The sequence below is a fragment of the Chenopodium album genome, chromosome 1 (assembly GCF_948465745.1).
Source record: "Chenopodium album chromosome 1, dcCheAlbu1.1, whole genome shotgun sequence".
In the NCBI taxonomy this organism is placed as follows: Eukaryota; Viridiplantae; Streptophyta; class Magnoliopsida; order Caryophyllales; family Amaranthaceae; genus Chenopodium; species Chenopodium album.
In genome coordinates, this window is record NC_137834.1 from 58,059,199 (window position 1) to 58,131,287 (window position 72,089).

General features: G+C 38.3%; 2 protein-coding genes and 1 long non-coding RNA gene across 5 annotated transcripts; all 3 read left to right on the forward strand.

Annotated features, from left to right (window-relative positions):
* The first annotated feature begins 2,645 nt into the window (after positions 1-2,645).
* Positions 2,646-5,571, forward strand: LOC145633230 (uncharacterized). The gene is made up of 2 exons (XM_081685500.1): positions 2,646-2,736; positions 4,526-5,571. The coding sequence occupies exons 1-2, from the start codon at positions 2,646-2,648 to the stop codon at positions 5,569-5,571; spliced, it is 1,137 nt and encodes a 378-aa protein (XP_081541626.1).
* LOC145591011 (uncharacterized) lies at positions 3,341-8,215 on the forward strand. Of its 2 annotated transcripts, XM_081647434.1 has the most exons (3): positions 6,926-7,183; positions 7,289-7,381; positions 7,490-8,215. In XM_081647434.1, exon 3 carries the CDS (start codon positions 7,535-7,537, stop codon positions 8,213-8,215), a length of 681 nt encoding a protein of 226 aa, XP_081503560.1. In that variant the 5' UTR covers positions 6,926-7,183; positions 7,289-7,381; positions 7,490-7,534. The 2 variants fall into 2 exon arrangements, with proteins under 2 accessions (XP_081503631.1, XP_081503560.1); XM_081647505.1 differs by lacking the exons at positions 6,926-7,183; positions 7,289-7,381 and adding an exon at positions 3,341-3,533.
* Positions 8,216-28,061: 19,846 nt separating this feature from the next.
* On the forward strand, positions 28,062-32,318 carry LOC145591173 (uncharacterized). Of its 2 annotated transcripts, XR_014102282.1 has the most exons (5): positions 28,062-28,506; positions 28,802-28,954; positions 30,784-30,916; positions 31,714-31,914; positions 32,007-32,318. It is a non-coding gene; the product is annotated as an uncharacterized LOC145591173 (long non-coding RNA). The 2 variants fall into 2 exon arrangements; XR_014102266.1 differs by having other exon boundaries at positions 28,072-28,506; positions 31,714-32,318.
* The last annotated feature ends 39,771 nt before the right edge of the window (positions 32,319-72,089 follow it).

The following is a 72,089-nucleotide window of genomic DNA, read 5'->3' on the forward strand; positions in this document are numbered from 1 at the left end:
GACAGAAAACTAACGGAGGTACCAAAAGCTACAGTTTTAAAATTTGATGGGTACCAATATAAAAAAAAAACAATTAAACAGGTGCAAAAATTCAAATAGGCCAATATTTGAGGTACCAAAATTCAAGTTTTCCATTGTAAAATTCATGATAAATATATTGAAAGCTAATATTCTTACTTTTAACACGACATGAAAAATAAGAGTTAGTGTTAAGGGTTTATATATGACACGTTTAATAAAACGGTTAACAGGACACAACACATTGATTAAACCAGTCAAGTTAGTATTGAATTTTACCGACTCGTTTGACTTCGAACACCAACACAAGAATGACACATTTAACGGCTCTAGTTTATTTAGTGATTGTGGGTGGTTTATCTTGCTTTCCCTAATTCAAATACTCTTGGCTCACAAATGAATTACAGAACCACCATCAAAATCGAGAAAAAAAAAAATAGAGAACGTTAAAATATATTCTATAAGTATCCTCCTTAAAATTACTGATTTTTACTAAACTAAACTTATTTTTACTAAACTGAACTTATTTTTGTTGGATTGAAATTAGATCCAACTTCATAATATATATACTTTCTCTGTTTTCTTTTAGATGTAACACACCCTTTAGCGCGGTAATTAAGAAAGGTGGGGTTTAGATTATATAATAAACTTTAAAATAGGATGAGTGGTTGTTAGGAGTGTAATTTAGTTGGCCATGTTCTTTAAATAAGGGAAATAGTATAGTTTTTTTTCCTAAAGTAACTTTCCTTTTATAGTGTGTTGCAAGTATTGTGACATTTCCTTTTTAAGGGAAGTGTTGCAAGTAAAAGAAAACAGAGGAAGTATATAGGAAATACACTTTAATAGTCCCAACTATGGACGATTTACTTTGAATATTCACAATTAAGGTTTATTATCTAATAATCCAAACTATGCTATATGTTTGCCTCCAATAATCTCAACTAGTCAACATCAAGTCAACAACTAATTATAACAGGTTACCATGACACGTGTCAACATGCGGTCGGTCCAAAATTAAAAAAAATTAAAAAATAATAAAAAAAACTTTAAAATAAAAAGAAAAAGAAGGAAATCCCTCCTCTTGCCGGCAACAACCCCACCACCACCTTCTACCCTTGTCGGCGGCCAGGCCAAAGGACCTGCCCGGTGCCGGCGGTAAATTCCCGACCACCTAGCCCCTCCCCTCCCCCGAACCACCTTCCCCTATCCTAATGTAATACCACCAGCACTCCACTCCTCCAACTACTGTACACGTCCACCTTTGAGCCACTCCGCATCTCCAACAACGAAACCACCGCAATCACCGCCTAACAACAATTCACCTCACGCCCAACCACCAAACTGCCGCCGTTGCTACTCGACAACCACCAAACGCTGTTTATGATATGAGATATATATTAACGAGATCTTATACTTTAATAGTTTGCATTCTTGCATGTTTGTAAAAACATTGGCAAAGGTGACATTTCTAGTGCTGTTAAGGATTTGCATGATCTATGGGAAGGTTGGGTGAGCTATGAGAATCCAGAATGTGATATACAATACTAAAATTCGGTGATAATACGACTGTTTTCTTGCGACGGGCCAAAAAAGGTCGCAATTAGTATTATTTACGACCGTTTTATAGCCTGTCGTAATTTTAATTAATTGCGACCGTTTTTTAATAAATTGCGGCCGTTATAACGGTCGTTAAAATTATTAGAATTAATTTTTTTTAAATAATTACGATCGGTCTAACCGGTCGTAGTGCCGGTCGTAACATTTTAAATCCTTTTTTTTCGCTAAATCCTAAATTAAAACAAATTCGTGCTTTCATATTTTGAGAAGGGGAAGTTTGAAGCAGAGAAGAAGGGGGAAGAGGGAGAACATCAAGGACGGTCGCTGCTCCGCCGTTGTTCCCACCGACGACCTGTCTCCGGCCAGCGACGCTACACACAGGTATGCCGTTCTTTTTTTTTTTTGTTTTTTTATTTTATTAGTTTAGTTAATTTGGTCGAAAACCCTAACTTTGGGTCTCAATTCAACCCCCACGCAGACCACCGTCGCCGGATTCCCCTCTAGGCCGTCTCTCCTTTGCTTTCCAACGATTGTATCAAGGTAAGTCGATGGTATTATTATTTTGTTTTGAATTTTTGTTAATTTGGCCGAAAACCCTAAAATTGGGTCACAAATTTGCAGGTCGTACGTCACCGGTTTCCTCCTTCTATCTTATCCTCTCCGTCTTCCGTCGAGTATAATCAGGTAAGTCATGCAATTTGGGTTTTTTTTTATTTATTATATTTTTTAAAAAATTATTTTCTGTTTATGGCCTTCTCTCTCTCTCTCTGTTTTTTTAGAATTTATTTTTTATTTCTGTTTAATTTTTAAAATTTATTTCTGTTTCTGTTTAAAATTTATTATATTGTAATGGTAGGGAAACACGATTTGTTTGTCTGAAAAACACGAATCTTTTCAAGACCTTGATTTTGAACATGTTGGTCTTTTTCTCCTGTTATATATCGGACATTGATTAGTACATTTATTTTATTGTCTCAATAATGTTGTGCAAAACTTGACACTAAACTATTGACATTGATTGATATTTGAACAATATCCCATATAATAGCATTGCATAATCATAGGACTGAATGACTGATGAATATTCAGGTTATGAACCTGAATTGAATATTATGTTTAATTTCCTTAGTAATAGTAGTTTGAACTTTCTTATGGGCAATGGTGAGCTGAATACTTGGCTCTTTGGCTAAATTAACATTTGAAAGTATGTTAGGAAACCAACCAAAACAGAAAGTAAAATCCAACCAAAAACATTTTAAAGCAAATCAAAATGCATAAATTAGGTAATTTAAGATGGAAAAACAGGGCAACCATTATATTTGTTCATTATTTTTGAGATTAAGTTTGGATCTAATGAAATTTTTCTTTCTTGAATCGATTAAATAAGCCATGTAACTTTGTTTACTTTAAGATTTACTGTTGAATTTGTACATGATTTTATCTAATATGATGCAAGATTCATAATGACTAGTTAAGAATTAGACATGGTAAATGTGCATTCCAAATAAGCTACCTTATCGTAAATGTGTATTAATACATGGGTTTATCTCATTGTAATTACTTTAATATCAGGCTACATAGTTGAATATTTTCTTTAAATAGTATAAATAGCCTTTTCGGCTAATTTTTGGTTAAATTTGGTGAAATTTAACTCTTGAACTTTTGATTAAAGCTATGTTCTCAATCTTGACCTTTTGGTTGTTTTTTTTAAATTTCGTTATTTAATCTGAAATAGCTAATTGTGAGTCGCAAATTAACCCCCTTTGCAGCTCCATCGTCGCCGGATTCCTCTTCTGCCCGTCCCTCCTCCTTTTTCTGTCTTTTTCCATCGCCCCCACTAGGTAAGTCGACTGTAGTTATTTATTTTTTTCATTTTAAAATTTTTTATAAATACCCTGCCTAAAAGTGTAACACCACCATATACCAGGACCACCTTCGTCGCCGCCTCTGCTTTTCTGGTCAACTCCTTCGCTATGTGTTTTTCTTCCCTTCTTATTTAACTACTTCTTTTACTTGTGCAATATGATTCATATTTCTGTTAGTTGTTTATGGAGTTGTGATCTAAAATTTATATATAAAAAAAAAAACATCCTTATTAGATGCATTTTTATTTCAGTTTATTATCATTGCTTTACTTTGTCAATATGCTACTTGTTTAAGCGGGTTTTCCTAGTAATTCTTAAATGGTCAGTTTAGTATTAGCAAGAGGTTTGCTATTGATAGCTTGGTTCATTGTTGGATTTTTTACGCTTTATTGTGCGTAGGCTAGAACTTGGATGTGTTTTGATTGGAATAGAAATTTATTTTTCTTTATGTCCAATGTAGGACTATTGGATGGTATGAACTCATGTGTTGGATAATTTTAGTTTTCGTTTTAAAAAAAAATGATTCTTATTTAATTACAATGGCTTTATTAGAAATATGTGTGTTTAAGGGGTTATGATAATCTTTCGAACATTAATTTGTATTATGGTTCTATAAAGTATTTTGTACATTATTTTGTTTTTTCATGAAGGGTTACATGTGGTTGTTTTTTTTTTTTTTAATATTTTTATATTTTGATTTTTGTTATCAAACTCCCATCTTTGTTAACTATACAAATCATATTACTTCTTTTATTTTATTAATGTTACATCAATTTACTTTGAAATGGTATAAATATAAATTTTTAGTGTAAGTTATAAATAATTTAATCAATATTGTAAATTATAAATAATAAGTATATTAGAAAACATGTTGTAAAAATTATAAGTATTTATCAAGTTAGAAGCATGTGACATAACATATGTTTAAATCTCTTAATAAAGAATGTGAAATCAGCTTTCCTGTTCAAGTCATGATAAGGACCTTTGGATATCAATTCGATTCTAATTGTATCGTATGCCTTTATTATAATGAATACAAGTTCAGTGTGAATGATTAATGTGATTTGTTTTTCATAGTGTTGTAGAATTTGTCACCATTAAAAGGAAAGAGCGTTGGTGGATGTACGATAGATACGATGGCGGTAATGCTCGTAGACTTAGGCCAGAGTTTGTGGATGGTGTTGAACAATTCATACGGTTTTGTGAAGCTCATCCTGAGAGCCCGGGCATAGATGAAGTAAGATGCCCTTGTCTGTTATGTAAGAATAGACGTCTTCATGATGCCAACACAGTAAAACTCCATTTGTACAAAAAGGGGTTTATACCTGATTACTATGACTGGGTTTCTCACGGTGAAGGGTTCCCTACATCAAGTGTAGAGCAACCAAATACTTACCGTGAAATGGTTCTCGATGCTCTTGGGAGTAATCATGAACCACCAGGTGACGATAGTACTAGTGGTTCAGACGAAGAGCCAAATGCTCAAGCAAAAGCATTTCAAGAGCTTTTAAAGGCTGCCGAGCAACCACTATACGAAGGTAGCTCCATGTCTGTGCTAGAAATGGCATCTCGAATTGTATCTTTGAAGTCGGAATACAATTTGCCCCATAGGTGCGTTGATGGGTTTGCTTCATTACTGAACGAAGCGATTCCCGACAATAATAAGATGGGTAAAACATTCTATGATACAAAGAAGATTCTTAACGGACTTGAGCTTCCGCACAAGAAGATCCATGCATGCCCAAAGGGTTGTATGTTATTTTGGAAAGCTGATGCTGAGTTGGATAAGTGTAGAGTGTTCAAAAGGGATAGATACAAGAGGACTTCAAAGGGGTCATTGGTTCCAATAAAAGAACTCATCTATTTCCCAATCACTCCAAGGCTACAACGGTTGTTTGCAACAAAGAACGTTGCGGAGGAAATGACTTGGCAATTTAAAAATCCAAGAGTCCAAGGCATAATGGCACATCCTAGTGATAGTGAAGCTTGGAAGCACTTGGATAGATCCTTCCCTGATTTCGCATCTGAACCTAGAAATGTGAGACTTGGTATGTGTACCGATATGTTTTCTCCTAATGGAAAGTTTGGGGGGTCAGTATTCATGTTGGCCAGTCATTCTGACCCCTTATAACTTGCCTCCATCGATGTGCATGAAAAAACCATTTATGTTCCTTTCTTTGCTCGTTCCTCGTCCTAAAAATCCGAAGGGAAACTTGGATGTGTATATGCAACCGTTAATTGAAGAATTGAAAGAACTGTGGGATGTTGGTGCAACAACCTACGACATCTCAGAAAGAAAAAACTTCAATTTGCGTGCATCAATCTTGTGGACTATAAGTGATTTCCCAGCCTATGGTATGCTTTCTGGATGGGCAATAGCTGGTTAAAAAGCATGTCCATATTGCTTGGACAAATCAAAAGCTTTTTGGTTTGAACATGGTGGTAAAATGTCTTGGTTTGATTGTCACCGACAATTTCTTCCTCCCGAACATCCTTTTCGAAACAACAAAATTGGTTTTTGTAAGAACAAGGTTGAAAAGGGGACACCGCCTCACATAATGTCCGGTGACGAGCTATGGCAACAAGTTCAACACTTTGCTAAGGCAACAGATGGACCAGAAGCACTTGCAAGCTTGAAAAAGAAGAAACTAGGTTGGTTTAAACAAAGCGTTCTTTGGGAGCTACCGTACTGGAAGACTCTTCTCCTCCGCCACAACCTCGATGTGATGGATATTAAAAAGAATTTCTTTGACCAACTAATTCACACAGTGATGGATGTGAAAAAACATACTTCAGACACAGTTGCATCTAGAAAAGACATAGCCAAATATTGCAAACGACCACAACTACATGTGACGGAGGATGCGAGAGGCAAAGACACTTTGCCGAAAGCCCCATTCTCACTCGACAAGGCTCAAAAGAAAGTGTTATGCGAGTGGGTAAGGAACTTGAAATTTCCCGATGGTTATGCTTCTAATTTGAGTATATGTGTAGATTTACAATCATGTAAGCTTCATGGTTTAAAGAGCCACGGCAGTCATGTCTTCATGGAGAGATTGCTGCCAGTTGCTTTGAAGGAATTGCTCCCGGTCCATGTTTGGAAAGCTATTACTGAGATTAGTCTTTTCTTCCGTGATCTTTGTTGTTCCACCATCAAATTGAGTGATATGGAAAGATTGGAACACAGCATTGTAGAAATTCTTTGTAAGCTCGAGAAGATATTTCCACCAGCGTTCTTCAACTCTATGGAACACTTACCAGTTCTCTTGCCTTATGAAGCTAGGTTATGTGGTCCTGTCCAATATCGTTGGATGTATCCGTTTGAAAGGTTTTAGCTCCTACAAACTCATAGCTCCCATTTTCGTTTATACACCTATAGTTGTTTGCATAACATATAACTTATTCAATATTTTTTATTATAGGTTCCTTAATCATTTAAAACGTAAAATTGACAATAAGGCTCGTGTGGAAGGTTCAATATGCAATGCATATCTAACGGAAGAGATAGGGTACTTTTGCTCTAACTACTTCCAACAAGGAGTGGATACCAAAACACGGGACTTAGGTCGTAATGTTCATGATGATGTTGAAAGCACTTTGGATGATAGTGTTCCAGAACTGTTTAGGGTTGATCATGGACATGCTTCTACTGGTGGATTTCGTCGCTATTTGGATGAAAAAGAACTACAACGTGCTCATTTATATGTTTTGGGAAATAGCGGTATTCTGGAACCATATGAGAGGTATTAAATTTGTAAATTATCACACTCACTAAGATTTCATTGAATTTTACATCGTATCCAATGTCGACCACCTTCATTAATACTCTTTCTCTGGTTATATGGAAGGGGGTTTGAGGACCACATTGTTCAAATGCAACCCACTATTCGCAAAGAAGATGTGTGGATTAAACATGAAGCTGAATTCCTCGAGTGGTTTAGGTTAAAAGTGAGTATGATACGCATTTGACATCAACACGTTTTCTTAATTTGTTTCTATAACTTCACGACTAATATCAATTTATTAATATAATTATGCCATATGAGCAGGTGATTCAAGAAAAGCCAAATGATGAAATATTGTTTGCTTTGGCTATGGGCCCATCTAAGCGAGTGCGTACTTGGAGCCAATTCTATGTGAATGGATACAAATTCCAAACTTATGGCCATGGAAAACATAAGTCAACAATGAATTATGGAGTAAGCGTATCCAATGAAGATGGTGGTGATTATTTTGGGTTTCTAGAGGATATCATCGAGTTGGAGTTCACTGGTGCCCTACGGACTTATAAGACTATTCTTTTCAAGTGCAGTTGGATGGATTCCACTAGGGGTATGAACATTGATCAATACAAGATTGTAGAAGTCAATCATACCAAAAAATACCCCAAGTACGATCCATTTGTGCTTTCTTACCAAGCAAACCAAGTCTACTATGCACCTTACTCAAGTCTGAAAAGAGACAAGGCTCAATGGTGGGCAGTGTTCAAGACAAAGGCGAGGTCTGTTGTTGATGCACCAGTTGACGAAGACTTTCTACAAGAAACCAGTGCTGACATTCTAACTCTTTGTGCTCCGAATGACATTCCGGACTATGAAGGTGATGAAGATGGATTTGAAGATTCGGATACTGAAAATGAAGTGTTGCCCGATGCCCCTCCAGACGAGTCCAGTTTCGAATCTACTGATAGTGAGGACGAGGATGAGGATGACGGATTTTGGGATGACGATACCGATGATGATCTTAGTGCTGATGGGGAGGACGATTCAACTTAGATTTAGGAGATTGATTGTAACCTTGTTTTGAATTTTAATTATGTAATCTTAATGGATTTCAATTTATTTTAAAAGACCATTCTAATTTCAATGTGATATACCTGTGTAAATATGTTATTATTTATATTTTGCAAAGCCAAGGTTATGTGTGACAGTAGCTTATAGATCGTGATATAACATGGCTATATGATTTTTACCGATGTTCATAATGTTTTTGTTATTGTAGGTTGTCATGGCCGGTGGTGGTCGTCGGAAGCTGGGACATGCCACCCTGAGAGAATTGTTTCCGTCGACAAGCCATGCAAATACGGAAACTTCTCCGGAAGTTACCCAATCCCTTGAGCCATGTGTAGGTGGTTCTAGGACATCTACTCAGGTTCCTGAGACGCAAGACGGTAACTCTCCCATGGGTGAGGTTCCTACCTCCGTTGCGAGAAGGACTTTGCACCCGACGGGGTTATGGTAAGTTTCTCATGGTTATCTTAATTTGCATTCCAACTTCAACAATCTTTGTTAGATTTGTATGTAATGACTTCATTTGTTTGCTTATTGGTACAAAGGTTCGATGATAACACCGTGAGCACCTCCATTACAAATATTTTTCAAGCACATTGGTGCGAACCATGGCTTAACAGTGAAATGGTTGACAAGGTTACTAAGACCCATTGGTGGAACTCGTTTACGGTATTATAAAACCCCCAAGTTTAGTTTACTCATCTAACTTTGTTGTTTTTTGGTTACTTATTACAATAAATTATTATACATTTTATTTTTCTTGTTTGCAGAAACAATACCTTTGGAATGCTGATCTTGATGCCCTCGTGAAGGAGTATGAAAAGAAGGCACATAAGAGGCTGAAAGAGATTACATACAATGTTTCGGTAAGAAACAAGTCAGTTCCCAGATGGATGGGAGAGTGTATGTTTGAGCGAATTATGGAGAAAAGAAAGGATCCGATTTTTCTGGAGAGGTCAGGAAAAGCGAAGAAGAACAGGAGGGGCGGCTCCCTGTCTAATCCAATTGAGCCGTCACACTTCCAAGGTTCTATCTCTGCATCAAAGCATGCAAAGAAAATGGTAATACTTAATGGTATATAATGATAATGATAAATTTTAGTAGTTACATACACTAAGCATTTAAGGAGTAATTTGATAAATGCAGGCTCAGAAAGCCGGTGGAGTGCTTCCAACTGCCCCTGAGGTGTTCCTAAAGACACATTTCAAGGAAGTTCCAGGAAAAGGAAAAGTTGCGGCTAACAAGAGGGCACAACAAATCTCAGTAACACATCTAACTTTGGAAACTAATGAATTTATTATTTAAGTAAGCAAGCAAAACATAGGCACTTATACTTGTGATTTGAAATTTGAGGCACCTAACTTTGGAAAGTAATGTGTTGTTTGAATGACAAAGTCTTAGAATATATCAAAAACAAAGAAAATGGGTAAGTTAGAAGGTCTTTTAAGCCATTTTAGCCTAGTCATGAACCTATAGCCATGAATATGCATGAAAATGTGTAAGTTTTTGCAATTTGAACCTATAAACATGTTTAATATGCTAAATATGAGTTGTTTGATTGATAAAATCTTATAAGAATATAGCATAAAAAAGAAAATGGGTAAGTTAGAAGGTCATTTAAGCGGTTAAGCCATTTTAGCCCAGTCATGAACCTATAGCCATTAATATGCATGAAAATGTGTAAGTTTTTGAAATTTGAACCTATAAACCTGTTTAATATGCTAAATATGAGTTGTTTGATTGATAAAATCTTAGAATATAGCATAAACAAAGAAAATGGGTAAGTTAAAAGGTCATTTAAGCCATTTTAGCCTAGTCACACTAGTATAAAAAACGTTATGGGAACAGTTCAAACCCCTTAATGGGAAGCGGTTCTGAACCGCATGGGTTTAGGGGGCTTGCCAATTGCCATGTAAATGCCAAGCGGTTCAGAACCGCTTCCCATTTGGGGGGAATGGAAAGCGGTTTGGCGCTAAAACCGCTTGCCATTTGCACTTGACATAACATTATGTCCAGTGCAAATGGCAAGCGGTTTTGGCGCCAAACCGCTTGCCATTTGTAATTTTTTTTTTAATTTTTTTTTATTTGTATATATATAATAATTATTAATAATAATATTATTAGTGACCTGTTTTGATATGCACATTAATCTGTAATTTTAAAAATTATTATTATTATTATTAATATTATTATTAATTAATATTAATAATTAATAATAATTAATTAAAAATATTACAAATTTTGGAATAATAATAATTCAATAACAATAAAATGCATAATAATAATAATAACATATATAAAACTCATAAATAATATATAGTACTAATTACAAGTAAGTAATATAATGTACATATGGATTTAATAAAAATAAAAAAGATATAGTAACTAAATATTAATTGTTCATAAAAAAAAAAAAAACTCAATCTCATTCATTATCTAACTAACACATATATATTATATATTCTACCTAGATGCCATCAAATGTCACAAAAAAACCCTCACATGTCGCGAATTTCATCAACTTCTTCCTTTGTCAAAGGGTCTTCCCTTTGAATCTTACAAACCTTTGGAAAGAAAAAAATACGAAGCATTAAACATCATTCATATATTACATAAAATTCAAACTAATAATTAAAAATATAATAATGTATATATGTTAAATATTTCAAATATCATTCTAACTTGCCCGATTTAGCATTCTACTAAGTTTTAGGACGGCTTTTACCAAAAATCGCCTATTTGACTTCTAACTTGCCCGATTTCTACATTTCTTATCTAATGAACTATTTCTGTATCATAACATGTCAATTATAACAAGTCTTAGGTGTCTAATGTTTGAAATCATAGGAAATTAGCATTCTACTAAGTTTTAGGACGACTTTTACCCAAAATCGCCTATTTCACTACTACTTTGCCCGATATCTACATTTCTTATCTAATGAGCTATTTCTCTATCATAACATGTCAATTACAACTAGTCTTAAGTGTCAAATGTTTGAAATCATAGCAAATTAGCATTCTACTAAGTTTTAGGACAACTTTTACCCAAAATCGCCTATTTCACTACTACTTTGCCCGATTTCTACATTTCTTATCTAATGAGCTATTTCTTTATCATAACATGTCAATTACAAATAGTCTTAGGTGTCTAATGTTTTAAATCATAGCAAGTTAGCATTCTACTAAGTTTTAGGACTGCTTTTACCCAAAATCGCCTATTTCACTACTACTTTGCCCGATTTCTACATTTCTTATATAATGAGCTATTTCTTTATCATAAAATGTCAATTATAACTAGTCTTAGGTGTCTAATGTTTGAAATCATAGCAAGTTAGCATTCTACTAAATTTTAGGACGGCTTTTACCCAAAATCGCCTATTTCACTGCTACTTTGCCCGATTTCTACATTTCTTATCTAATGAGCTATTTATTTATCATAACATGTCAATTATAACTAGTATTTCATAGCAAGTTAGCATTCTACTAAGGTTTAGGACGACTTTTACCCAAAATCGCCTATTTCACTACTACTTTGCCCGATTTCTACATTTCTTATCTAATGAGCTATTTATTTATCATAACATGTCAATTATAACTAGTCTTAGGTGTCTAATTTTTTAAATCATAGCAAGTTAGCATTCTACTAAGTTTTAGGACGACTTTTACCCAAAATCGCCTATTTCACTACTACTTTGCCCGATTTCTACATTTCTTATCTAATGAGCTATTTCTTTATCATAACTTATCATTATTAAATAGTATTAGGTTTCTATTGTTTTAAATCATAGCAAAAGATCATTATACTCAGTTTTAGGACGGCTTTTACCCAAAATCGCCTATTCCACTTCTACTGGCCCATTTTTTTACATTTTTTTCCGTTTGAAATTTTTTTTCTCAAACCATGCCCATAATACCTAGTATTAGGCATGTAATTTATGATATCACATCAAATGAGCACCCAACTAAGTTTTAGTACGATTTTTAACAAAAATCGGCGTAAGTGAATTATTTAGCTTATACACTAACAAGTACGCAAAAATTACACAAAATAGCATGAGGTGCCATGAATAGGCCAATAAATTACTCCCCGGGGTGCTTCCCATGGCTTTTGGAGCGGCTCGGTTTCTTGAACGGCTGCTGCAGCTGCCTGGTAGCTGCTGCAGCTGCCTGTGCAGTTGCCTGGTGGCAGCTGCAGCTGCTTGTGCAGCTGCCTGGTGGCTGCTGCAGCGGCCTGTGCAGCTTCCTGGTGGCTGCTGCAGTTGCCTGTGCAACTGCCTTGGCTGCTGCTGGATTGGCCTGTGCAGCGGCCTAGCTGCTGCGGCTGCCTGTGCATCTGCCTAGGCTGCTGCTGCTGTTGCCTGGGCAGCTGCATAGGCTGTTGCTGCGGCTGCCTGGCAGCTGTTGCAGTTTCCTGGTGGCTGCTTGCAGCTGCCTGGCATAACCCGAGGTTGTTGCCTCGGGTGCTGTAATTGCCTCGGGTGCTCACTTTCCCATTTTCTGCATTTTGTATCAAATGACCTAATTTGTCCTTAGAGCAGACCCATATTAACTAGTCTTGGGTGTCTAAGGTCTGTAATCGCATTAGAAGAAGGTTTTACTAAGTATTTGGACGACTTATAGCCAAAATCGCCTATTTGACTTCTACTTTGCCCGATTTCTACATTTATTATCTAATGAGCTATTTCTCTATCATAACATGTCAATTACAACTAGTCTTAGGTGTCTAATGTTTGAAATCATAGCAAATTAGCATTATGCTAAGTTTTAGGACGACTTTTACCCAAAATCGCTTATTTCACTACTACTTTGCCCGATTTCTACATTTCTTATCTAACGAGCTATTTCTTTATCATAGCATGTCAATTATAACTAGTCTTAGGTGTCTAATGTTTGAAATCATAGCAAATTAGCATTCTATTAAGTTTTAGGACGACTTTTACCCAAAATCGCCTATTTCACTACTACTTTGCCCGATTTCTACATTTCTTATCTAATGAGCTATTTCTTTATCATAACATGTCAATTACAACTAGTATTAGGTGTCTAATGTTTGGAATCATAGCAAATTAGCATTCTACTTAGTTTTAGGACGGCTTTTACCCGAAATCGAACCGAAAAAAGTAAAAACAAGTACCTTCTCAATGTGTTGGGCTTCAGTGCACCTATTGACTATGTCATGCATAAACCTCATCACGTACAGGGCACAGTCAACGCCGTTGTCTTGTTGCGCACACTAACATGACACAAAGTTAAAATAGTCATGCATAGCCATAACTCAAGGTAATTTTATTAAATAAATCAATATATCAAGGCTTTACTTTCGAATATTTCCACGTGGGACCCGCAACCGAACGACAATTCAACTTCTTCATAACACTTCAAAAAAATAAAAAAACAAACAATTTAGGAACATAGCCACTCAATCACTTAGGTGATGATACAAAACAATATATAGGAAGCGGTATGTACCTATTCAATAGGTTATTCACTAGCAACTTCCTTGGTGGCCATATACGAGCCGAGTCAAAGTAGTAGATTGTGTTATTGGAAACACAAATCACCATAAGGCTCCAATGTAGACTACATATATATTAAAGCAAATATCAATCCATCAATTGTTATGCGTCAACATCTATACTTAACAAACAAATTAAGAGTGACATATTTAAACTTACTCCTCAAAGCAAGGGGCTAATATGAACTTGTTTCCCGCACGCATTGATTCTCTAATACCCCGCTCAAGGTAATCTATCACATCACGAGGGTTATGCAAGCATTTGGTTACGGAGGTCTGCTCGGGGCATAACCACCCAACTGCTGCTTCACCATCGGGTTTACTAGCAAGGAGCTCCTGTAGTGACCTTCAAGAAAGTAATGTGTGCAAGTAATTACTAGTTGCATTGTTTTGGTACGAAAATATCAAAAATACAATATGTTTAGAAATAGTCTCGTTAATTTACCTCATGAAAGTTTGAATGATGGAAATGTTAAGCATGGAACCGGTTAGAAATTCCGTCACATCCTCTCTAGAAATGTATGCAATCGCATCCTCATCATAGTGGAACAATGCCTTAGGCAAGTTCACTTGAATATGTGTACCCGTAGGCAATTCACTAACACGGTTGTGAAGAAAAGTACATGCTTTCGAAAGCGACCTAAGGAAATTGGCTTCTACCAGTGGAGTACATGAAGCTCTCGAACTCTTCTTCGACACTTGTCCTTGTTCCATCTTCGGAGGACCTTCTTCCTTGGATTTTGGCTTCTTCACCTTCTTCCTTTTAGCGGACTGAATTTCCATAGTAATCTAGTATCATAAAAGAACATGGTCATTGCACAAAGCACATGTTAATCTAGTTACATACAAGTATTTACATACAAGTAGTGTTTACTTACCCCTCCTACCAACCTCAACCGATCACGTGGCCATTGCACAAAGCTCCCGGTCGTGTCACGCAGCATAAAAAAATCATATTCCTCTCTAGGCACCGGTAGTGGTAAGTCCTCAAACCCAGCAACTATAAAATCGATCCCGACCGAGATGTAATGGATGCTAGTATTAGACTTAAAATGGACCTTGTCAAAAGGTTGTGCACTACCATACCCCACCAACTGCAACTGTCCACCGGTGTTTTCCCCGGGATGAAGAAGCTCACAAGGCGTCTCTTCCTACATATTTGATTAGGAGTTAGGACATAAGTTATGAAATAACAAACGAAAGCCTAACATAAGAAAAGCTGATTACGTAGTGAAGTTCACCTTAACATCTGGGAATGGTTCAGGCATCGAATTTGCTCTCTTCAATGACTCTGCATCCATAGGACTAGGATCCTGCAAAAGTAAAATAATTAAACATGCAAACGACCTCATTAGACAAACTTCATATGACGTAATTCGTCCTTGTACTAAAATTACCTCTCTCTCAACTTCTGGATCGTCCTCGGGGCCTCCTGGGTGACTACATGAGTCTACTGGGGTACTCGAGGGAAATGGCAAAGGCGGCAAGTTCATGTGCTTCAGAATGGCATTAAATTGACTTTGCATCTGTTCTTGCATCTCCGCGCGTATCTCCGCCTTAATTGATTCCTTTTCCTTCTCATCAATCCGATGTGGCGAATTAACACTTGATCTGCTTTTTGCTGATTTGGTGTATTCTGAACCCATCACCTTCTCCCACCCTAGTTGTTTCCCGCCAAAACCAATTACTCGCCCAGGGTGGTATGGTTTTCCCAAAGCTAAGGTGAAAGGATCATGTTCGATGCTTGGAGTCAGCTTGCCTTCAATCACTTCCGAAGTATGCTCGAGCTTTAACCACACAAAAATTTATCAGATCTAAGTACAATGTACTTGACAAGGAAATATAATTAATAAGTAAAAAATTTCCTTACAAGTGCATCTGCTACTACTTTCTTATCCGGTTGCATGACATACTTGTCGGTTTTCTTGTCCATCCCATGCATAGCACACCACCAGTCAATTGCACGATTAACCAAAGTTGTGACCGTGGAAGAAAGTGGTTTATCAGTTGATGACATTATGGATTTGGGGTATAGACCCGCTTTGACCCACTTTGGTCTTGACTCCGCAAAGGTCTTACAACCCATATGATGGCTATACAATTTCTTTCCGGCATTGATTCTAGCTTGTTCGCTTTTTTCCTACACATTTAGAAATATATGTTAGCATCAGTCATTGTAAGAAACTAAATATGAGTAGCCGACTCTATTGATAAATAAAAACATACATGTGCGGTCCTAGTGGAAGATTTTTCCACAAATTTCTCCCAATCCTCCACCGTTATTTGTGGATATAAATCCCACAGTTTCTTATCAGGTTTCTCTTCTTCTCCATCTGCAGGCACATTTTTCTTTGGTCTTCTCTTTCTTCTCTTATGGATCCATCTCGTCTTCAAGTAACTCTTGAAGTTTTTGAATCTCTATTGTACAAAAGCTTCAAAGAATTTTCTCTTGGCCGGCTCATCAGGAATATGGAACATACTCTGTAATTGGCGCAAACATCCACGTTAGGCAAGAGAAAAAAAATGAAAAAAAAGGGAAAAAAAAACCCGGGAATCGGGGCAGGCAGCAGCCGAGACAGCTGTATCAGCACAAGCTGCTTCCCAGGCAGCTGCAGCAGCCCAGGCTACTGCCCAGGTAGCTACAGCACCCAGGCAGCAGCCCAGGCAGCTGCAGCAGCCCAGGCTACTACCCAGGCAGCTGCAGCACCCAGGCAGCAGCTCAGGCAGCTGCAGCAGCCCAGGCTACTGCCCAAGTAGCTGCAGCACCCAGGCAGCAGCCCAGGCAGCTGCAGCACCCAGGCAGCAGCCCAAGCAGCTGCAGCAGCCCAGGCTACTGCCCAGGCAGCAGCAGCACCTAGGCAGCAGCCCAGGCAGCAGCCCTCCGTTTTTCTTCCTTTGATAATGTGTAGCAAGCTGGAGGTAAATACAAATTTTGGTTCTTTCCTTTTCCATCACCTTTCTTCTTTGCGATACCCGTGGCCTTTTCCTTGCGCTTCCCCTTACGGTTTTGACCACCATCTTCGTTTCCCTTTTCCTTAACCTTTCCCATCCCTACCTTAGCTTGAACCCACAACTCCGGACGAACACCCCCACTCTTGCAAATCTAACCGCGCACTCTTTCCATCCTTCGTTTTTTCCAGGAATGTTCATAATTGTCCCCAGAATTGCATCACAAACATTCTTCTCTATATGCATCACATCGAGACAATGTCTAACGTCATGTTCTTTCCAGTACTCAAGCTTCCAAAAGATTGATTCCTTTTTAAAGAGAGCGTGTGGGTTAATTGGTTTCGTTGTTTTACCAAAAACACATGGAATACCCTTCACTCTCTCATAAACCTCCTTTCCACTCAATGGCCTAGGCGCAACCCCCTCCTCAACTTTCCCATCGAAGGCCTTTTTCTGCTTACGATACGGGTGATCGTGCCTAAGAAATCTTCGGGTCCTCATGTACACATCTTTGCCATAGTGGTCAAGGTACACGTTCGGTGTGTCATCAATACAAATGGGACATGCTTTATGCCCTTTGTTCTTGTACCCGGACAGATTGCCATATGTAGGAAAATCATTGATTGTCCACATAAGGGCAGCACGCAAAAGAAACATCTCGTTCTTATGGGCATCATAAATGGTAACACCTTCGTCCCACATCTTGCTCAAATCATCAATAAGGTGCTCAAGGTAAACATCAATGTCGTTTTCAGGTTGCCTTGGCCCCGTTATCAAAAGTGAAAGCATTATATATTTCCGTTTCATACACAACCACGGAGGCAAGTTGTAAATCACTAAAAGTACCGGTCATGTGCTATGTTTAGTACTAAGAGTGCCAAATGGATTCATACCGTTCGTGCACAACCCAAGCCTTAAATTTCTGACTTCACCACCAAATGCCCTAAACTTCATATCGATGTTCTTCCATTGTGGAGAGTCAGCAGGATGCTTCAACAAACCATTTTTCTTTCTTCCCTCAGCATGCCATCTCAGGTTCTTGGCGTCTTTTGGTATTGAAAATAGACGCTTTAACCTTGGAATAATAGGAAGATACCACAACACCTTGGCAGGAGGTCCTTTACTACCAGCATTGCAGCTTGATCGCTTGTAATGCGACTTACCGCAACGTGGACACTCCTCCAACTCTTCATATTCATTTCGATACAGAACACAGTCATTAGGACATGCATGTATCTTTTTATACTCCAAACCAAATGGACACATTAGTTTCTTTGCATAATAATAGGAATTAGGAAGTTCATTCCCATCTGGCAACATATCACATAACGCAGTCAACAAAGAAGTGAAACTAGTGTCACTCAAGTTATGCTTAGACTTAATGTTAAATAGTGTAAGCACGGCTGAGAGTTTTGTGTATTTTTTGGACCCGGGATACAAAGGCTTTTTGGCAGCCTCTGATAATGACTCAAATACATCAGGTCTGTCACCAAATTCACCTTCAACATCACGCATCATCTCATCCAAGTGATCATCACCACCACCATCCTCGGTGTCATCCCCTTCACCACCATCATCACTCCCATTTTCTTCTTCAACATGAATCTCGGCACTTTCAACATGCGTCTCATTGCCAACAACATTCTCCCTATATGATCCCTTCTCACCATGCCAAACCCAAACATGATATTGAGGCCTAAACCCATGACATTGTACATGAGCCATGATGGTATCCACACTATTGACCCTTATGACATTATTACAATTGACACAAGGACAATAAAGGTAATTTACACCCGTTCTAAGTTGATACTGTGAAGCACTCTTGCAAAACTCTTGAACCCCATTAAAAAATTCTAATGTATCACGTCTACCATACATCCAACCGCGATCCATTGACGCTTTAAATTCCCTTTAAACATACCAACACATTTCAAACAATGATAAATGTAACATATATTATGTAATCAAAGTACATAGCATATATATAGTCCATATATCGTAAAAATGAATGCTCCCAAAAGGTCCTTATCACTCCAACCTAACCCATCCTTGAACGTCTAATCTCACTAGTGAATGTATGTCAACTTTTCAATTTTAAGGAAAATCCGGCAGCATTTCCCCCTAGTTCTCCAAGTACACGATGTAGGTAATAACTTACCTACATATGTATCCAGAGAACATGGTAAGAAAATGAGGAGCCCGGATATTCCTTAAAATCGAAAAAGAGACATACATTCACTACCTAAGTGAGATTAAACGTCCAAGAACAGTCCCAACTGAGGAATATTCAAGACTTTCGCCTATTGAGAAAGACTCGAACGGGTATCTAGGAAAATGATGATGCAAGCATTCAATTATTATTTACATTTATTTGACATTCAACAATAAACAAGTTCATTCATTTAAATAGGGCTAATAATTAAATTAACGTACATACAATCAAACTAAGTTTACTTATATATATATATATATCTATATATATATATATAAATCTATATATATATATATATATATATATATATATATATATATATATATATATATATATATATATATATATATATATATATATATATATATATATATATATATATATATATATATATATATAGATTTGGGTATTTTTACCCGGCCAAGTGGCCCAATCAGAAAACGCCACGTGTCCTCAGTAAAGGTGCCATTTGGACCTATGAGATGATGACACGTGGAGGGCGGACATTCTTCTGCCCTAAATAGACTGATGATCCAGCATGGACCATTCAGACGGCGACGCGTGTCACCCAAAAAGATGCCCAGAGGCCTTTTGGGCTCAGTGACACGTGTCACTCAGGCATTGCCTCTGGAATGGCGGCCTTCAAGGGCCCAAACCTTGAGGCGCTGTTTTGCGGCGCGACCTAATTCCTAGGTCACTAGATCCTAGGGAGGGCACACTTTCCAAAAGGACCCTATAAATAGGGACATTCTTACATTTATGAAAAGACAGAGAATATACACGCAATACGAGACAATACGTCACTTACTACAGAGTTGTCATTTTCAAAGAACAGACATCACTTTACCTGAGCTTAGAATCCGAGCAGATAACTTTACTTCCGCACGTTTTATTACCGAACGCTTACTAACTTAATCTTCGGAGGCGGACCACCAACCATCCGGCGGTCCGTTTGCTTTGCAGGTACAGACGTCCTTTGTTGAATCCAGTCTCAGTGTTGTAACTCTCCCAAGGGACAAAAACCCCCGAAACATTTGGCGCCGTCTGTGGGCCGGGAGAGTACCTCTGAAATGGCTTCACAAGTACCTGTACCGAATCCAGAGGCCAATCGGCCTCCAGAAGACATAGTGGTCCAAACGGACCATGACTCAGGTGACGACGCTGACGTCGAAAACTATGTGGATCCAAATGGATCCCTCATCTCTAGACCAGGCAGGGCCAAGCAAAACTGCTGGTCAGCCAAAGAAGCCCTCGGGGCGGCCAGGTGATCCTTCCCATGCGGCAGGATCGACTCCCGTCACTCGAGATGAACTAATGAGACTCCTGAGCAGTCTTAGGAGTGAAATCAAACAACTCGCCTCAAAGACGTCGCCTACTCCTAGAAAGGAGCAGTCGGCCAAGAAGCCAGCCCAAGCTGGCAAACAGAAGTCGGTCAGGGACCGTCAGCTGACTCCTCATCATGCCCCTATGGAGAAGGCCCGGACCCAATTTGACCTTACCCGGCTCCGTTTCCCAGAAACGGGCAAGTGAAAAACCATCCGGCACATACAACCGGATGGTAGCAAGAAACATTCTCTGATGCTTGGCAATACATTGAGCGGAAGAGGACCCAGCTATCCGAGTCGGCTTCAACGTCGACTTATCATGATAGCTTTCGGAATACCTCTGTGAGGTGTTTCCAGTCTGTACATGAGACTCCAGCAAGCAGCCCACGGGTTCAGTCTGGTCCTCATATGATTCAGTCGGCCTAGTACATGGCACAACCATTGTACCAGGCGCCGGTTTTACCTTACATGCAACCTACCCTCTTTGGAGGACAGGCGGCATACGGCTATCAGCCGATGGACTGGCAGCTTAGGCTGCAACACCTTGAAATCAACCCTCTGCTTTCTCCAGGGAAATAACTAAAGCCGTACATCCGGCTAAAGTTAAAAAAGTTCTGGTTGGAGCCTATGACGGGACCTCCAACCCAAAAGACCATCTGCTAGCATACACTCACCTTATGTATCTACAGGGGTTGGATGATGCCGCATGGTGTCATTGCTTTCCAGCCACCCTGAAAGACATAGCCCAGCAGTGGTTTGGCAATCTGCCGGCTGGTTGCATAAATAGCTTCAAGACGCTTGCGTTCTTGTTTGCTTCAAACTTCTCTATGAACATCCCTGCCAAAAAGAAAAATCTTGACTTGGGCAATGTACAGCAGGGAGATAGAGAAGGCTTGCGTTCCTATGTCAGGCGGTTCAATCTGGTCCGAATCCAGATTCATGGGCTGTCTGATGAGGTCGCTTTCACAGACTTCTTTAAGGGTCTAAAGGACGGGTCTACTTTTAAGTACGAACTCGTCCGCAAACAAATCTTTACTCTGCAAGGAGCCTTGCGAGAGGCGGAAGCCTATATACAGGCGACCGAACTATGCTCCTCCAATAAGCAGTCGGACCATAAGAAGTCCGACCGGCAGAAAGAGAAGTCGGCCTTCTAAGCCGGCTCCTAAGTCAGAAGAGAGCAAAAAGAAAAAACAAGTCTGGGCCATTGATAACTCTGATCAACCGGCCTAGAAGAAGAAAAAAGAGTGGAAACCGTACGTCCCAAGGTACGAATTCCACAAGGACTGCTGCTCCATCCTCTTGGAAATTAAGGATCGGCTGACTCTTGAGAAGCCGACTCTTATGAAAGGTTCCGCTGAAAATCGGAACAAGAACAAGCATTGCCATTTCCATGAGGATGTTGGCCATGACACGAACGACTGCTTCAGTCTCAAGTGGGAGCTCGACCGTCTGGCTGACAAAGGACAGCTAAAGTCCTATGTGAAGTCCAAAGTGACTTTAAAGGCAAATCAAGGGCAGTCCAAGAAAAAGACTCCCCAGCCTGCTGTGAGTGCCGAAACTGATGAAGAACCGGTATACACCATAGCAGGCGGCTTTGCCGGTGATGGCCCGACCATTCAGGGCACCAAGGACCATCTAAGGAAGATGGTCAACTCGGTTGAGGAAGGGGATGTGGCAGGCACATCCGCCTTCCCTAAAGTTGTCATCACCGAGCAGGACAGAGGCAAAGTCCGTCGGCCGCATGATGACCCTGTTGTCATTGAATGCAAGGTCGCCAACCAGCTGGTTGGTCGAATTCTGATTGACATAGGAAGCTCCTCTGACCTCATCAGCCTCAAATGCTTATCCAATCTCAAGTACAAACCGGATAGCATGATGGAGGTCTCCCACACCCTTGTTGGGTTTGGGGGAGGACTTGTGCACCCAGTCGGACGCATTGACTTACCTGTCCACCTAGGAAGCAGGGGAGACGGTCGGCACATGACCATCCGTTTCCTAGTGGTTGAAGAGCTCACAGCTTACAACCTCATCTTTGCCCGTCCCACTCTTAATGAGTGTAAGGCCGTCATCATCCCTGCACTCATGCTACTCAAGTATGAGAAGGATGATGGAATAGTCGGTTTCCTTAATGGGGACCAAAAGACAGCTCGAGAGTGTTACCTCTCGGACGTCAAGCCCGCGGCCGTAGCATCCGGTTGGGGCAAGCAAACGATCGACCTCGACGATGTCGAGGAAGAACAGTCAGCCCCACCAGCCGGAAAGAAAAGAAAGACTGATCAGCTGGTGGTGGTCAATAAAGAAAAACAATAGCAATCACTGACCGGGGAACGGTCGGATGATCTCCGTCCCTAGCCTGCTGGTGAACTCATCGATATCCCTCTGGATGACAGCCGTCCAGAACGGATGATTAAGGTGGGGACGGTTGCATTTGCAAAGCTGGGTGAAAGCCTTCACCAGTTGCTCAGAGAATTCAAAGACATCTTTGCCTTTGAAGTGGAGGAGATGCCAGGCATCAGCTCGGATCTCGCTGTCCACAAACTCACCATGGATCCTAAAAAGAAGCCCATCCGGCAAAAGAAAAGAAACCACGGCGAGGAAAGAAGTCAGGCGGCAGCCGCCGAAGTAAAAAAGCTGCTGGATGCCAAGTTCATTCGGCCGTGAAATTTCCCTGAATGGGTAGCTAACGTTGTGTTAGTAAAAAAGCCGAATGGAACTTGGCGGATGTGTGTTAACTACACAGACCTCAACAAGGCATGTCCAAAGGATAGTTATCCATTGCCTAAGATCGACAGTCTGGTCGACTCAACAGCCGGACATGCCTTGATGAGTTTTATGGACGCCTATTCAGGTTTCCATCAGATTCCCCTGTGGAAAAAAGATCAAGAAAAGACGGCATTCGTTACTGATCAGGGGTTGTTCTGTTATACGGTGATGCCGTGATAAAATATTTGCAGGCGGTCAAAATTGAAGTTTGTACACTTGAGGAGTTTTAGTTAACTCAGGTGCCCAGGTCTTCAAATAATCAGGCTAATGCTCTGTCAAAACTAGCATCATCCGCCTCTTGTGAAACGCCTCGGTCGGTCTTCTGGGAGGTCATGGAAAAGAGAAGTATATCTAATGAAGACCCCATTGGAATTCTCGATCGAAGCTCTACCTGGATGGACAGCATCCGGGCTTATCTTGCAGACGGCACGCTCCCTGATTCACCTCAGGAGGCGGCTGTTCTGAAGAAGAAAGCGGAAAACTTTGAGCTAAAACAAGGAGAACTCTTCAAAGCTGGTTTCTTGAAACCCCTATTGAAGTGTGTTACCCCAAAAAAGGGTAAAGAGGTCCTCGAAGATTTGCATGCGGGTTTCTGCGCCTCCCATATAGGCGGCAGGTCTTTAGCTGCCAAGGCCAGGCGGCTCTATTTTTGGCCCACTCTGGAGTCGGATGCTATGGAAATGGTCAAAAAGTGTGACAAGTGTCAAAAGTATGGCAAGCTCATCCATCGTCCGGCCACAGACCTGACGGCCATCCACAACCCAATACCCTTTGCCAAATGGGGCATGGACATACTTGAGCCTTACACCGCGGCCCCAAGCAGCAAGCGCTACATATTGGTAGCTGTGGATTACTTTACCAAGTGGGTAGAGGCGGAGGCGGTCAAAAACATCAAGACAAAAGACGTCATTTCCTTCATCTGGAGGAATATTATCACTCGCTTTGGGGTGCCCATGTCTATGGTTTTTGACAATGGTCCTCAATTTGAGACGCCTCAAATCAAGACTTGGCTGGGAGAACAAGGGGTCTCAAGCCTCTTTGCATCAGTCGGCCGACCCCAAGAAAACGGCCAGGTTGAAGCCTTCAACAAGTTAATCTCAAACGGGATTAAAAAGAAAATTGAACGGGCTGGTGGTCTTTGGGCGGATGAATTACCATACGTCCTCTGGTCCATCAGAATGACTGCTAAAGGGGCGACTGGAGAAACCCCGTTCCTCATGGTGTATGGTGCAGAAGTTGTCCTTCCCATTGAACACTATGAGCCGACTCTTCGAGTCATGTTATATGACGAAGAAGTTAACTGGGAGGCCATGCGGCTGGCATTGAACTCACTTCCAGAGCGCAGGGGCAATGCCGCCTTGCGCCATGAAATTTACCGTCTGAGAATGACACGAGCTTACAACAAGAGAGTACACAAGCGTCCTCTCAAAGTGGGGGACTTTGTGCTACGAAAAATGGAGGCAGTCGGCAGGGCGAATGAGTAGGAAAAGTTAACCGCAAATTGGGAAGGCCCTTACCGAATATATGAGGAAGTAAGAGACGGCACCTACCGCCTGGAAGAACCAGACGGCAGGAAGCTGCTTAGGACTTGGAATGTAGACAACTTGAAAAAGTACTACTTCTAAGTACGAATGTAAATACCTCAAATTTTGTCATTTAAAAATTTGTTTAATGAGAATATGCCTTCATTTCTAGCTTGTCTTTTCTTACTATTAGTGGCGCCTGTACAAAATACAGACGACCAATGCATTTGGATAGCGTCTGTCCCAACAGCAGACGTCCTAGTCCCTCTGAAGAAGCCGACTGCTTTAAAGCAGTCGTTTCTACGAAATTCTTTAAATTTACGGCAACACTTAAACGAATATTTGCTTAAATCTTTAAAAGGCCAAAGGCCAGATAAAATCATTTAGAGGCCAATGGCCGTATATTAGGAAAAACACATAGAGGCCGAATGGTCACAGTCTGCTCCAACATGAGTATGACCGTCTGCTCCAACATGAGTAAGATAACCGACGACGTCCATTCGGGCGAATTCGTCGAGGAGAAGCATCTCCCATTTGGGTGGCACATTGCTCTACAAATACACCAAGCGGTCCTACCGAATGCTAAGGCAGCATTCGCAGTCGTTTGGTTTAATCGAAAGTGAAATCTTAAAGGCCAGAATTTTCTAACTGTTCTAGCACAGTCGGAAAAGGGTGACTGTTTCATAAGTAGAGGCTATTGAGGCATTAGGCTGGATGCGCCTGTTTTTGCTCTAGTGCAAGACAGGCGGAAAATTTTTACTGATTTACAAGACAACTAATGAGGCCCTTGTCCAGATACGCCTGTTTTTGCCCAAACGCAGGACAGGCGGACTATTACTTACCAAGAAAACAAGCTAAAATACTTAGCAGATTAAAAAAGAGACTTGTGGGTCGAATGCACCTGCTCTTTGCTCTTGGGGCAAGACAGGCGGATTCTCCTAAATTAAAATTAAGACTAAGTTAAAACTTAGCATCTTACCTCGTCGAGGCCTTAGGCCGGTTGCGCCTGCTTTTAGTTTTTGGAACAAAACAGGCGAGGGATTTCTTTTTAGCAAATTTGCTAAGTCAAAAATCTTGTATTTCGTTTGAGCCAATGGCCGAATGAAAATAATTATTCATTCGCTCCGGATGGCCGTCTGTCGCGTGGTTTGGGGCAATCACCATAGTGATTGATTGACTTAGAAACCATGTATACTCTTCTAAGTATCAATAATTTCTAAGTCAATCAATCCACTCAACCGAAACCACTCGACATCCGTCCAGGGGAAGAACATTCGCATGGTATACAGGTTATAATACTTGGCCAAAAAACATGCAATGAAAAATTTAAAAATTTAAAGAACAACAATATGAATAACTTCAGCCAAACGGCCGAATGAATTTAGATTAAAAAACCCAATCGTCATCAGACGATTGGGTAAGATTGTTTGCTGGCCACGCCAGAAAAATTGTCAAATTACCCGACCCCTCAGTCGGTAAAGATACATGGATACTCGACACGCAGGCCGGAAGATGAAATGTATGGCCATTCGGCCGCAGAAATAACTACTAAAAAGCTTTAAGGGGCAGAGGGATTATCAGCATTGGCAGCCACATTATCAGTTGCCGGCTGCCCTTCATTTTCATCATTCTCCTCTTCCCCGTATTCTTCCTCAGAGGAGTCTGAAGAGGAGTCGGCCTCTTCATCATCAGCTTCATCCTTGTTCGCCTCCTCTTCAGCCTGGCGAAGGAGTTCAGCATTGTAATCCTCGTTTGCCTGATCAAACTTAGATTTCCAGATGCCAAAATCAGCACTCGGCTGTACCGCCTCCCATGCCGTCCGCATGATGGATTCATAGTCTTCCATCATTTGTTTGACAAGGGCCTGCTTCTCGTCCTCAGCCCGGGACTGGAACTTGGCCTTTAGCTGCTCCTGCTGGTTCGCAAGACGCCCCTCCAGGCGGCTAACCCGCTCCTTGGCCCTCTCGGCCTCTTTCTTAGCCTCTTGAAGAGGCTCAAGCTTTTCCTTAAGGCCTTTAACTTCGGCGTTAAGGTCATTGATTTTGGAGCGGGCCGAATCCAGGTCCTTCTTCACTTGTAGGTTGGCGTCCGCCTGGGAATACATCATATCAAGGGTCAGAAGCTCATTCTGAGCAATTTCAAATTGAGCTCGATCTAAGGCGGACTCGACTCGAGCTTTAGCGGCTGTTACCTCTTTCGATTTTTCCTGGATTGGCCGTCTTAGCCCCTGGACGCGCAGCATGGCCTGGAAATAAGAAAAAGCCGGATGGTCAAAACCAGTCGGATATATGCTAAATGTTAAGGAAAATTTAGCTAACTTTTTTACCTCGCAGAGGTTCCCCAAGATGGCATCCAAGTTAAGGGTGCCGACTCCTCTTACGGACGCCTTGTCCTCTGGATCAAGCGCATGTAGCATCTCCTTGGCCATCTGGACGACGGTCGGCCTTTGCACAGGAGCTCCAAAATTATAAGTTAGTCAAGTTCCAAGAAACAATATTAATTATTGAAATCCAATAAAGATGCGGCTCATACCATCCGGCTGAGCCTCCTCCTCCTTCTCCTTCCCATGACGCCTCTTCTCTCCTGCTGAGCCGACAGCAGTGCTGGGTTGCTTAAAGCCACCCTTTGATGCTTGAGTGGCATCCGGTTTGCTGACCTCGCTGTCAGCTTCGAGAGTAGAGCCGTCCCCTCTCTTGGGCCTGTGAACGATGTGCTTCCGGTTCTTGCCGGATGCACTCACATCACTTGCCCCTGTTTTTTGAATTTTGGGTTGGGATTGCTTAGAGGGAGAAGGCCTGGTGGAAACGCTCTGCATGAACAAAAGGAAAGGCGTCAGAAAAGCAGGCGGGAAAAATTTAACCTCTATTAAAAAAAAATATACCATGTATCATAAACAGCTACCTTGGGAGTCCCGGTTGTTTTCTGCTCATCACTCGCCCTGTTGAGGACGTTGGTGCGGTACTTAGCTGCAGAGACGGCAACCGACTTCTTTGTTGCCGAGAGCTTTTCCATTGCTTTGTCTGCACCAAAAAGAAGGAGTTAGGCTTTATAAGCATACACTGAAAACAATTTAAAGTTTGCTTAAAATCAGACGGCCGACTACCTCTCGGCATCTCAGAGCTTAGACCACAAGCGGCCAAGAACACCCAATCTTCTAGCCACTTGTAAAGGGGAATGTAGCTCTGGGGGACGACTATTTTATCCCCATGCTCGTTTGTCCGAACGGAAACTTTAAACAGACCCCGGTCAAAAATTTCCTCCTGGGCGCGCCTAGGGAGAGGGGGCAAGGCACTCTTGCCAGCCAGGAAGGGCGGATCCTTGTTCCACCGATTGTATTTTTTGTTCAGTCAGCTTTCAGAGGAATGGACAATGTATAACTTTGTTCTCCAGTCCTTCCATTTGTTCTCCTTGCCGACTGCCATCATGTACTCCTTATAGGTGGACAAGGTGTACCTGCCTTCGCCGCCCTTGGCAGGCGCTCGGCTGAGATAGTGCATATGGGCGAATGCACTACTACAAAATGAGTGTTTTTGCGACACTATAGCTTCGACGCCAGAGCAAGGGCGTCAACAGCTAATTATGATGTCCGCGTTTTCTCGACGCCTTTTAAAGTCGAAAGTAATTTTAGACTGCAAAAAGCGTCGAGAACAATATCATGTGGCCCGCACGTGAACTCAACTAGCTGTACCGCATTCATAAAATACACCCAACATCAGGAACCCTTACCTCCACTCCTCATATTCAAACATCTCGAAAACTACCATCTTCTTTTTTCCTTCATTAGATCTGAGTTCTTAACATAGATTCATGGAGTCATGGCCTAGAGTTTGAATTCAGATCCTCTTTCTTCTTGCGTTTCTCATAATCTATCACAATATATAATTTATATATCATGGCAAAAATTATTGTCTTTCTATCAAATCTGATGGTTTGCATTTAAATTCGATTTGCGACAGCCATTGAATTGCTCTTGTTCTCCTTACAAGGTTACATTTTTACATTAATCTTTGTTAATTTTCTACTCTTAATAGATATAAATTGCTTCTTTTAATTTTGTGTGATTTTAATTGATACTTGCAAGTTGCAATTGCTCAATTTTACTCGTTTTCAAACCCTAGGTTACAGATCTTGTTCAATTTCTAATTCTACAATTAAATCTCTTAGTTTCTAGATATTTTCGTACACATTGGTGATTTATTGAATTGCTGCTTTCATTTGTTTAGATCTATTTCTTTACGACATGTAAAACTTGACATTGATTTTGTTACTCCATTCATTCAGAGTTATTGGTTGGACCAAAGCAGAGTTTGGCCCTCGAATAGAAGAAAAAGAAGGGGTTTTATAAAACTGAAGATCACCTTCTCATTATATTCCATGAAAATGGTGGGCAGTAGAATAGCCGATTCTCTAACAGCAAGGGCGATATTGCTGAATGTATGTCTCTTTGCGATTTGCAGTTTATAAAATTGATACGAATTTTTTATTTTCTTTTTTGTTGCTTTGATGTGATTTTATTATTGGTGATTTCTCAAGTTATTACTTTATTAGGCTACTAGCTGAGATGAATTCATTATATTGGGTAAGAAGAGTTCTTAATGTTGTTTTATTCAATTGCAGAATATTATTATGCTACTAGCTGACATGAATTCATTATATTGGGTAGAAGAGTTCTTAATGTTGTTTTTTTCAATTGCATAATTATTTAAGATTTAGAGTTAGATTCTAAAATACTCAGCTTCATAATTTTGGTTATATTGATTTGCATTAATTAATTTTGTTCAAATATTGCTTTTGTTTTAACTGAATTAACAATTCATATAGTTTTTACCTCTGTTGTTGTGGTGCCTAGTTCAATTAAGCTCTGTGTGTTTATCTATTTGATCCTAAAATGCCCCATAGTTCATAATCTCTCTCATTTTGATGCTAGTAAGATATTGAATAATTGAAGACAAGTACTCCTGTTTCACATGTTTGTACAAGCCTGTAGAAGACAAAAAAGCTAATTTCCCTTCTATTGACCAAATAAAAATCATTTAAACCCAAAAGGCAGAAACATAGAGATATTTGCTGACCAAATTAAAATCATTACAATAATGATATCAAGGAAGAGACTTCTACGTGATGCTGTAGTTTTCTTGGTAGAATCCTGCTTAGGGACTTAAGGGTAGCATCTAGTTGCAATAACTTCTAACTTTGACACTGCTCTCAGCTTCAACAGGCCTAAATCTTGCTTCCTTGAGTTCCCAGCAACACACTTGCCCATATGAATTTAAGGTTACTCACTCCCTAATGATATTAATCAATTCCCTAGACTGATACAAAATCCACCAAAACAACACAATTTATCAAAAGGGTGATAATAAAATTTCACAATTGACAACAAAAAATTGAACAAAACTCGCAGTATTTATGAGATGGGTACTTTAGAGAGGATAAAAGAGAAATGCATGACAGCAAAAGTAAAATTTCATACAGTTCTTGAAATCACAGTTTTGACATCATATTATCATATAAAAGCAGCATAGGGAATAAATATGTCGTTATAATTCGAAACCACACAAACCATACCTAAGATCTTAGGCTATTGATGAATAGAAATAAACAGACATAATGCCAAACAAAATTTGTTACCGTTTTTAATAACGTATCATTAAATATGTTTCTAAAGTATCCCTTGTATACACACACATACACAAATGAATTTTTATCACACTAATTAATCCGAACCAAATATTCTAACATATTGACATTAGTAGCAAATTCAGCTTATTACTCCCCCCAGAAACATTCCTTACATATCTTAGTTGACTTTTGTGGATCTCTTTACAAATTGAGGGATCTAGATTACTTGTGATATCTTATGAAGGTATTGATTGATTGATTTTCAATGTTGTCTGAATTATGTTGCTACTTTTGTCAACTCATTACAATAATCCTAATGAATTTTACCGTCCTGTTAGTAATTGCTTTGTCTGTATTGTTTTTAAATATTTGATTCATAGACTGTAGATATTTGAAGGATTTTTCATGTAAAAAAAGCATTATTATGTTTCATTGTGGTTCTATTTTATGTCTATTCTGAAAATTTAGCTTTTTGTTATGCATTTGAAGCACGATTATGATGACTTTTGAGTTGTTTGATAGCCTCTTTTCAATAAATATTTTATTTTGTTTAATTGTTTTTGGTTCCGTATGTATTGCAATTTTTTAGGTAAAAGTCAACTTTCTTTGATCTTTTTCTCTTTTGTTAATTGTATCTCTAGCTCAGGTGGCCTCTCACACTATTAGCTATGTTCTTAACATGGATATGTGGCCAAACATTCATTGTCGAAAGAAATACCTTTAAGAAGCATAAGGTGTAGTCATTGATTGGTTGTACCACGCTACAGGATACATGTAAGTTATTTTACCACTTTACAGAATACATGTCAGTTTTATGTATTTACAAGAAATGAAAGTTCTAGAACCCCCTATTGTTATTAATTGTTGTTCTGTTTTTGTTCTCGTTTGATATTGCTGCTGTTATTGTTTTATGTTGCTGCTTCATGCATTGAGGTTTTGTTGCAAACTTGCTACTGCCTTTCTTTGTAAACTATGTTGCTGCCCGGCTATATTCATGGTTGTGTTTGTGTCCTATCTTGTGTGTGTTCGTGGTTGTGATTGTGTCCTATCTTGTGTTACTAGACTTGAACCCTACTTTTATTATGAATTTATAAGTTACCTATAAAGCTCTAGGATACTACTTCGACAAAGCTAAGCTCACCTATGGCCCAACCTCACTTGCCTGTAGGACCTTTTTTTAGTCCCATCTTGTTATATACTTTGACTTTAATTAATAAAAGAAACACTATTTGTGTACTAATTATAATAACTTACTATAGGACTGTAGGACTCGAGTTTAATAAATCAAACCAGTCAACGGTAAGCAAGGAAGGAACTTGGATTGCTCGAAAAGTATTTTGAGTCCGTTAAAGAAGTAATTGGATGCAAAGGCATGTTTGTTATAATATAGTTGTGACTTGTTTGTGACTTTTCATATTTAATAAGATTTCAGAAGGGCTTGTGATCAAAATATGTATTTAGTAAAAGTTTGCTTGTTATAATTGTGAGTCTTCAGTATATTTGTATCTTGCACGATGTTACGAATTTTTTTAGCAACCGTATGCAATCTTAATGTCTTCTCCCTCTTGCAGATTGAAGGTCTGAAGATTGTTTGTCATCTTTTCCCGACAGAAATGCATCAGGAAAGTCTGATGACTCCATTAGCATGAATCAAATTAAAGGTATAGCAATACAAGAATTCGAGAAAAGCAGTAATATTGCTAGGAAGGCTGCATGCCTGCATCATTTCCTATGTACGATGATGAGAAAGAGAGTGGCAATCTATACCTGATGTAATTATCTGCTAATATTCTGCTGTAATTTTCTGTTAGTTTGATATTTGCCTTATGTTGATTTAACAATTTTTCTGTACTCTTACATGCAGAAGTACATTGTTGTCGATAATTTTAGCTGTATTTCTGTTTGAGATAGCTAGTCCAGCAAAAGGTTGAGACAACAAATTCTATTCGCAGCCCCTGATGTATGATGCCAAGGTTAATGATCTGATCATGGTTGGCCAATCGTGGAGGCTTGTCACACTAATTTTAGTGATACATAAAAAATTTATTTGTACTTTTCTTTTATCATTTTGGCTTAGATAAAAACATGTCAGAATATAATGGTTTTTGGCACTGTATTGTACATATACCAAGTTGTACTCTTCTTTGATTATGAATAAAATTGAATGTGAATAAAATTTTGTTTCAAAATTTTTTTTCAACTATGATATTTGCTAGCTATATTAAGTTCCAATGATTGAATTAAATTTTAATTCTGCTGGAAAAATATTCTCCACATTGGATACATTTATAAATAGTATGGACTAGAAAAAGCGTCGCTTAATTTAAAAATATGGACAGAAAAAAGCGTCGAAAAATATAGGACAACTAAAATATGAATCTAAGGACACAATAAAGTGTCGCAATTTTGTGATTATAGACAAGAAAAAGCGTCGCCAAACCTGAGAAAGTGCGCGAACTGATACAAGTTTCGACGCTTCGTATAAACATTTGGACAACAAAAAGCGTCGAGAATTGCGACGCTTTTTAGCGTCCAATAAATTTCTCGACTCACGTTTTTTCGACGCTTTTTAGCAGCGTCGAGAAATAATTTTGCGACGCTTTTTAGCGTCGAAAAAAGGCCTAAAAAGCGTCCAAAAAACACGCTTTTTGTAGTAGTGATGCCTCAGAGCTGGGATCCACCTCCAACATTTCACAGGCGGCAACGTACCCGATGATATTTATCCATGAATTCGGGACAAGTTGCCAGATACCCAGTTGGTATCCGTCCAGTATCCTCTCCACGGCCGGATGGAGAGCGAAGCGTAAACCATCCTGAAGGACCGCCTCGTAGCAGCCGAAGGCTTTGTCCTTATAACTGGCCAGGGAGGGCCAGGTTATAGTATCCTCCTTGTCGGGGACGGACAAGGAGAAGCCATGCCCCATTACGACCTTGCGCCTGAAATTGGCAAGACCGAATGTCATGGAGGTCCGCTTGCTTTGCGGGACATGGTGATAGTAGGGGGCGCGCTCCAAGCGCCTGGAAGCACTCGGCTCCGCCCAACCTTCCCCCTTTTCTACTACAAGGACTCCCTTGCAGTATCTATTTTTGCTCGGACCTCCTCTGACTTAACAGAGGCGCTATCAGAAGATGACGAGGCCGAATCGTCATCAGAGCTTTCCCCAGAGCTAGGGGACTGCCTGCTAGGGCCAGCAGGGTCCTCCCCTAAACTCTCCTCCGACGCCTGTTCTGAAGGCTCGGCCTGGTACTGACTGTCGGCTTCCCGCAGTATAGTATCACTGGGGGTGCCGCTTAAAGAAGAGGGAGAGTAGTAAGTTGGAGTTTGGGGAAGGTCAGAAGAGGGGTTTGGGGGGTGCTCAGAAATCTCACTAGCTGGCACCCTAATGGAGTCGTCTGAATTTGGTGTCTCACTGTCCGAATGGTAAAAGGAACCATCCGGCCTATATCTCCTTGTTGTCTGCTTTGTTCGAGCCATCGTGTCCTGCAGATGCACAAACACTGTCAGATTTGGAGATGTACTTAAAGGAAAGTTCTCGAACGAGCATTCGGCAATCCTAGTTCTATATTAAGCTGTCCCCGGTGACCGGCTGATCGCTAACCTAGGTCGTGCCGTGTACGTTTGGGAAACCATTTGAATAAATGAAAAACGCAAGAAAAAAATAAAAGAAAAGAGCATGCGGTTACCTTAGAAGAAGGTATTTGAGGCGCCTGGTTGGCTGAAGCAGTCGGTCAGAAAAGCTGAGTGTCGGATGCTTGACAAAAGTCAGGTTCTTTAAGAGTCTTTGAGAGTCAAAAGTCCAGAGATTCTCCAAGATTCGCAAAGGTGTGAAAACGATAATGAAGTCAAACCCTCCTATTTATAGAAAGGAGAAACCCTAATTTTTCCCCCCAAAAAACAATTTGAAAATCCGCCCAGTCATATGAAGACACCTGTCACAGGTACCACATGCAATGCACGTGACCCCTGTGAGGGGCAAATGATTTGGGTATTTTTACCCGGCCAAGTGGCCCAATCAGAAAACGCCACGTGTCCTCAGTAAAGGTGCCATTTGGACCTATGAGATGATGACACGTGGAGGGCGGACATTCTTCTGCCCTAAACAGACTGATGATCCAGCATGGACCATTCAGACGGCAACGCGTGTCACCCAAAAAGATGCCCAGAGGCTTTTGGGCTCAGTGACACGTGTCACTCAGGCATTGCCTCTGGAATGGCGGCCTTCAAGGGCCCAAACCTTGAGGCGCTGTTTTGCGGCGTGACCTAATTCCTAGGTCACCAGATCCTAGGGAGGGCACACTTTCCAAAAGGACCCTATAAATAGGGACATTCTTACATTTATGACAAGACAGAGAATATACACGCAATACGAGACAATACGTCACTTACTACGGAGTTGTCATTTTCAAAGAATATACAGCACTTTACCTGAGCTTGGAATCTGAGCAGATAACTTTACTTCCGCACGTTTTATTACCGAACGCTTACTAACTTAATCTTCGGAGGCGGACCACCGACCATCCGGCGGTCCGTTTGTTTTGCAGGTACAGGCGTCCTTTGTTGAATCCAGTCTCAGTGTTGTAACTCTCCCAAGGGACGAAAACCCCCAAAACATATATATATAGCAATCCATTATATTCATACATTGCAATTTACTAACCACATTTAACAAACTAAAATGTTAACTAATATATATTCTATTCATAAATATCATTTAAAGCTACTTAAATTCAAACAATATATATATATACATATGAAACTTGGGTTAACTACTTGAAACCCTAACTTGAAATTTTGGAATAGCAAACAACTAATACTAATTAATACATATGAAACTAAAATTTAGCAAGAACTCACCCTAATTTGAGAGTGAGAAAGACAAAGATTGAGGATGACAATTGGAGGGAGAGAGAGAGACAACACCCTCGAACACCACCACCAAGTGCACCCACGAACACCACCAGCAAACACCGGCAGCCTCGAGCAACCACCAGCAACCTCGACCAAACCAGCAACCTCGACCAACCACCAGCAGCCTCGACCAACCACCAGCAGCCTCGAGCAGCCTCCACCCACGACCCACAACGCAGCTTCAATTCGCAATTAAATAGCCAAATTAAAAATAAAAAAATAAAAAAGTATATGAATGGAGTGGTGGTGGTGGTGGCCGGAATCTAAAAAAGTGAGAAGAGAGGTGAGGACGAGGGAGACAGAGAGGAGGAGTGAAGGCGGGAGACAGAGAAGAGGAGTGAAGTGAGAAGAAGTGAAGTGATGAAATTTCAGGGAGGAGAAGAGAGGGTATCCCGCTTTTTTTTTTAAAAAAAATGGTAAGCGGTTCGGCCTTGAACCGCTTGCCAATTTAACTAATGGTAAGCGGTTCAAGGCCAAACCACTGGCCATTAGTTAAAAGGCAAGCGGTTTGCGCCAAAACCGCTTGCCAAATCACTTCTCTCTCTTTCTTTTTTTTTACTTAAATGGGAAGCGGATTTTGTAAACCGCTCGCCTATTATGGCTTCCCATCATATTTATTCTACGAGTGTCATGAACCTATAGCCATGAATAAGCATGAATATGTGGAAGTTTTTGCAATTTGAACCTATAAACATGTTTAATATGCTAAATATGAGTTGTTTGATTGATAAAATCTTAGAATATAGCAAAAACAAAGTAAATCACTAAGTTAGAATGCCATTTTAGCCTAGTCATGAACCTATAGCCATGAATATGCATGAAAATGTGTAAGTTTTTGCAATTTGAACCTATAAACATGTTTAATATGCTAAATATGAGTTTTTTTATTGATAAAATCTTAGAATATAGCATAAACAAAGAAAATGGGTAAGTTAGAAGGTCATTTAAGCGGTTAAGCCATTTTAGCCCAGTCATGAACCTATAGCCACGAATATGCATGAAAATGTGTAATTTTTTACAATTTGAACCTATAAACATGTTTAATATGCTAAATATGAGTTGTTTAATTGATAAAATCTTAGAATATAGCATAAACAAAGAAAATGGGTAAGTTAGAAGGTCATTTAAGCCATTTTAGCCAAGTTGTAAACCTATAGCCTTGTAAATGCTTGAAAATGTGTAAGTTTTCGCAATTTGAACCTATAAACATGTTTAATATGCAAAATTTGATTTGTTTGATTTCAGGAAGCCTACCAAAAGAATCTTGACGAGTCTTCCACTCAAGAAGGGTCACAACCGGACCCTAACCAACTATACTGGGAGGTCGTTGGTGGTAGGAAAGAGGTGTGTAGTGAAGGGCCTAGGTGCAAGTGCTAGTTTGTTTTACAGCCCCTCTTCCGAGAAAGGCTCGCAATCGTACAATCCTTCTATAGCTTCACAATTGGAGGAACGTGTGCAAGCCGAGGTTGCCGAGCGAATAGAGGAGGCAAAAGTGCAAATGCAGGCACAGATGGAGGCACAGTTTGCTACGCAATTGCAGGAGGCATTGAAGAAGGAGCGGGAGGAGGCATCAATTGAGAGTAAGCGAATGATGGAGACAATGTTGCAGAACTTGTTCACTAACTGTTCAGGTGGTCCTCCATTTTAGTTTCGTAGGGAAGATGACCCGGACATGACTGGTGGTGGGCTTGGTCACCAGACTCCGGTGTCGTAGTTTTTGTTCATAAAGCTCTTACATTAGTATTGTTGATATAGGCCTTAGTATTTTTTTGGGGGAATATAGGCCTTAGGTTTTTTTTTTGGGAATATAGGCCTTAGGGTTTTTTTTTGGGGGATATGGGCCATTTCGTTATTTATTTGGAGAATATAGGCCTGAAATTGGTATTATATTGTCACATGTTGGCCTTATCTATTTTTTGAAGGAACATAGGCCATTACTTATTCATATAGGCCTAACATAGTTTTAAAGTTAAGTTTATAAAACTATTACTTACTAATTACTGTTATTATTAACTTGAACATTGTTATTGTATGTATTGTTCGAAGTTGGACTTTTTAATTATTAATATTATTATCTATATGAATTATGCATATTATTTTTATTTTATATTAATTTTGAAATTAATTCACATGATAACAGGTTATATAGTCAGGTTAGGATGGCATCGATAATGCAAATTGTAATTATATGAAAATTGCATTATAATAGTATCATATTTGCGTCCGTCTATACCTGTCGCAGATTTAATAAATTGCGACCGCCCAGCACAGTCGCAATTCTCTGACCAATTGCGACCGTTTACCTACCTGTCATAATATTCTAAATATTGCGACCGCCTGTACCCTGTCGCAGATCCCATAATATTGCGACCGTCTTAGGCGGTCGTAATTTTCTAACTATTGCAACCGTTAAGGCATGTCGCAGATCACAGGATTTTACGACCGTCGTAGGCGGTCGTAATTTTCAGACTTTTACGACCGTCAGGGCCTGTCGCAAATCACAGAATTTCGCGAACGTCTTAGGCGGTCGTAATTTTGAAAAATTGCGACCGCGTTGCCTGTCACAAATAACCAATTACGTCAGTTTAAAAAACGGTCGTTGAAAATACGAAAAACGGTCGCAATTTGATCTGCGACCGCCAAGTGGACGCAATTTTTTTTGTGACCAGTTAAATTACGACTGTGCATTTGCGACCGGTGACGGTCGCAATTCTAAATAGCAAACGTTTTCGTCATAATTTGCGACAGGCACTGGCGGCCGCAGTTTACTGGTTAATAGTAGTATATAATGGATGCTGAACTGGTATATTCATGCTAAACTTAATATCATAACTTTAAAAGAGTTCTGTTTATGATATGCTCTGTCTAAATGACTTTTAATTTTGTTGTTTCAGATCTATTTTCCTATTCTTATTAAGAATCACTACATTTTGTTTGTTATTGATCATACAAAAGAGTTGGTATATTATCTTGACAACATTATCTGGCGTGATTCAGGTCTTGAATATACAAAGGAATTTTCTTCACACTTGGTATATATGTTTTTGTTGATTTATTGTTATGTTTCTATTGATTCATTGTTTCCATTTAAAATTTTTATTTTATTTTAATGTATTCTAAACTTTTATATTTTATGTAAGTGTGTTCAAATGGGTGCTTTTCTTGGCAAAAGAAATCATTTAAAGAGTTCTCGGCTACCTTCTTATGGGTTTCAAATTGTTGAGTTGGAATGGAGAAAAGATAAAGCTGACAATTTGGACTGTGTGGTCTTTCTCATGTATCACATGCTCCATTTTGTTAGCAAATCGTTCAAATTAAATACACTCAAAACAGTAATTATTCATATATTTTGTCTTTAGTTTTTTCCTTTCTAATGCTTTTATTAATTACATATTAATAATTTTTTTCCCTGTTGTAAGATTGTTGGAAGGAATTTTCTGCGAGGAGTGATCTGTGCCACACTGGTGCTGTGTAATTTGAATGAATCTAGGAATGATGTGTTGTCGGAATTACCCAAGTTCAACGAGAAGAAGAAAGATCCTACTTATGTTAAGGGAATTGAAGAAAGATTAAAGGCTGCAATTGCTGAGAAGAAGAAGAAAGAAGCAGAAGAAAGAAAAATGGCAGCAGAAGCAATAGCAAAGGCGGAGGCAGAAGAAGAAAAGACCAAAGGAAAAAGGACAAAAAAGCAGACAAAAAGTACACTCCTTCTAAAGAGTGAAATGATTGTTAGTTATTAGCTGATTAGGTCTAGGAGTACTTTTTGAACAATGAAAAAACTTAATGTATGTGCATACATTAAGTTCAATGATGTAATTAAACTTAGTGTAAAGTTTTTGGTTGTTTTTTTGGAATACTGATGTAAGTGCATACATCAAGTAATTGAAAGGTTCATTTGTATGTTTTTTATGGGGTCATTTTTGTGCATAAAATGGTGAACTTTGTAGCATAAAAAGGGTTACTTCTATGGGTAGAAAGAATAACTTTATACATGATAAGGGATACTATTGTGGGTGGATAGGGTAACTTTTATGCATAAAGATGGTAACTTTTATTGATAGAAAGGGTAACTTTTATTTGTAGAAAGGGTTACTTTTACGCAAAAAAAAAAAGGTAAATTTAGTGGGTAGAAAGGGTAACTTTAGCCATGAAAAGGGTCACTTTTATGCATAAAAAGGGTCACTTCTATGCATGAAAAGGGTAACATAAGTTCATGTGAAAAGCTGCGTAAATGGTCACTTTTTTATGTGAAAAGGGTCACTTTTTCTGTTAAAAGGACCACGTTTTGCTTGGAAAAGGGTCACCTTTTCTATTAAAAGGGTAACTTTTGTAGTTTGGATCCTCTGATCTTGATTTAAAAGGTTCACTAATTAAACATGTGCTAATAATAGTGTCAATCACATTTTCATTAAACTAGTCATAGAGTAAAAAAAGAAAAAAAAAATAGTTTTACAATACAAAGTATATTAATTTTGAAAAAAAAATGATCTAAAAAAGTTCCTAAAAGAGTCTCAAGTTAGGTGTTTTTGATCAAAATTCTGAATGTGGAGGTGGCAGTGCTGGTTTTCTTTTTCTCTTGCTTTTTTCAAGACCTCCTTTTGCTCTCTTGCCTCTTCCTTATGTTACAACCCTTTTTGGATCAAGTATTGTTGGTACACTTGTGCTTGTACTCGATGCCGAAGAAACATCATTATTGTTGTGAGTGTTGTATGCCACATCAGGAATATTAGAAGCAGCTTCTGCACTTTCTCTCTGAGCAACACTAGCAAGTAAGTCTTCCACCATTTTAAGACTGTTTCTGAAGATTTCTTCCATAAATGCTCTTGTCTCTTCATTTTCTTGACTCTTTAAGATTAGATTGTAGAATTTCCTCATCATTGTTTGCCTCCATGGAATATATTGTTGTGTAGGATCCTAATTCTTTAACCTATCCTATGCCTCTATTTTTGCAAACTTAGTCCATCTTTTTGAAACATACTTGTCTGGTATTCTTGTTACTGAATGCAAGTGTAGAATTCTGATGCAATGATAACATAACCGTCCAGATGCCTCAAAATTTTTGCAAGTACACCATACACTGTGGCTCTCATGTATATAGTTTACTTGATGTGCAGACCATGGCTTGTTTTCTAAGGCTACCTGATAAAGTAGGCATTCTTCATTTCTTCCTATTATTTGAATAGTTGTTGCCATAGAGTATCCAAACTCCTGTTCAAAATCTCTAAAGAGTGACAAAGTGAAAACCTGTTCACCAAAATCATTTAACTACATTTAAATTGCTATAATTTATGTGTAATTTATGTACTTATCAGTTAACTTTTTACCTGTGCAGCTTGCTTTAGCATTCCAGACAGTGGCAATGAAGTGGATGCTATTGACTTGCTACAGGTAAACTCATCATATTTCTCTGTGCTTCTCCAACGATTGGTTGTCTTCTTAAATATGGTATAAAATTCTGTCAAGGTAGTTTCTTTACTTGCTCTGAATCCTATAGCATGATAAGTGCTTTCACTCCTTTGTGACGATAAGATTCCTGCTGAAAAAAAATCTCTACTAAGGGCAGGACACCATTTCTCTTTCAACTCGTACACTCTTTGGCACCAAGAGTGTACTGTCAACTCATAATTCTGCATCATTTCCTGCCATTTTGCCTCAAATTCTTGTTCTATCACACACATCTTTAAGCACTAGTTGAATGCATACTTGAATTCTTTGTCTTTTTTAAGAGCCCCAAATCAGGTTATGACATTTTGTTCCAAATGTCAGATACAAAGCCTATGCCTTGTAGTAGGAAGCACCTACATTGAAAATAAAGGGGTCACTTGATGCTATTAAAAGGGTCACTTTATGCAGTTAAAAGGGTAACTTTATGCAGTTAAAAGGGTAATGATGAGTGACATTTATGTCACTCTTAGGGAGTAGTTTTAGAGTCATTTTCGTGTTTATTTTATCTTATTTTCCCTTTCTTTCTCTTGTTTTCTCTTAATAACATTTCTAGCTTATTTTGGTAATTTTGGCGTGTTTTAGTTTATTTTCTTTATTTTATTAGCTTTAGTTTATTTAGTTTTATTTTATTTATTTCATTCCTTTTTGTCTTGATCTCCCCTCGTGTTTTTGGTTGTAGGTGCCCCGGGTTTCAAGGCCTTGTCCGTGTTCGAAGTTCAAGGTTCGAGGTGTAAACTTGAGCCAACCCCTCTTGCTGCCCCTTATCCATCACCACCTCCCTTATCCTCCACCACACACCACAGCAACCACAATCACCCACCATTTCCACCCTCACCTCACAGCTGCCGCAACACAACCAACCACCTGACCACCTTCATATGCAGCCCTAACCCCAAAATCAGAGCAGCCTCACCACCAGCCACGCATTGCTTCTCCCCTGCAGCGCAATAATCAACCCCACAACAGCCACATACCAGCCGCGCCACCAATCAACCACCAGCCACAAACCAGCAACAGCAGCCACCAATTAACCCCACCTTCATCCACCTTCGCGCAACCCCTGCTCACCCTCACCTTCAACCACCAATTTACAGCCTGCAAAACCAACCCAATTACCACCAGCCGCGCCACCGTTCTCAATCACCAACAACACCAACAGCAACACAATCACCCCGCATCACCAATTCGCACAGCAACAGCCCCAAATCAGAGCAAATTCGATTTCAATCGGGTTCGGGCAAACCGTTGGTGGTTCGGTCGAAGTTCGAGTCAGAGACTTTGTGGGTTTCGTTAATCGAAGAGGAGTGGTCGAACATACCCATGGTTCGACCGAACCAACCACGTAGTTCGGCCGCACCAACCCATGGTTCGACCGAACCGCTTCACGAGCTATGCACGCGAGTTTTAATGAAAATTGGACGGCCACGATCTTGGATGCTTGATGAAGATGATGATGATAAGCGGTGATGATTGATTATTTTGATGCGTGGTGATGGTGATGAATGGAAATCAGGGAGCCACGAAGAGAAGAGAATGAAGGCTGGCTGATTGTTTTGGGTGGGGAATTGATGGGTTTTGGTTTTCTTTTTCTTTTTCTTTTATTTTTATTTTCTTTTCCTTTTCCTTTTCTTATTTTCTTTTCTCTTTTGTTTTCTTTTCTATTTTTATTTTCCTTTTCTTTCTTTATTTTATTTCCTTCTTTTATGTTTCTATTTTTCCTAGTTTTATTAGCTTAGTATAAATACCCAATTTTGGGGTAATTAGAAGAAAAAAATTCAATAACTATCTATTCTTCTCTCTAATTAGTTTTAGGTTAGGTTAGGATTAGTCTTCTTTGGTAGAGAGAGAAAGTGAGGTTTTCTTCATTAATGAACTTGGATTTTGAAGAAGGAGCTTGTTCAATCCTTTGTAGACCTTCATCTTCAAATAATGAGCAATTTCTTATTCTCTCTCCTCTATTTTTATTTGTTTATTTTGATTATTATTTTAGTTTTTGGTATTGCTTGTTGATCATGTTTATCCTTGATTGTTTGTTAATTAATCTTGTTATCAACATGATTAGTGAGTAATTTCCCCATTAAGGGGATGGTTGTGGTGTAGTTGGACCTTGAGCATGTTCTAGGGTTTGGAATTGATTTATTTGTGATTAAAGTCTTTATATGCTTGATATTCTTTAATCTTCTTGCAAGTGCACATTGTTGGTTGATTAAAGGTGAATCTTTGCTAACAAGAAACGGAAGTTGACTTAGTTAAGGTTCATTACTATCGATAGTTCATTGATTGCACCTTCTAATATATGGTTCTAGTGTGGAAACATAGAGTCTATGTTAGGAGAAGCCAATTGACCCCGGAAGGCGGCTAGATTGGATCCTTTATTTTGATATTCGAGCATGTTTAGTTCATAATTAATTCAATTTCTATGCCTTTGTTTATGTTCAAGTGAATGCTATACCTAAACCATTTCCCTTAATGTTTTATTTCTTGTTTTAGCATTTTTAGGCTTTAGTTTATTTATCTCCTATTCCGGACTAGCTTGATTGTCGATAACATTTGATGGTGTTTAATCGTTCTCTGTGGTTCGACCCCTATGCTTGCCTTATACTCGTATTAGGTTTGTTTAGGTTGTATAAATTGTATTTGATCTAGGGATAGACAATTGACGACGCGTTTATTCCCTTGTCAAATTGACGCCGTTGCCGGGGAACGGCTTCCATTACCGTCATGTTATCTTATTGAGACTAGTCCATTGTTTATATTTTCTTTTGATTTGTTTTTGTTCTCTTTGTTTTGTTTGAGAAAAAATGGCTTATATTTCTATTCCTCAATTTGATAATGAACCGTTTTGGGTGTATTTCAATAGACTTGAGGATTTCCTAGATGGTGTTAAAGGTTTAACCAAGGGTGATTATTGTGAAATCATCAATTTGGGATTAAATGAGAATTTTAGAGGAGTAGTTGATAATATGTTAAATGGTAAATTTCAAGACATGTCTTCGGATGAAGCTTGGGATTTCTATTCATGGTTAGCTAGGGATAATTATGATTGGGAGAGGGCCAATCATGAGATTTATGTTCGGGATTCTCATGCTTTTAATGTTGATGCTAATTGTCATGATTTGTCTAATATGAATTCCCATGATGTGCTTGATGCTCCCCATAGTGACCATGTAATGCATGATTTCAACTCCCCTCCCTCTATAGCTCAATGTAATGAGGTACATTCTAATGATGATGAAGTGCATGTTCTTTCTCATTTTGCATCCGATTTTTGCATGAATTCTAAAGGTTTGCCCCATAGTCCTCTAGATGATTCCAATGAGCAAGCTTTTGACTCGTCTATCCATGATGATTTAGACTCATTTGAGATTATGGCCCAAATATTTCTTGAGTTTCAAACGGTAGCCCATAACCTTATGAGTGAGTTCATTGATAAGGCTTCATTAGAAAGAGATGAGTTTGAGAGAAATTTTCCCCCATTCACTCTTGATTTTGAGATAGTAGAAGGAAAGGATGTTTATTGTGTTGAAAAGGAGGATAAGGTTGATTACCTTGGAGTTTTTGAGCTTGAGGGAGATGTAGAACATGAGGGTTCTTCATTTGAGGATTCCATGATTGATTTTCATTCCCTCATTAGTGATGTGAAATCTTGTGATGAGGGATTAGCTACCCCTTTTTGCCTTTCTCATACACCTTTTTCCCAAAGGTTTAACCATATCTCCTACTATCCTATGTTCCTCCCTTCTTTTCTCAAAGAACCTCTTAGGGATCCTCTTCCTATTCATGCTTCCGAAGCCCCTAACTCTTTCATTGTTGATGAGGAAAAGAGTTATAATGCCAACCAAAAAGATTTTTGTGAGGATTTTTCTTTTTCTTCTTATTTTCTTGATTTTTCTTTTGATTCTTTTACTTTTTCTTTTCTCCCTTCTCTCAAGCATAAAGTCTCCTTGTACTTTATGTTTGCTTGTCATATGGGCATCGCGTATGCTCTAATTCTTGATATGTTTGTCGGTGCATATGATAAGCTATTGCGTTCTTTGTCGGGTTATTTACTAGATTGGTCATGCTTGGACGTTAAGCAAGCCTTTGCGGGAAGTAACCCGTGTTTTATTGCTTTCTTTTTCTTTCTTTTGTTTTTCTCATTTTTGTTTACTCTCTTGTCTATGTGTATAGGTACTCGATGCATATACTCATGTGCAAAGATTTTGGATTGAGCTCCTTGAGAAGAAGCACACCAATGATTGCTTGCATTTGGAAAAGCAACAAAGACGAGGAATTAGATGAAATTGTGGACAATGTGCTCAATTGCGGGTTTCAACACCCACCTCACATTTGGTTTACTCTTTCCTTCTTCCCTCATCCTGGATTTGCTTTCTTAATTGCATTTGGATTGTATGATTATGAATTGTTGTGTGAATTAGTTTTCTTCCTTCCCCTCCCACCCACCCTTTGTGCCTTTATTTTGAGCATTGAGGACAATGCTCCATTCTAGCTTGGGGGAGTAGCTATTCGCTAGCTTGGGGGGGTTATCTATATCTCTTGGTGGTTTCTTAATCCATAGTCTCGTGATTTCTTGATTTATTTCTCTCATACTTGCCAAAGTCTATTATTGAGATTGGTTTTCTATGTTTGGATGGCCATGAGCGCCTTATTGAGTTGACTTTTGGTATATGTAGTTTTGATTGATCATGCTTTCATATTGCACTATTGTATATGCATTCTTGAGTATTGTTGGTTTTGTGAATATTTGTGTGTATAGTGTCTTTCCATGGCATTCAAGGCAAGTTTCAAAATGTTTTGTTTTAAACTTGGACATAATTGGGCTTTAGCACCTAGAATACCCTCTTTGCTAGTTGTTAGAGGTTTTCGTGCACTTGAATGTCGAGGTTGGTTCACACATATAACATTGCCAAGGTAGTAGAACTTAAGGGCTATGAGACCTAAGCTCACTTGGTTTGTGGTAAGATGGTTGTCGCTCTCTAGCTAGTTGAAGCTTTAAAGGTGATTTTTGCTACTCCACTACCGTCATTTTTGTGAGGATGTGTCTATTTTGTTCTAGCCTTCTACATTTCTTGCATGTGTGGCGTTTGGATCCTTGGCATTGCTAGCTTATATCGAGAATTTGGCTTAATCTACCCAAGATCGAGACCGAACCAACCTAGGGAAAGACGAAGGCAATTAGGATTTTTGTTTTGTGTTATTATTCTCTATTATTTTTTTTTCTTTTGCATTTGCTCATTTAGTAACCCAAATTGAGCCATTTTCCCTTCTTTGGCATAACCACATTACAAACCAATGGACCTTTGCTTTATTTTCACCTTTTTTTTAGTTTTTGTGAAGCATTCTTGGGACTTGATTTGTATTTTTGGTTAATGAAAGTGAGAAAAAGAATGAAAAAGAAGTGAAAAACTCAAATTTTGGTACTTGTGATTATATTTGTTATGTTGAATGGGTTGAGTAAATGAGAAGAAAATAAAGGAAATGAAAGAAAAAGCCGCTCAAATTTAAAAGAGGCGAGAGCAAAGAATAAAAAGAAATGAAAAAAAAAAGAAGAAAATATTGAGAAAATACAAAAATATTTGTTGTTTGGTTGAAAAAGAATAAGCTTGGGGGAGGAATTGCTAGAATTTTTGATTTGAAAGTTGGTAGTTTATTGAAATTGAATTGAGGAATGATCAACCTTGCTTCACTTCTAAGTTTACCACCAATTTCCAAATTTATTTCCACACCCTTTACCCTAGCCTAAACGTTTCAACCCTTTTAAGACCTTTGGACCTTAGTGAGGTTTAGTTACTACCGATGGAGGGTAATCAAGCCAAGCCTATTGAGCGAGCTATCAATGCCAAGATGTCGGGTAGCCTAAATGTTTTTCATTGATTATTTCTTCCGATTCCTTCGAGGAATCTCGAGATATCACCTTAAATATGGATGCAAAACTAGTGAGGATGCGGGAGTTTGGTCGGAGATAAGGAGGAGTGTAAGTCCCCCTAAGTTCTCTACCCTTTGCATGCTTTATGTGTGCATCAACCTTAGCTATTCTTTTGCTTGGCTACCTTTAATGTCTAGAAAGGATTGTATTCTTGTGCATTTAGCCCATTGTTTGTGTTTGGTTTGAAATATCAAAACTCGAGTTTTCTTGATTTCACCTTTGCCTTGAATGTTATGTGTTGCCAAGAGTTGTGGGTTAAACCTCTTAGGAAACCCTCACGAGAGCTTACTCGTCCTCTTTGGCGACATAGGGGTTTAAAGGGCTTGATGCATACGCTAAATGCATCCGTGATTCCTACGACAGTGAGTTAGTGTACATTTTTTTTCTTTGTTTCTATTTTGTTTCTTTTGCCTTTAGTAATTCCATCTTGTTCTCTTTTGCCTCAGCTTTGCTCGAGGACGAGCAAAGGTTTAGCTTGGGGGAATTTGACGAGTGACATTTATGTCACTCTTAGGGAGTAGTTTTAGAGTCATTTTCGTGTTTATTTTATCTTATTTTCCCTTTCTTTCTCTTGTTTTCTCTTAATAACATTTCTAGCTTATTTTGGTAATTTTGGCGTGTTTTAGTTTATTTTCTTTATTTTATTAGCTTTAGTTTATTTAGTTTTATTTTATTTATTTCATTCCTTTTTGTCTTGATCTCCCCTCGTGTTTTTGGTTGTAGGTGCCCCGGGTTTCAAGGCCTTGTCCGTGTTCGAAGTTCAAGGTTCGAGGTGTAAACTTGAGCCAACCCCTCTTGCTGCCCCTTATCCATCACCACCTCCCTTATCCTCCACCACACACCACAGCAACCACAATCACCCACCATTTCCACCCTCACCTCACAGCTGCCGCAACACAACCAACCACCTGACCACCTTCATGTGCAGCCCTAACCCCAAAACCAGAGCAGCCTCACCACCAGCCACGCATTGCTTCTCCCCTGCAGCGCAATAATCAACCCCACAACAGCCACATACCAGCCGCGCCACCAATCAACCACCAGCCACAAACCAGCAACAACAGCCACCAATTAACCCCACCTTCATCCACCTTCGCGCAACCCCTGCTCACCCTCACCTTCAACCACCAATTTACAGCCTGCAAAACCAACCCAATTACCACAAGTCGCGCCACCGTTCTCAACCACCAACAACACCAACAGCAACACAATCACCCCGCATCACCAATTCGCACAGCAACAGCCCCAAATCAGAGCAAATTCGATTTCAATCGGGTTCGGGCAAACCGTTGGTGGTTCGGTCGAAGTTCGAGTCAGAGACTTTGTGGGTTTCGTTAATCGAAGAGGAGTGGTCGAACATACCCATGGTTCGACTGAACCAACCACGTAGTTCGGCCGCACCAACCCATGGTTCGACCGAACCGCTTCACGAGCTATGCACGCGAGTTTTAATGAAAATTGGACGGCCACGATCTTGGATGCTTGATGAAGATGATGATGATAAGCGGTGATGATTGATTATTTTGATGCGTGGTGATGGTGATGAATGGAAATCAGGGAGCCACGAAGAGAAGAGAATGAAGGCTGGCTGATTGTTTTGGGTGGGGAATTGATGGGTTTTGGTTTTCTTTTTCTTTTTCTTTTATTTTTATTTTCTTTTCCTTTTCCTTTTCTTATTTTCTTTTCTCTTTTGTTTTCTTTTCTATTTTTATTTTCCTTTTCTTTCTTTATTTTATTTCCTTCTTTTATTTTTCTATTTTTCCTAGTTTTATTAGCTTAGTATAAATACCCAATTTTGGGGTAATTAGAAGAAAAAATTCAATAACTATCTATTCTTCTCTCTAATTAGTTTTAGGTTAGGTTAGGATTAGTCTTCTTTGGTAGAGAGAGAAAGTGAGGTTTTCTTCATTAATGAACTTGGATTTTGAAGAAGGAGCTTGTTCAATCCTTTGTAGACCTTCATCTTCAATTAATGAGCAATTTCTTATTCTCTCTCCTCTATTTTTATTTGTTTATTTTGATTATTATTTTAGTTTTTGGTATTGCTTGTTGATCATGTTTATCCTTGATTGTTTGTTAATTAATCTTGTTATCAACATGATTAGTGAGTAATTTCCCCATTAATTAAGGGGATGGTTGTGGTGTAGTTGGACCTTGAGCATGTTCTAGGGTTTGGAATTGATTTATTTGTGATTAAAGTCTTTATATGCTTGATATTCTTTAATCTTCTTGCAAGTGCACATTGTTGGTTGATTAAAGGTGAATCTTTGCTAACAAGAAACGGAAGTTGACTTAGTTAAGGTTCATTACTATCGATAGTTCATTGATTGCACCTTCTAATATATGGTTCTAGTGTTGAAACATAGAGGCTATGTTAGGAGAAGCCAATTGACCCCGGAAGGCGGCTAGATTGGATCCTTTATTTCGATATTCGAGCATGTTTAGTTAATAATAATTCAATTTCTATGCCTTTGTTTATGTTCAAGTGAATGCTATACCTAAACCATTTCCCTTAATGTTTTATTTCTTGTTTTAGCATTTTTAGGCTTTAGTTTATTTATCTCCTATTCCGGACTAGCTTGATTGTCGATAACATTTGATGGTGTTTAATCGTTCTCTGTGGTTCGACCCCTATGCTTGCCTTATACTCGTATTAGGTTTGTTTAGGTTGTATAAATTGTATTTGATCTAGGGATAGACAATTGACGACGTGTTTATTCCCTTGTCAAATAACTTTATGGTAAAAAAAAATTATTGTCAGAGTTTAAAATCTGTATAATGTCAATATAAATCTTTTACCTGCTCAATTGCATTTTCCATTGCTTGGTCCTGGTCAGTGAATATTGAAGTTGGTGTTCTATTCTCCATAGCTTTCAAGAAGGTTTCTAGTGGCCACACAAATTAATCTGTTTTTTCATCCCCAATAAAAGCACATGCAAACACACAATTATGCCAGTGATTATTTATGCCAACAAATGGAGCACACATAAGATTATATATGTTGGTTCTGTATGTTGTATTAAAGACAAGCACATCTCCATATATCCTATAGTCTTCTAGCATCATTGAATCTCTCCAAAAGATATTGGAAATTCTTCCTTCATTGTCAAACTTCACTCTAAAAAAGAAGTTTGGATCCTTTGATTGTTCCTGATTTAAAATGTTCACTAAAGTTTGAGCATCTCCAGCCTCAATTTGTTCCATTCTTAACCTTGACCAGAAATTCAGGTAATCTACAACACTGTAACCTACATTTTGTTCTCCTCCAGCCTCTGTAGCTGTAGACACCCATTTGTGTCTCCCCAAAACCAAACCCGGTGATGAGTACCTTTCACGTCGAATCATAATCGAATGAAGTGAAAGTGTGGAAAGTTTAGTGTTGCGGATAGTTTTAATTTCTTTTCTCTTCTCTCTGTTTTTGAAAACTTATTTTAAGAAAACAGCCAATCTAGTTTGGTTGGTCCATGATATGGGTCCAATAGTAGTGTAGTTGGATGGTGCTTGACAAGACCTTTCAAACGATATATTATTAGCCCAATTCCGATGAATATTGAGGAAGTTATGGCAAATTTACTAAACTGGGCCCAGTTTGAGCCTTATATGCGGCCCAATGATCTAGGGGAGGGCCTAATATGATTTATCATTCCTAATGCAATAAGGAATGGTTTTAGTCTTCTAGATTCTTCTAGAAGGTTCTTTTCATTCCTAATTCAATTAGCATTGATAAATTGACTTTTGTTGACTTTTCAGAGTTTTAATTAAAATCAAAGAGAACTTTTGAGGAAAATATACGATTTTATCCTCCTGTACGGCAAAATTTATCAGATTTTAGAAAACGCGTCAAAAACAAGATTGGCGCCTAACGCCAGGCATTGGCGCCTGGCACCAATGGCCAATGGCTGGCGCCAATCTCGTTTTGCGTGCGCCAGACTCTGTTTTATTAATTTTATCTTTTTGGCTGATTTTCTCTATAAATTACGTATTAAAAACTACGTTTTCATTCACCAATTCTCATCAACAATCAGTTTTCAATTATATTCACCTACAATCAGTTTTCATTCGCTAATTCTCATCAAGATTTTCTTGATTATTCTTTCTCTTTCTTTCTCAAAACTTGATTTTCACATAAAAAATTCCGCATTCGCAAGATCTAGAAACACCTAGCCATATTCGAAGTTGCCTTCGCCCTAGACGTGAAAGGTTTTAATTTCTGAGGGTTTGGTCCCATATCTCTATTTCAATTATTTAATTTAATTGTTTTAATTATTATTTTCCTTGAAGTTACTAACATGTGTATTTTGTTATTAGAAAGAGGTACGAGGCATCAAAGTAAGTGCTTTAATGGTTTTTATGGATGTTATGATGTAGAAATCATGTTTATATTGTTATTATGATATTCCTAGTATCATGTCTAGGGTAATTTGATATTAAATATGATTGTTACGATGCTTACTATGTTCTTCCTAATATTTATGATTGTTAGTATCATGTTAGGGTTAAAGATTTGATTTTTATTGCTTAGTGACATGCTAGGGTTTGTTATTAATCTTGTTAGTATCATGCCTAGGATCTTGCTATTATTATGCTTTAATATTAACATGAACATGATTATGATTATAATGATTATAATTTATTATGATTATTATTTTTATTATTTTTATTATTATTATTTTGATGATTATAATTATTATTATTGTTATTATTATTATTATGTTGCTTGATTTTTATTGTTATTGCTTGATCACACCTTTTTATGCATGTTTAAAGGGAATTTGTTTTTGTAATCACGCTTATTAAGATAATTAATAATCTTGTTAGGTTAATTTTGATTATAATATTAAGTGATCACCAATAATAGTTTGTTTGTGCATTAATATTCAACCAACATAGATAAACAGGTTTAGGGTTAAACTTATTGCTTGCATGTTAATTAGAAAGCGCACATGAATACGATCTGAACAAAGTAGAGGCCTAATATTAGGGCAGGTTCAATCTCTTTTAGGTTGGATTTGTACCTTCATCCCCGAACCCTTATTTGGTTCTAGACCTTATGGAGTTGACGATCTCTTGGATCGCTAAGGGGTGTAACCTTCACGTCGTGAACGGTTTACAAGTTCCTAAAACTTGTTGGCGACTCTTTTGCTCTATTTTCTTTCCTTTTGGACGCCACCGTACTTTAGTGTATGATCAGAGTGGGGTTCAAGCTAGGGGTTAACGCTTGAAATCTATTCCCTACAATAGCCATGTAATTGTAAGTGTCCATTGTAGTTAAACCTGAAGATTTCATTATTTTAATTGCTTAAGATTTTTCTTCTGTCATTTTTCTTTCAGAACGATGCAAATAATGCCACTGTGACCTTGTTAGCTCATGGTTATGCTGAATAACATTATCCACTACCTCAAACTGTCCTTCTTTATTCACTTTTTCTCTTATGCATGCCTTGCAATTCGATTTTGTAATGGCTACTTGTCTTGGCTTTCTTGTTTTTACATTCACATACTCTTCATCAACCATTTCAACTAACTTTGTTTTCTTGTCACCTGAATTTCTCTTTCCTTCAGCAGAACACACATAATTTTTCTCAGTTACTATTTTTGTTTTTGTTCTGTATCTAGTTATATGCTTTCTTATTGAAAACCCCAGTATAGCAGCATGTTTTTCATACAATTCCAAAATTTCTTCAAAAGTTTCTCTTACCACACCAAGAAATGATCCTTTAAGATCTAAACCAGAAGCATGAATTGGATTTATATCAGGATTTAATACAGACATGTTAGATAATAACCAGAGGTATCATATCATTCAAATTAGAGGCAACAAAAGGGTAACATTTGTGCGAAAATATGGTCACTTTTATGCATGAAAAGGGTAACATTAAGGCATACAAAGGGTTACTTTTTGCATACAATCTTAATTTTCTGCATACAATCCGAGGGTAACATTTGTGCATAAATAGGGTCACGTTTATGCATGAAAAGGGTAACATTTATGCATTCAAAGGGTTACTTTTTGCATACAATCTTAAAAGTTTATAGAATTTACCTTCAGCTGCATTTGATTTGGTTGTTTGTTCTGAATTTGAATCAATTGGTTTACCAGGAACCACATGATTTTCTGCATTGTCAATTGCTTCTTCTGCATCGCCTCCATTGTCTGGATTGTTGTTATCGTCAATTATTGGTAAGAATTCATCTCCAAAACTCTTAGTTTTTTCTTCTTCTATAATCGATCGATTTAAATCGATTTCAAATTCAGTTTCAATTTGCCTCTGTTTTTGTAGCAATTCGTGGATGAGATTACTGCAATTTGTGGTATCGAAAGTCGAATTCTCCATTGATGGTCAAATTCTCCAATTTGTGCGTTTTTTCACTTTTTCTCTCCTCAATTGATGATCAAATTCCGCAATTTGTGCGTTTTCTCACTTTCTTTGTCCTTAATTGATGATCGAATTCTCCAATTTGTGCGTTTTTTCACTTTCTCTCTCTTCAATTGATGATTGAATTTTGCAATTTGTGCATTTTCTCACTTTCTCTCTCTTCCATTGTTGTTCTGCATTTTTTTTTTAATATTTTGAGGTATGAAATTCCGCAAGTTCTGTTATTTTTTTTAAAAAAAAAACAGTAAATGGGTGGTGTGCGGGGTCCCCGATTTACAATAAATATATTGTAAACCGGGGGCATGCAAATGGGATTGACCATATATTTATCTCAAATTAGTTTTATACTTATATTTTTGGAAAAATATTTATACTTCATTATTTCCTCGGCTTTTTTAATTGATATGTTTTGACTTTTGACATATTATTCACAAATCCTACTTTAACTAGTTTTTTATAAACAACTATGATAAAACATACTACAACATAATAATCTTGTGGATTTTGTTAGAACCGTCTCAAAATAATTTTTTCATAACAGCAACTTTTTGTAATTTTGACTAATTGATATTTAGAAATAAACTCATTTAATAGTCCATTGGTAAACATGATAAAAGAAATATGCAACTAAAAAAACAAAGGAAGTACTATTTTAACACACCTCTCTTATTTCCACTACCAAGACTCCAAGAGTGAGGTTCCCACGCACACCCTCTCATACTCAATTTGATATATTCCTATTTTATTATTTTCTATCACTTCTATTTTTTAATATAATAACAATTGATAATCAAATAACAACTTAGCATTTTTATTTGGAAAAATTGCTCCCATTAATCTGAACTTTTCCTCGTCCGCCGAAAATAATCCCAACTTTCATTTATTATCTATTGTATCGAACTTTGGGGGTATTAATTTTCGTTGCACCCAAATGACCTGCAACCGGTAAATCAAGTAAACATTTCTGATATTTTTTTTTGCACACGTGTCAACATGTAATTGGTTGAAAAAAATAGAAAAAATAAAAAATATAATTAAAAAAAAAATCCCAACAGCCACTCCCCTTAGACATCCCAATTCCACCACCGCCACCACCTGTGCCCCCACCTCCGACAACCCTACCCAGGTCGCCGGTACCCCTGCCCACCAAAACCGGCGAAACCCTTCCTTCCCTCTCCCCGAAAACCATCCCAGCTCCGCCCTACAGCTCCAAAAACATCAGATTCGCGCCGAGCAACCCCTCAACCACCATCGCCACTGCAGTCCGAATTCCCACACCCCCAGCCACCGAAAACCTCCTCTAACACACCCCAGCCACCAAAAACCTCCTCTAACACACCCCCAACCACCGAAAACCTCCTTCTAACACCACCCCAGCCACCGAAAACCTCCTTCAACACACCCCAACCACCGAACTACTCCCCTCCTTTCCTACTCAAAACCCGCATCCACCACCATATTTTTAGGGTCGAATTGCGAGATCGGGAAGGGAAGGGGTGGCTGGGCGGTTTCCGATAGCAGGGGAGGGGTTTTCGGGGAAGGGGCTGTTTTTCCGGCGGGGTAGGGGGTGGGGGTGTGGTGTTTTCCGGGATAGGGTGGGGGCTGGGTATTTTTCCTTTTTTTTTCATTTTAATTTTTTTTTGGGGCCTATCACGTGTTGACACGTATCTACGTAACCTACTACATCAGGTTAGATGACCTGTTGGGTGCAACGAAAATTAATACCCCCAAAGTTCGGTGCAATAGATAATAAACGAAAGTTGGGATTATTTTCGGCGGACGAGGCAAAGTTTAGATTAATGGGAGCAATTTTTCCTTTTGTTTTTCCGACAACTTAGCATAATTAATACTTCGTATGTAGCATATATGTTAATTTTAAAAACTGATTTGGGATGGAGAGTATATGTATTTCTCTTTTTCTTTTAATTCTTCAAGATAAGTTGTTAGGCTACAATTTTGGAAGAATTTTTCTTTAAAAATGTTACTCCTCTATTCTTGTAAGATGTGTTCTAATTCACTTATTTTCATTTATCTTATCTCATATGAATCTATGAAACCTCATTTTAATTATAACTTAATTTAAACATGAGTAAGGGCCTGTTCTCTTCCTTTGAAATTCAGTTCAGTTCAGTTTAGTTCAATTCAGTTCAGGTCAGCTCAGCTCAGTTCAGTTCAGTTCAGTTCAGCTCTTAATTTACGTCTAATGATATTGCTAATGATATAAAGCCAAATTTCATTCTTTTAAGCTCTTATTACGACGATGACGACGACGACGACGACGACGGCGACAACAACAACAACAACAACAACAACAACAACAAAAACAACAACAACAACAACAACAACAACAACAACAACAACAACAACAACAACAACAACAACAACAACAACAACAATAATAATAATAATAATAATAATAATAATAATAATAATAATAATCAATAAGTAATAAATAATAATAATAATAATAATCATCAATAAATAATATTAATAACAACAACAACAACAACAACAACAACAATAATAATAATAATAATAATAATAATAATAATAATAATATTAACAATAATAATAATAATAATAATAATAATAATAATAATAATCAATAAGTAATAAATAATAATAATAATAATCATCAATAAATAATAATAATAATAATAACAATAATAATTGAAATAATAATACTAATAATAATAATCAATAAATAATAATTATAATAATCATCAATAAATAATAATAATAATAATAATAATAATAATAATAATAATCAATAAATAATAATAATAATAATAATCAAAATTAATAATAATAATAATAATAATAATAATAATATTATTATTATTATTATTATTAATAATATGTACATTTGTATATACACATATGTATAGTAATAAATAATCAATAAATAATCAAAGATCACTAATCCGTAGTTAGAAATCACTAATTAATAAGTTAAGTTAAGTTCAGTTCAGTTCAGTTCATTTTAGCTGAGTTCAGTCAATCGAAACAGGCCCTAATTCTTATCAATAGATAGCTCTTTAAATTTAAATTTAATACAATTCTTTGACACTTTCACAAAATTTTAAGCAAATCACGTTACTAATTATGTTCCTTTTTGCGTTATCATATGTTGAATCATTAATCTTTAGAACAAATTGTCATATTGTTTGTTTTTTTTTAAAATAAAACCTTTTTAACAGAAGAATAAAAAATGTATCAAATCATAAATATATCAACCTAGTTAAAATTAAAAATATAGACCAATAAAGGTAAACCATCATAATAACTTTTGTGTATCCAAAAAAGAAAAAAGGTGCATTAACCCAAAAAATATTACTTAACTATAAAGCCCAATCAAAACCAATGAAAAAGAACTCCTAGTCATTCCACCTTGTCATCTTGAATACAAGCCAAAAACCACCTAACCAAGAAACCCACTTTTTCTACATCCTACGCATCCTTCCTTAGCTAAATAATAAAAGCACATTCTATTACGTAATTGCAACATTCAAATCATATCATATCATTTTATGACCTTAATTCAATTCCCTTCAAACTCACACTTACACATTACCACCCACTTTCCACTTCATACTTTGCACCAAATTAAAGAAACTTCACCAACAATAATCCATTATTTCCCTAACAAAATTTCAAATAATTTTCTCCAAAATTAACTAACCCCTAAAAAACATGTCATTACCACAATCACAAAGATCATTTTCATGTATCATACCAACCATATTACTAATTATTATTTTGATATGTCCAATTCATGGATTTGAATCAAGGAAGCTTGATGAAACAGGCTCATCATCCGACCCAAGTATAAAGTGCGGTGGTTGTTCACCTTGTGGTAATCCATCATGCTACTTGAGTCCACCACCGCCAACGCCTTCACCACCACCACCATCACCACCACCACCGCCGCCGCCTAAGAAAAAACCGGTCTCGCCTTACTGCCCACCACCACCTTATTCACCAGGAACAGGTAGCGGCGGTAGTGGTGGTAGTGGCTTTGACTACATGACGGCGCCCCCAGGCCAACTCTACCCTGTTGTTGATCCCAACTATTCAGCTTCACCTCGGATTTTTGCAGCTGCTACAAATCAACTATTTGGGTTTGTTTTACTAGGATTTTTAATTTTGTGGTCTTAAATTGCACATATTATACGTTTTATGTTAGGCCAAAAGGGCTTGTTAATTGTTGTCATAGGTTATCTGTATTATTCTCTGTTTCACTTTCACACATGATCTGTTATACGTGTAATAAACAAGTTACTTAGAATTTGTGTATGTATACCATGTATTGAGAATCGATTCGATCGATTGAGCAGTTAAAATCGTTGTAGTAATAGAAATTTGTCTAATTTCTTCTTTTGAATTGATATAGTTTATGAACAGAGACTAAAAATCTTGTGCTACTGTTTCATCGGAAATTCTCAATTTTCACCCTGATTTATTAAAGAAAGTGTTTCATATATATACATATATTAATAAATTTTGTTGTTACTAATTGAGATTTTGTGATTCATTCATTTTTTAAGTTCTATGAATCTATGTTTGGTAGGCATGATGCATAGAAATTAGTTGGTATATGGATCTTATTCCCTTAATTCGGAAATAATTGTTAATTATACTTAACGGTCCATAATTAAGCACATGTCACAATTTTACTCAAAGATTATTTTTTAAAATGGTTTGACATTTATTTCCATTTTTAATGATCCAATCATATGTAAAGAATATACTAATAATAATAAATTAATATTAGGATAAAACATAACTAAAGTAACTTTACATTTAAAAAAAATGGCACGATTTTTTTAAGACATGTATATTAAAACCTAATAATAGAAATACGTTTGCGAGTATTAGTTTTGTCCTAACAAAGTCTTTGGTGACCATAATCTCTTCCTCTCCACACAGTCTAATTTGAAGATAAGTATAAGTTGGAATAGTCCTTGCTTTGGACTAGCTAAACTACAAGTCTACAATATTTCAAGGGAATAATTATTTTACAAAAATTCTGAATGCGACCCATAATTAATTTTTCTTGACTAAATTTTTTGATGTTAGGTATAACATAATTTCCATGTTAAAGTAATGAATGGGCCGTATGATGGTTAACACGTAATGTCGATCATGGGCTTGTGTGGTGTTAATTATAGCATAAATGGTGCATTGACATATGGACAAGCATCCCTTTGTCTCTATTTATTTAACATAGTTTGATTTTCACCTATCACAAAAAACCTAGTTGGCCATGTCTTAGAGAGATAGAAGGGTGTGATTTGTTATTTGATGAGGGATCGAACCTCACACCTCGCGGATTTGGCGACCTCTTGTGTCATTGTACCATGAAATCTCCTCAATAGATTGATTATAAATGTCACTTAAAGATTACCGCTTTATTTTTATTTTTTTTTTAATAGTAGATTACCGCTACATTTGGTAAAGTTTATCTATTGCAATTGCTTTCTATTGAAGTATCTTAGTATAGAACAGTTGACTTATGCATTGACATAATTTTTTACTAATGTATTTCATCTATTCTCTTTTAGCTACAACATTTCTCATTACACGTTTGCTAATTCAATATCTTTTATGACTAATGTGAAAAAAATTAATAAATCATATATTAAAAAATTAAACGGATTTTCACAATATTTCCCTGAATAATTTTTTATTCACCAAATACCCATAAAAAATTTTCAAATTCACCATATACCCACCCGTTTAACAAAAATATCACAGAATACCCAAATGACTAATGTGGAAGCATTTTATTGGATTATTTATTTATTTTTTAAAAAATAATTATACATTTAATTATTTAAAAAATAAAAAATAAAAAACCCACCCACCCACCACAAATGCCCCTATCCTATCCCGACGCCCATCTCTGGCTGGTCGCACTTGGCCCACTTTCTGGCTGCCCGGCTCCCATTTCCCCTCCCTTGCCGGCAACAACCCCGACCCTGGACTTCTCCCTTTCGCACTCCCCGCCGCACCTCACCGAATCAACTCTCCCTCCTCGACTTGAACCCAAAATCCCCTCATCGCCTTCCACCTTAGCCGGAATCCCTTTGTCGGCAGCCCAGACGCCCTCCCACACGTCACCGCCGCCTAAATATTGCTAAAACCACCACCCCGAACCCTAAAACACCAAAATCGAAACCTGTAGACACCCATTTGTGTCTCCCCAAAACCAAACCCGGTGATGAATACCTTTCACGTCGAATCATAATCGAATGAAGTGAAAGTGTGGAAAGTCTAACGTTGCGGTTAGTTTTTTTATTAAAAATCTTTTTTTCTGTTTTCGAAAACCTATTTTATTTTATGAAAATAGCCAATCTAGTTTAGTTTGGTCCATAACAAGGGTCCAATAATAGTGTAGTGGATTGGGCTCGAAAAGAGCTTTCCAATGATATATTATAAACCCAATTCCGATGAATAATGAGGAAGTTATGACCAAATTACTAAAATGGGCCCAGTTTGATTTTTATATGCGGCCCAATGATCTAGAGGAGGGCCTATTATGAATTAAGTTTTATAATCTTCTAGAAGGTTCTTTTGAATCCTAATGTGATTAGGATTGATAATTAAGTTTTATGAGTTTTATTGGGAATAAAAGAAGTGTTTTAAATGAACTTACGATTTTACCCCTCGTACGGACTTTTACGCTTGATTTTATTAAAAAACTAGAAAACGTGTGGAAAATAGCCTACAACGCCGAACGCTAGGCTGTCGCCTAGCGACAGACCCTGTCGCGCGACGATAAGCCCTATTGCGCGGCGACAGGGGCTATTGCGGCGACAGAGGCGTGTTTTATTCCTCTGCAAACTCCGATTCTTTTTTTTTTATCAAATCCGGACTGTTTTCATTATATATAGCGTCCTTAGACCTTTATTTTTAATAACCAACTCTCTTCAAGAATTTCTTGATATTCTCTCTCTCTCTTTTCTAAACCAAATTTTCTCAAGCAAAATTTCGCATTCACAAGATCTAGACACACTTAGCATAATTCAAAGTTGCCTTCGCCCTAGACGTGAAAGGTTTGGTATTTCTGAGGGTTTGGTCCCAAATCTCTTTTTCAATTACTTAATTTAATTGTTCGATTTTATTATTTTCCTTGAAGTTACTAACGCGTGTATTTTGTTATTAGAAAGAGATACGAGGCATCCAAGTAAGTGCTTTAATTGTTTTATTGATATTATGATCATGCTTTGATTATTATTTTGATTCCTAGTATCATGTAAGGATGTTTTATTGCTTCTTAGTATCATATTTAGGGAAAAGAATAGTTTCCTTATATCAATTATGATTTCTGTGATGCTTCCTATTTCTTTCCTAATATCATGTTAGTATCATGTTAGGATTAAAGCTTTGATGTTTTTATTGTTTAGTGATATGCTAGGGTTTATTATTAATCTTGTTAGTATCATGCCTAGGATCTTGCTATTATTATGCTTTAACATGATTATGATTGTTATTATGATTATTATGTTGCTTGATATATTTTTGTTGTTATTGCTTGATCACGCCTTTTGCATGTTTAAAAGGAATTGGTACTTTTAATCACGCTTAATAAGATAATTAATAATCTTGTTAGGGTTAATTTGATTATAATTCAAGTGATCACCAATAATAGATTTATTTGTGCATTAATATTCAACCAACATAGATTAAACAGGTTTAAGGTAAACATATTGATTGCATGTTAGTGAGAAAGCGCACATGAATACAAGAAGAATAAAGTAGAGGCCTATTATTAGGGAAGGTTCTTTCTCTTTTAGATTGAATTTGTACCTTCATCCCCGAACTTCCAGTCTTGGTTCCAGACCTTATGGAGTTGACGATCTCTTGGATCGTTAAGGGGTGTAACCTTCACCTCGTGAACGGTTTACTAGTTCCTAAAACTTGTTGGCGATTCTTTTGCTCTAGCTTCCTTCCCTTTGGACGCCACCGTGCATAAGTGCATGATCACAGTGGGGTTCAAGTTTGGGGTAATGCTCGAAATATTCCCTACAGTTTTTGGCGACTCCGCTGGGGAGGATTTCTATTTTAATTCCTAAAATTTATTTCAGCAATGATTTAGAATGAGTGGATGAGACTTGAAAAGTTCTAAGTATTTCATGTGCGTAATTTTGATTAACATTATTGTCATATGCATAAAAAGGTTCTCATTGGAAAGACCATCTGTAATGAGTAAAAAACATAGGATTTTTACACATAGGAAATTTGAGGAATATCTTTCACAACTAGAATCAAAATAATGCTGCGAAAAACTTGAAAATTCTAAGAACACAGACAGCTGCTGAGGCATGTAGGAACTGGCGTCTAGAAAATGGAGCCTGTCGTTGAAGATATGGTTCTGTCGCCGAGCGACAATTTTGTCGCCAGGCGACAGGGCTCATATCCCGGCGACAGTCCCTTTTGGCTGACGCTGCGTTCTTCCAAAACCGAGCCAGAAATATGTGTTCTTGTTTCGACCAATTCTAGCACTGTTAGCTCGATTCTACTTCCTGATTGAGTTTTTCTCACTTTTCTAAACCCAGGCCATATCTATTTTACATATGCACATAACCCTCTAGGAATTCATGCTCCATCTACCTGATTGAACGCTCTGAGAAACAAAGGGTACATCCGAGAATGTTGAATTCACCAAACCATGGTAGAATACATCTATCTACCTAGAGAGTGAAAGTCTAGCCCCTTACCAAACCTATCTGGAGACCCTCACCAACCAGTTGGGAAAGGTAGAATACACCTATCTACCTAGAGAGGAAAATCAATTTGCTGATGCCTTGGCAAGACTAGCCTCAATGGTTAGGATTCCTACGAAAATCGAGCAAATTCCTTTAACTATAGAGAAAAGGCATAAGCCGACTTACATCCAAGCCATAGAAGATGATAAAGTGGTCCAAGAAGAATAAGAAGAAGAAGAAGAACCATGGGATACGGATATACTCAATTACGTCACCAAAGGAGAATACCCTCCTCATGCTAACAAAAGATCAAAACGAGCATTAAGACTCTTAGCTTCCCCATATGTACTCATAGACAACGAGTTACACAAAAGGGTACCTAAGGGTCGAGCTCTCTTATGTGTAGGGAAAAAGAAAGCCCAAAGAGCTATGAGGATAGTTCACAAAGGCATTTGTGAAACTCATGTTAATGGCAAAATGCTAGTCCAAAAGATAATGCGAGAAGGATATTATTGGACTACCATGAATAGGAATTGTCATCAATATGTAAAAAGATGCCCTAAATGCCAAATATACGCTAATTTGCAACATGTTCCTCCATCTCTACTCCACACCTACACTTCACCATGGCCATTCTCTACGCGGGGAATTGATATTATTTGTTAAAATTACCCCCCGGGACAGGAGGTCACGAATACATTTTAGTAGCAATCGATTACTTCATAAAGTGTGTTGAAGCACAGTCATATGCTAAACTCACTGCAAAACATGTGATGATAAGTGATAACGGAATATTATTTGTCGATACGGAGTCCTACATGAGATGATAAGTGATAACGGAACTCACTTTCAAGCAGAATGTGAAGAATTGTAACAAAAATACGGTATTCAACACCATCATTCCTCTCCCTATAGGCCTCAAGAAAACGAAGCAGTTGAGGCGGCTAACAAAAACCTAAAGACTATTATCGAGAAAATGACAGAAAATTATAAGGATTGGCCTGACAAATTCCATTTTGCACTTTGGGGTTATCGCATGTCAATTCACACATCAACAGGAAATACGCCATTCTCCTTGGTTTATGGAATGGATACTGTACAACCTGTAGAGCTAGAGATACCGTCTCTACGCATTGAATTAGAAAGCAAACTCGATGAGGTCGAATGGACTAGGGAAAGATATGAGGAGCTAATTCTACTCGATGAAAAGCAACTAGAAGCTCTACATCATACCCAATGCTATCAAACCCGTATGGCTAGGCACTTTAACAAGAAGGTCAAGACAAGAAACATCAAAGTAGAAGATTTGGTGTTAAAAGCATTAAAGAAAAATGTTTTGGATCCAAGGGGAAAATTTAGGCCTAATTGGTCCGGACCATATATGGTCAAAACCATTCTGTCAGGAGATGCAGAAAAACTAATTGATATGGATGGCAATGAGTTCTCAAACATGACAAATCTTGACCAACTTAAAAAGTACTACCCATAATTACTTGAGTAGGACACTCAAGAGAGTTACGTTTGGCCTAATTCCTTAGGAAAGGATACGTAGGGAACCCTTTAAAGGGTGCGACCACTTTGATTTTCGCAAACCTCGTATCCCAGCAGCGATAAAAATTCGACGCCATAGCAACGCCTCAAAAAGAAGTCTGTCGCCAGACGACATACTGCAGTGCAAGGCGACAAAGCTTGTCGCCCAGCGATAGATAGCAACGTTTGGTGACAGACGAAAAACAGCGGCGCCAATTTTCTGCGAATATCTGGGCAAAATTCGGTGTATTTCGGAAAGTTTTTGTCTTCCGTACTCGAGAAAATTTCTGGAAAAATAATTTAAGTTGTTTTCATTGCTTTAATAAATTTAATAAAATTTTGATTTAATTAAAAAGCTGAAATTGCATTAATAAAATAAAGTAAAATTACATTATTGATGGAATTTAAATAAAAGCTTAATAAAATAAATTGACTTAAAGTTTAAACTAGTCTAATAAAATGGAAGTTAAGCAATGCTTCAATCTTTCTTCTCTTTCTTTGCCCTCTTCCAATTTTTATCTGCATCCTCTTCATCATCCATGACTTTAGCTAGTAAACACCCTTTAAAGGACCTACATTCAATTTTAGAGTAAATGGTTTCTCCCTTAGCTAGGACTCCATGCTTCTTTTCTACTCAAAACTTCTTTTCTGAAGTGTCAGCTTTTCTTTTCTCTTTACCCTTAGTAGTGTCTTTCTTCTTGGGCATCACAGGTGTTTTAAATTCAACCTTTTCACCCAAACATTCCTTAATAGGAATTACCTTGTCACCTAGACGACTCTTCACATTGGCTCTACTCTGATTTTTCTACATGTCCTTTGTAGGCTTATTAAGAAGCCAATTCTTCACATTATTAGGCAAGGAAGGAGGGACCTTTTGGGTAATCACTTCCCATAAAGGCCTAGCCCTCCAATATGTGTCAAACTTCTCTACTTCTTGTGAAACAGGAAATTCATAGGGACGGCGGAGATCCCCTGAAGGAATTGTTTGAAGTAGATCATACTGCATTTTTACCCTGCAGGGATGATAAAAAGTCACCCTGCTTAAGCTTGGAAAACGGCAGAAGGGTTTCTTGTTGACACTAACCATCTTCTCAATTTTCCACCATGGGACGACCCGCTTGATAGCAAAGTTGCAAGAGGCAAAAACTTTAATTTATTCCACTCACGGCGACCCATCTTAGAGAAACGTTTCTTTCACCTTACAAAGAAATTTGGAGTGTATTTTTCAATATTGTCAGGATGGCTAATTAATTCTAGTCTCTCCATTAGCCATATCTGCAAAAAATTCAATGCAAATAATAAGTATTGCTATAAAACAATATGTTTTTGGTTTTTGTAATTAAAAATATTATTTTTCTACCAGTGATAAAATTAGAGAGCCCCGAAAAGGCGCTTTTGGATTTTTCTTTAATTCATCCAGACTAAGCATAGTCTCTCCAACAATTAATGGCATTGGATTTCTTCCAGATTTAATTTGCTCCAATAGAGATAATATGATTGCTTGACCCTCATTATTTCTGCCACTAGTGAGAAGATATTGGTTAAGAATGCAAAAGATAAAAGCCCTTCTTCTATAAACATGAAAAGACTCAGAATACGGTCTATCAAAGTAGTGGCGTACAAATTGTTTTAAATTAAATACGCTACCATCTACAATATTTGTCAGATCTCTGTCTTTTAAATTAAAGAAGCGCTCAAAATCTTTATAATAATACTTATTCACTCTAGAAATTACCGCAAGATCTAATGAAGGGAAGCCTAGGATGGCACCAAATTCTTCCGGTAAAGGGCTAATTTCATCATAACCTAATCTAAAGCAATGTGTATCCGTATACCAATATTCTAAGGCGGTATGAATAAAATCTATGTCAAGATTTACCCCCTTAATACCATAAATACCTCCCATGTGAAAATAGTCGAGTTCTTTTCTTTCTTTAGCAGTTAAAGATCGACACCATTCAAGAGTAAAATCCCTAAAGCTCTTAATGACTAAAGATATGATTATTTGTTGAGAAACTAAGATTATAATTAATCTAATCGAATTATACAGAAAATCGGCAGATTAGGGGGCTATTTATGTGCAAAATTGATGCAGTTCGACTCCTGAAAGGATACGGAGGTAGCGCACTGTAGCGCCAGACGACAAGCCTGTCATCTTGCGACAGAGTCTGTCGCCTGGCGACAAAAGCAGCGCTCGGCGACAGCGCAAAACGCGTGGCGACAAGCGGTGCTGCGATGCCACCTCAGCATGCTATGCAAACCGCGTTTTCCTGGCTATGATTCAAATTCGTACAATGACTTTACAATTTTTCCTTTCATTAAATTACCCCATATATATTAATTTAATTTATTTTTCCTTCCTTTTTTTTGGATTTATTCAAGCTTAATTAAATTTAGGTTTGTTTTAAGTCCGATTTATTTTTCATTTTTTCTTTTGGGGAGAAAGTCGGATACCCTCCATTAGTAATAAAAATGACGGAAATTTTTTGTGCAAAATTAATCACAAATTTTTTGCAGACACACATACGCACATAAAAATGAAAAATAAATGCAAAGATAGAGCAGTCATAATAGATAATAGTTTGTATATACAAATATGTCTAATAAATGAGTCAATCGGCAAAGTCCTACAAAAGTCAAAATAAATAACAACACAGGTACAACTACGGTGCTGGAGGGCGCAGATGATGAGGGATGTTCATCATATCGAAGAACAGCGCAGATCTAGGAGTATGCTCCTCACCAGCTCCGGTCTCGCCAGGAGTCGAGAACCTCAACTCAGGACCAATCCACCCAAGCTCACCCTGGTGCTGAATCAACAAAGGATGAGGCTGCGAAGGCTACTGCGACGACGAGCCGACCTCTTACGTCCCACCACCTACCGGAGCAGCCAATGTCGCGCTTCCCTGGCCCATCGACCCAGTCCGTGCACCCTCAAAAGAAGAACCCGAGCCCTCTGCTGCCTCGGTCCGAGCAGCCGCAGACCGGCCACCTTGGCCACCAGAGGTAGTGCGACGACGCCTCGAGCCAGACCGAGACGGTTCCCTCCTAGCCTCGGGTCTCGTCCGAGTACGTGAAGGGATAGGCTATCCTTGCAAAATTAAATCAAGTCAGATGCAAAGAAAACAAAAGGATAAACAATGCAAAAATAAAGAGGAAATAGTTACCTCCTGAGTAGTGTCGTCACGACAACAGGAAGCCACGTTCCTCATCCTTACTAGCTGGTTCCGGAAGGCGTCTATGCACCTTGCCATCGCCGTCACCACCTCGCGCGAGAACCGTAAAAAACAAAATCAGTAACAATACAAGACGAGTATAAACAAACAGCAAGCAAGTAACTCACCCGCGTCTGGTGACGAGGGATGGATCGTTCTACGAAGCGCTGGTCCTCAGGAGCCGGAGGAATCATCTCCTCAACAGGGTCATACATCCCCTTATAGTTGACGGACATCCGGGGAGGAACGAACTCAGCTGGCTCGGCCTGGAAAAACGCAAACCTAAGTAATTAAACACCACTTGGGGGCTATCTACCAAAGAGCTAAAAGACAAAAAGCATACCGCCGCCTCCTCAGATAAAACAGGGGCCGGAGCTAACAACGGCAGCAAATCCTCCTCGTAGCATCTCCCTGAGCTAGCATGAGATCGCCAAGGGGTACCAACAGGCGACATCTCCACCAAGTTGATCAACATAACGTCATGGAACATGTGACGAGGCGGAGGAGCAGGGACGACAAAGATCTCCGAAGAGTGCTGAATATCAACTCACTCACCAAGGTACACCGCCGCCTCATACATCCCTTGAAAGTAGCGACGCTCAATGGTGTACTGCGCAGCCAGCGCAGGAATGACCAGACCGGCCCATGGCCGATATACTACGTCAGGCTTCTGCAAAATACGTCCGTAAGATAAAGCTCTATCAAAAGGAAATACAAAAATAATAACTGTTAAAAAAGAACATACCAAGAGGATCAGCTCTCGGACATGGGCAATGGGCGCCCGATCACCGATGTGACCTCCCCAAAAGGCGCCAACGGGGAGCTCACGAGGAGATGGTCTCATCGGCGCAAGTGACGGAAAGTGCTCGTAGAACCAGATCTACAAAGATAGAAGAAAATCAGCGAATGCTAATAAGAATCTAGAGCTAACTTTTAAAGAGATAAAGTATACCTCTACCACTCTCCCGAAGCTAGAGAGTGCGATGTTTCTTGTGAAAGCCCTATGGCGACAGGAGTCTCGCAAGCCCTGCAAGAAGTCAGCATAGGCCAAGCTGGCCCAATCATAAGTCCCGATCAGCTGAAGATCGTGGAGAGCAGGAAGGTAGTAGAGAAGAACTCGACTACCCTTGTTAGGGGAAAAGGTCCCTGACAGCAAGATAAGAACAAAGATGCGCACTCGCTGCTCACTGGAGGTCGCATCATCCTCGAAAGCCATCGTTAGAGTCGACCGACGGATACACCGAGAGCTAAGACGTGCTGGCTCCACCTCGGTATGGGCCCGAACAGCGATCGGACCCAACAGCTCCTCGACTATCGAAGAAAAAGCGGTAATCGTACTGTCAAATGGCAAAGTAGTTGAGCGAAACTTTAGTCCCGAGATGAGACTGAAGTCGGCTGGGGTGACAGTCATCTCACCCCATAGAAACTGAAAAGTGTTGGTGGTGTCCTAGAAGACCTCCACCAAAGCATGAACCACGTGGTGGCTCACGTCAAACTAGTACACGGTCTGAGTAGCTCAAAACAGGGCAGTCAGCCCATAGGACTCCCAAAGCCGTCGCAGCTCCTCATCGCCGCAAAATACTTGTCGTACAGGTTGGCGATGGAATCGTTGCCCGAGCCGTGACAATGGGTCCTCCTGCTAATAATCCCACGACGGACCCTCTAAGAAATGTTGTGCTCGGGGGCGAAAAACAGCATCCACTCATCCCACTCAAGGAAAGGACCAAGAGAAGTGGACGGATCCTCATCCTCCTACACAGGCTCGTGCTCCCGTCGCATGTCTCGAGACCGGGAACCAGAACCTCGTTGTCTAGCCATACTACATTATGCAAAATTGACAGAACCTCGTGCTCTATAGTATCCAAGGTTCGCCTAGCCGCATGATACTATGTTCGCAAAAAAAATAAAATAAAAATAAAACAGAGCACGATTTCAGTTCAAGCATATATGACATTTTTCAAGAAATCAAACAATTTCATGCAATATTATGACAATTATTGTGACAAATTGGACAAGAATTGCTAGCAAAAACACAAAGAACAACCAACATTTTTCTCACGACCTCAAGGGGTTCAACAATGGTGAATTGCTCATTTCTTCACCAAATTGAGTCAAACAAGTCTTAAAATACTCCCAAGGCAATATATAAACATAATCAAGCAATTTCATGGCATAAAATTTGACAAACAAAGCAAATTAAGCAATATAAATTTTGAATTTTCAAGAAATTCGTGAATTAACATGTGCAAAATTCGTGAATAGATTTCAAGCTTTAATCCCACTAGCTTGAACCCCATTGTGATCATACACTTAAGTACGGTGGCGTCCAAAAGGGAAGAAGATAGAGCAAAAGAGTCGCCAACAAGTTTTAGGAACTTGTAAACCGTTCACGAGGTGAAGGTTACACCCCTAAACGATCCATGAGTTCGTCAACTCCATAAGGTCTAGAACCAAATAAGGGTTCGGGGATGAAGGTACAAATCCAACCTAAAAGAGATTGAACCTGCCCTAATAATAGGCCTCTACTTTATTCTGATCGTATTCATGTGCGCTTTCTGATTAACATGCAATCAATAGGATTAACCCTAAACCTGTTTATCTATGTTGGTTGAATTTAATGCACAAATAAACTATTATTGGCGATCACTTGAATTTATAATCATATTAACCCTAAACAAGATTATTAATTATCTTATTAAGCATGATTACAAGTACAAATTCCCTTTAAACATACAATAAAAGGTGTGATCAAGCAATAACAATATAATATATATCAAGCAACAATGATAATAAATATCAATAATAATTATGAATAATAATAATAATCATAATAAATAAAATAATCATCATCAAAATAATAATAATAATAATAATAATAATAATAATAATAATAATAATAATAATAATAATAATAATAATAATAATAATAATAATAATAATAATAATAATAATAATAATAATAATAATAATAATAATAATAATAACAATTATAATCATGTTCATGTTAATATTAAAGTATAATAGTAATAGCAAGATCCTAGGCATGATACTAACAAGATTAATAACAAGCCCTAGCATGTCACTAAGCAATAAAAATCAAATCTTTAACCCTAACATGATACTAACAATCATAAATATTAGGAAGAACATAGGAAGCATCGTAACAATCATATTTAATATTAAAAATACCCTAGACATGATACTAGGAATATCATAATAACAATTTAAACATGATTTCTACATCATAACATCAATTAAAACCATTAAAGCACTTACTTTGATGCCTCGTATCTCTTTCTAATAACAAAATACACACGTTAGTAACTTAAAGGAAAATAATAATCAAAAAATTAAATTAAAAAATTGAAATAGAGATTAGGGACCAAACCTTCAGAAATTAAACCTTTCATGTCTAGGGCGAAGGCAACTTCGAATATGGCTAGGTGTTTCTAGATCTTTCGAATGCGGAATTTTGTATGAAAACAAAGTAAGAAAGAATTGAATGAATTAGAGAATGCTAAAGAATTAATGATTGTTGATGGAAGCTTGCGAATGAAGAGAATTGGTAAGAATTGGTTAAAATTGGTCCATGAAAACGGAGTTTTTGATACGATATTTATAGAGAAAATCAGCCAAAAAAGATAATTTAACAAAACAGAGTCTAACGCTCAGGAAACAGAGCTGGCGCCAACCCTGGCTAGCTAGCGCTAGGCACCAATGGCTAGCGCCTGGCGCCAAGCCTGGTTCCAGGCGCCAAGGCCTGGGGTTGGACGCCAATCTTGATTTCAACGCGTTTTCGAAAATCTGATAAATTTCCCGTACTGGAGGATAAAATAATATAATTTCTTCGAAAATGCTATTTGATTTTGATTAAAACTCTGAAAAGTCAACAAAGTCAACTTATCAATGCTAATTGAATTAGGAATGATAAATCGTATTAGGCCCTCCCCTAGAGCATTGGGCCACACATAAAGCTCAAACCGGGCCCAGTTTAGTAAATTCGCCATAACTTCCTCAATACTCATCGGAATTAGTCTTATAATATATCGTTGGAAAGGTCTTATGAAGCCTCATCCAATTACACCTTTATTGGACCCATATCATGGACCACCCAAACTGGATTGGCTGTTGTCTTAAAATAAAGTTTTCAAAAAAAGAGATAAGAGAAAAGAAATAAAAACTTTCCGCAACACTAGACCTTTCCACACTTTCGTTTCATTCGATTATGATTCGACGTGAAAGGTACGCATCACTGGGTTTGGTTTTGGGGAGACACAAATGGGTGTCTACAGAATCCCCCACTTTGACTGAATTTGGAGAAACGCAAGTTTCGAAAACAAAAGTCAAAGTATCGATAGGGACGGAGAATGATTCAGAACGTTCCGCGATCCTAAATCAGTCTCGTAACGCCGATACCTGCAAACTAGCATTAGTTAAACAGATAAAAGAGTTAAGAAACGCATATCTTGCACCGTCGAGCACACGTCTCTGAAAGTAACTGATTGTTTTGATGACCTCCTGCAAGCTAGAGAATGTCATCCCGCTTGAAAACTGCTACGCCTGTAACTGCTTCCAAATTTGGAAGATTGCTTCGCCTGAAACGATCCTCCTCCGCATTGATAATATTCCACATCCTAGGGAATACCATCGAAGATTGCTTCTCTTGAAACAATCCTCAGCTGTTTGTGACAACTTTCCACAATCTAGGGAACGCTGTCGAAGATATCTTCTCTTTCCGCTATGATAGTCTTCGAAAAGATCACTGCTTCTTAATGTTTGCTATGCCAGTACGTCGGCACTTTGCTTGTGAACCTGTATGTCGGTGCTTTTGCTATGATGACAATCCTTTTTTCTTTGGGAATAGTTGCCAACACAACTCTTGTATGATGAATGACAATCCGATTTAGGGAAAATTGTCAATGCCACGCAACAATCCATCCTTGGAAATGTTGCCACGATGAAGCGACAATCCGTATCTTGGAAAACTTGCCAATGCTTCTTAACAATCTTTCATAAGAACTTTGCTACGATCGACAATCCATGTCTTGGAATATAACTCTTGAAAGCAATCCATCTTGGAAATTTGCCAAACGCTATGCGACAATCCTTTTGGGGAAATATTGCCACTATTGACAATCCGCGTCTTGGAACATTTGCAAAAAAGAGTCGACCGACAATCCACTTCGGGAAAATTTCCCACTTACTGAAATGAATGACAATCCACGTTGAGGAACTTTGCCGAAATTTATGATGAATAGAGACCTACAACAATCCTTTGGGAAATTTTGCCATAGGGAACTGGGTGTATGACAATCCAATCTCGGAAAACTTGCCAACGAGCCGATGAATGTATGACAATCCGAACTTGGAAAAACTTGCCAATAAAAGAAGGAGCACGACAATCCACGCTTGGAAACATTGCCAGAGATGACAATCCAATCTTGGAACAATTGTCGTTGAAGAAGATGCACGACAATCCATTTTTGGAAATATTTTCAGTTGGGGATGACAGTCCAATTTTTGGAAAACTTTGTCGTTTTAGTGCTTGCTTTTGAACCGATTGTAATGAGCCAGTGTTTTAGGCGCTTAAGCTAAGTGAGACGATTTTTTTGTCAGGCCAATCACTTACTACGATTGTAATTGAGCCGACTACTAATCATGTCAAATTGCTTATAGGGGCTAACTGGCGTACCAAGGAACCCGAAATTGTTGCATGAGGTCAAAATCACCTTTCTGAGAGGCTTCGAGCTCTGTCGTTGCTGAGATATCTTTGGCGCCAGGAATTGGAGTAGGGTCTTCCCTATTCTGCTGCACCTGTATTTATTTTAGACTAT

Bases quoted from the DNA above. Each gene is read 5' to 3' on its own strand.
- LOC145633230 (XM_081685500.1), top strand. From the start codon at position 2,646: ATGACTGATGAATATTCAGGTTATGAACCTGAATTGAATATTATGTTT. The intron at 2,737-4,525 runs GTGAGCTGAATA...ATAGTGTTGTAG, and splicing joins GAACTTTCTTATGGGCAATG to AATTTGTCACCATTAAAAGG.
- LOC145591011 (XM_081647505.1), top strand. From the start codon at position 7,535: ATGGGCCCATCTAAGCGAGTGCGTACTTGGAGCCAATTCTATGTGAAT.